Below are 70,993 nucleotides of genomic sequence, written 5' to 3'. Positions count from 1 at the left end.
GGGGGTTTTTTTATAAGGACTTTGGGGGTTTGGGGATCTGTCAGTCAGAATTTGGGATTGCTGGGGTCTGTATCAGGAATTTGGGATTTTTATCAGGCATGGGGGATTTTGGGGGTTTTAATCAAGAATTTGGGTTTTTTGGGGCTGTCAGACAGGATTTGGGGGTCTCAGTCAGGAATTCAGGTTTTTTTGGGGTCTTTCTCAGGAATTTGGGGTTTTGGGGTCTGTCTCAGGAATTTGGGGTCTGTCAGTCAGTATTTGGAGTTTTGGGCCTGTCAATTGGGATTGGGGGGTTTTATCAGGATTTTAGGTTTTTTGGGGCTATCAGTTAGGATTTGGGGTTTTTTTGGGGATCTGTGTCAGGAATTTGGGGTTTTTGGGATCTGTCAGTCAGGATTTGAGTTTTTTGGGATCAGGAGTTTGGGTTTCAGGGTCTGAAATAGGGCGAGGAGAGGAAGAAGTCATCGAGGCACTGCCAGAACAGGAAGCTCTGCACGAGGGCCCAAGGGGAACACAAGGCATTCTTCAAAACCAACTCCACAAACAGCTGTGGGAAAATCCCAAATGTGGGGAAATTTGGGTTATTTTGGGGAAAAATCCTGGTATTTGGGGGAAATTAATGGGATTTGGGGAAAAATATGGGGATTTGGGGGGAAAATCCTGCTATTATATAAGTGGCAAAACCCATCTTGCCACTTCACCCCCAAGAACAGTGTCACAGTGTGACGTGGGTTTTGCCAATTTCAATAAATTTAATTTTTTTTTAGAGATACGATTTGGGAGTAGAGACAAGGCAGGCTCAAAACTTAAAAAGGTACAAGAAGAAATTTATTAATAACACAAAAAGAATTCAGAATAAGATTCCTAGATTATTTCCTCCTCCCTTCATTCCACATTCCTTAACAACATCATACAGAAAACACTTCAGTCAGTTATCCACCCAAATAATCATTTCAGTTCACTTAAGAGAGAAAAGTTCCTTCTTTAATTATGGCTTAGGGAGTGTCTTCACCTTCACAATCTACATCCGCCAGGGAAAATATTGCAGATTATGACTCTCCTCCCATTTCTCACAGTCCTTCCAGAGCTGTGCTATGGGCTATGTTACACACTTGGGGTATTACTTTTAAAAGGCAGGCTGCTGAAAAACAAAATTCTCTTCATCTACTTCTCTATCAAATGTCTCTGTTCTTATTCCAGTCCCAGAACAGAGAGAACTCCATTTCCCCAAGGCAAAAAGTCTTCTACTCAAGCATCCAAACCTCCCCAAGTATATTTCACAGTTTAGTGAAGTCACAACCCCTTAGCCCACAAAAAATGATTTCAGCTACTTATCAGTTGCATCTTTTCAATCTCTTCCTACAAGGAACTTTATCTTCATTCTGCTGACCTCTGTAGTCTCCATGCTTTATTTCTTCTCATTCAGGGGAGCTCAGGAGATCGAGAATCTTATCCAGGCAATAAAAAGAGTTAAAATTGTATCCAGATCATGAAGAAGCCACATGGGCAGCTGGAGGCCTCTTCTGCAACCCGGAGAGCCGAGCCGAGCAGGGGGGGCCAGCCGGGCTGGAGCCGTGCCAGAGCCATGCAGCCGGTGCCAGAACCAGGTGGCCGGTGCCCGGAGCCACCAGGCCAGGGCCAGGGCTGCCCGGAGCCATGCGGTCGGGGGAGGGGGGTGGGCCGGGGGCCAGGACCATGTGGCCCAGCCAGGCCAAGCCCTCCCCACCAAACCGGGGCAATGTCAGTGGTGGCATACCACCTTGCTGCCTTGGACTCCAGCTAGCACTGGAGTTCCAGCGTGCCCGGCACAGCAGCGCTCAGCGGTGGTCACTTAATTCAAGGCACGATAGTCCACAGTCAATCTCCATTCTCAATCAGACATGTGCACAGGCCAGATGGGGCTGTTGAAGGGTGAGTGGATTTTGCTGACCACCCCTTGGCTCTCCAGCTCGCGGATCATCTAGTGGACAGGGATCACAGCATCTGGATTCATCCAATACTGCTGGATGGTGCACTGTTGAAGTGGCAATTGGCACCTGTTGCTCTGTCACTTTCAGGACTCCCACTGCAGATGTGTTTTCTTATAGTCATGTCAAGTTGTTGAATGCCCTTTGTGTCTCCAGCAGCTATTCCAAAAGCACACCTTAGTCCCTTTGGGTCTTTGTACTAGCCATTCCTGAGGAAGTCTATGCCTAGAATGCACAGAGCCTCTGGACCAGTCACAATTGGATTTTTCTGCCACTCCTTCCCAGTCAGGCTCGCCTCAGCTTCTAACAGTTAATTGCTGCGATCCCCCCGTTACCCCAGCAATGGAAACAGGTTCTGTCCCCACATGTCCAAATAGCATTAGGGTACACTGTGCACCAGTATCATATTTTTCTGGCTCTGATGTGCCAGGCCATCAGATCTACATCGTCCAAAAGACTCGGTTTTTCTGTGCCTCCCCCTGGCTAGAGGCAGGGCCCCTCTAGCCCTGGTTATCATTTCCTTCCTGGGAATACATATTAGAGGCTCCTTCCAGGGGATCCAACAGATTATCCTCCTTTCTGTAATACCTAGCAGCTCAGTCACGGAAGGTTGAGACTACTTTTACTTTAGTGGAGCTCTCTCAATCAGTGTTTCCCTCCTTGAGTTGATGCACACATGCTGCCAGGACAGAAGTGGGTTTCCCATCCCGCCTTCCCATGTCTTCCCCATGGTCATGCAAAAGGAACCACAGGTTAGGTTGTGGGGTTCACCCTCTCTCTAAGTGGGAGTCTTTGGCTTTGACTTTGGGGCCTGTGACTTGCACAGGTGCCATATGGGAACTGTTCCTCTTCACCTCCTCCGTCATCTCCCTCAATTCCTCTTTGCATTCCTTAATCACAGCAGAGACATGAACCTGCATCGGGCCATTGATCATACTCTCATAGTTCCTAAGCTTGTTGGTGACAGAATCCACCATCTCTCGGTTGTTATCAGCATTAATTCTAGCAATAAAGGTGGTGTATTGAGATGGCCCCACGTTTTCCAGATTCCACAACATCTGCCCTGTGCACCTGGCCTTGTCTGGGTCATTGTCATGCTGTCATCCCGTCTAAAGACTATCTCGAACACTGCCACTTCTCTCAGCTGCTGGATCCCTTCCTCAAGGGTCTTCCAGCACATTCTGTGATGGTACTCCTGCATTCTTAGTCTTGTACACTCATTAAAAGCCACTCCCAGAGGGAAAGAGGCTCTGGCTCCCTTATGAATACCTGATCCACACCCGAGTCCTGGGTCAAGGGTCCCAAATTCCTTGCCTCAGTACCATCCAGTTGCACACCAGTACACATAGGGTCCCAGACTCAAAGTAACCAGGTTGTATAAGTCTCACAGCCCAATAGCACAATGTGTTTTCATGGGTTGTAGAGAATTTCATATGACAGGGATTCGGTGATGATCTCAACCTCTGGCTCCCCTGTGGGTTGTGAGAGCCCTCTTTTCTTATTTTACCTTTCTAACTGGGTGCTTTGATTTCATCTTAGATTTCTTTGTTTCCACTGGGGTGACTGCTGCTGGCTATGATTGCCCTTGTGGTTCAGTTGGAACCTGGACGGTTGTAATATTTGTGGATTCCACTACAGCACCATCAGACTCTTCCTCTATAAGGTAGGGAGAGGGTTTCTCACCAGCTGGGGAAAGGAATTCCTTCAGCATCTGGCCTACCTCGCGCGTCTCCTTCACCAAAACCCCTGCCCAGTCTGGGTGGTTCATTTTTCAGATGGGCTGTGGGGCGAGGTCAGTGTCTGCAACAGCATTCCTATTTTCTGAAATAGGTATCAGAATGGTTATCCAAGGCAATATCCCCTTATCTCGGAATGCTAAATAGAACAGCCATATCAGCAACACCAGCCGCTGTAGAATACCATTAGCATTTAAAGAAGATTTGAACCCTTCAAATCTCGTTCAGTGGATCCAAAAAAGTGGGGGAAGTGTTGGGAGAAAATTTTCCCTGGTGTTATTTCCTCACCGTAGGTACCATTATTAAAGTAACCCTAGAAACATGCTGTGCGTGTGTGATAGCCCTGAATCTATGTACCCGCCTGTCACATCTCGAGGTGTTTCTTTAGACCTGAGATTACCTTTGGAGGACATGCAGGTGGTTTGGAACTCAGCTCTTTCCAATGCCCGCCGATGAGAGACTGCAGGAGGCTGTTCTTAGAGGTTTTCATGGTTGTTTATTGTTCCTTATCTCAGGAATGCTTTGTCCAGCGAACAGCAGTCTGCTCGCTAGACGTCCAGGGCAGAATCTGCCTGGCAGAGTCAGGACTTATCTTTTATAGTCTAAATTACGTACTAGGTATTTACAAATGACCCCCAATATAATACAATCTTGTTACATGGTGCAGATCTGTTCTCACCCAATCTAAAATTGCCAGCGTGTCACCCAGCATGGATGACACGGAGAAGAAGGAGGAAGAGGCATCCACACCCCAAATTCTCCATCTTTGCCACGTGTCCCTTATCACAAACATTCTAGAAATCTGATAATTCTACATTCTAACAGTCTAATTTACACTCTATTTATTTTTATGGCTTGCATTTCTTCTCTCAATGTTGGTAAATTGTTCCAAGGAGCTAAATCCAGCCCCTGAGACACCTGGGTCTCATTCGAGGGTCTTTGGGGACCCCGCCAGGGGGGTCTTAAACCTTCCAGGGAAGCCAGAGGAATACTCTAGACTCCCACACCCGCCTTCCAAAGGAAGTTAAAAAGCCAATAATTCCATATCTTATAAACCCATAAAGCACACTGGATAATGGTCACAGTAGCTTTATTTATAGGGCCATGTTTAGATAAGAGCCTACGAATGGGAGAAATATAGCCATAACCATGTGCCACCCAACCCAGGGTAAGCTAGACCACATGCTGCTACCTAATGAGGTTTCTATATCCAGCACACAAAATTTGGTTACTAAAGAACAGTTATTCGTTTTTCTCTCAATGTCTGCATGTCCCTTGTTGGGTACCAAAATCCATGTTGGTTTGAAACATAGGTGTTTGCTATGGAAGGCAAGAGCCTCTCTTGAAATGGAGAATGTAAACTCCCTCCCGCCAAATTAGTATAATTTTGAAATTAAGGGACTCTCAATCAAAGATATGGGAATAGGAATAATAGTTCTTTTCTAGGAAAAATTAAAATAGAAATACAGTATTGCAAAAAATAAATCCAGATAACAGAGTCAGAATACAACTGGACACGCCATCAGTCAGAGTGTTGGTAGCAGTTCAATTAAATGATGGCTGCAGTTGTTCTGGAGTGACAGATGTGGTTCTGTTGAAGCAGTGGTCCTGTGGAAGGCTCTGGTTTTCCTCTGAAGGTCCAGTGGTGATGTAGAAGGCTCTGCTTTTCCTCTGGAATCCAGCGGAAAAAAAGGCTGCCTTGATGCTCCAAATCTCAGTTTTTATCTAGGTAGGAAAGGCTTGGCTCTTTCCCCTGGCTCTTTCCCCTTGCTGGAGCATCTCACAATGGGATTATATAATTTTATCAGTCATGCAGTGGGACTCAATGGCCCATGAACAGAAGATATCTCCCTAGAGGAAGGATGGGTTGTGGAAAAGATAAAGATGACTGCCTCACCTGGTTTCAAGAGATGGCCCATTAAAAGAGGATATCTCCCCTGGAGATAAGGATCACTGCCCTACCTGGTTTCAACATATGGGGATAGAATACAAGTGTTTGGGAATATCTTTACATTGTAACCTAGGACACATGGCCACAATCATATGATGGTCATGTCAGGATCATAGCTGAGTCATCATCATGGCCATCTCATGGTCATGCATAACAATGAAGACCAAGGATACATGGACTTTGTTGCTTGCTTCAAAGAAGATATTGTTTTTTGTAATCAACCGAGCCTTTTTATACTTGAAACTTAACCTAAACTTAAACCAAACTTCATTGAAGTAAGCAAGCATTGGCTACCTTTCACTGTGGTGTCACTGTTGAGGTGTCCCTTTACCTGGTCAGCTCTCTGATCATGTGGTGTCCATGCATCTCCCCAGCCAATAACTGCCTGACACATGAGGTGACCACCAACCCACTCTCCAGCCATCTGACCCACAGCTGAACCCTCCCCAGAGTACACACAACTGCAGGGAGTGCAGGGCTGGATTTGGCTGCCAGAGAGTTGGTGACTCTCGTGAAATTCTTGGTGCATTTAGTTCGTACAGGAATGTGGGGACCACTTGGAAATTACATGCATGCCTTGTTAATTGGATGTTCTTCCACTGCTAAGTTGGAGCAGGATCTCCCCAGTCCTCCTCTCAATTCCCGGAGCCAAGCCTTTCCTACCTAGATAAAAACTGAGATTTTTGAACACCAAAACAGCCTTTTTCCACTGGATTCTAGAGGAAAACCAGACCTTTCATCACCATCATCGCTTTGGAACCTTTGGACGAAAACTGCATCCTTGCAAGAGACCACTGCTTCCACAGAACTACATCTGTCACTCCAGGACGACAGCAGCCACCATTTAATGGGACTGCTACCAACACCCTGACTGGCGGAGTGTCAGATTGTATTCTGACTCTGTGAGTGTTTTGGGTTTGTTCTTTGTAGTACTGTATTTCTATTTTTATTTTCCTAGTAAAGAACTGTTATTCCTATTCCCATATCTTTTCCTGAAAGCCCCTTAATTTCAAAATTATAATAATTTGGAGGGAGGGGGTTTACATTCTCCATTTCAAAGAGAGGCTCCTGCCTTTCTTAGCAGACACGTGCCTTTCAAACCAAGCCAGGAGGATTTTCAGTCTGAATATTGGTGTTTAGGAAGTTCTTACAGACATGAGATGCCCAGTGACTTCCTGAGATGAACTTGGGCAAGGAGGAACTCCCAATCCATGGAGCTCTCTTCTTTTTTTTTTCAGCAAACCAGGATTTTTCATTCTCAAGGCATATGGGGAGGAAGGAGGCAGAAAAGCCCCAGAGATCCCTCACAAGGAGAGGCAAACCCAGCTCAGGGAGCTGCGAAGAGGAAAGACTCTCCCTGTCCCCGGAAGGCGGCCAGACATTCCAGCAGAGCTCAGAGCTGGTGGAGAAGCCTCATGGAGGGGAGAAGCCCCACAAGTGCCTGGAATGTGGGAAGGGTTTCAGCTGGAATGCTGACCTAATCCGGCACCAGAGGATCCACACTGGGGAAAAGCCCTATGAGCATGGGAAATGTGGAAAGAGCTTTACAAACACATAAAACCTGATGACGCATCAGGTGATCCACACTGGGGGAAAGCCCTACACCTGATTGGAATGTGGTGAGAGCTTTGGGTGGAGCTCCACCCTGAGAAGACACCAGGACGTCCAGAGCGGGGAGAGACCCTATGAGTGTCCTGAGTGTGGGAAGAGATTTAAGACCAGCTCCAGTCTCATTGTACATGAGCAGATTCACAAAGAGGAGAGACCCTTCCGCTGCACTGACTGCAGGAAGGGATTCAAGGAGAACTCCCACCTCATCAGACCGGCACATCCATGCCAGGGAGAAGCCCTATGAGTGTCTTGAGTGTGGAAACAGCTTCTCCTGGAGCTCAGCCTTAACCCTTCACCTACGGAGGTATCACTAAGGGAAGCCCTGTGAGTGCCCCAAGTGTGGAAAGAGCTTCGTGCTCTGCTCCAGCTCCATCCCCCATGGGAGGATCAGTGTTGGATGATCCCCAGTGACCCCCATTGGGCAGAGCCCTGGTGATCTGTTTTGGGAAGACACTTGGCTGGGGAGGCTCTGCGTAATCCTGTGTCCCTGTGGGCACCTGGATGAACACAGGGGCAGGAACGTCCATCAGGACACAAACCAACATTGAGAATTCTTTGGGGAGAATGGATTTGTTGACTATGAACCCTAGAAAATCTGTGTTCAATCCTATCTTCTGGTGGCATCCAGGAATACTGAATGGTCTTGGAGGTCTTTTCCAACAGTAGTAATAGCTCAGTTTTGATTTTCTATTACTAAAGGGTGTCTTCTGCAGCAAAATAGTGATGGACTGGGGCAAAGGCCAAGATTTTGGAGACAGTGGGGTGGAAACTCTTCCATAAAAGGTTCTTCCCTCCCACCCAAGCACATGGATCCTCAGCTGGCATGGACAAGGAAATGCTTTTCTTCTCAACTTGATTTGCTTTTGATTTCTCTTCATCCCTTTAAAACATGCGACACTAAAAATAAAGTCACTGAACTGAGACATGGGTGGGGACATGAGGGGACATAGACATGGCAGGACACGGACATGGTGAGTGGCATGGTATCACATGGACATGGATGGAGATGTGGGAGAAAATGAGAGGGATGGGAACATGGTGGGTGAGGTCCCAAGAACCCTTTTGCCTGGAGCCCCAGCCAGGCATTGGGCTTTTGGAAGGGAATTAACATCCTTCTTCCCAGGAGGGAAATCCCAGTACCCCTAAGGTGTTGGGGGAAGCTCAGAGGCCACAAGAGTGAGGGGAAAGCCAGACAGAGCTGTCCCCTTCCAAAACTACACCCCAAAAATCCCAGACCTCAGGCATTCCTCCCAGAAAAAAGCAGCCATGAGGTGCCTGAATTGTGAGATAGGGAGTATTGGGCCTTCAGAGTAAGGGGGAGGGGCCTGGAACCCCCAAAAGCAAGCATGTGGGATGGGGGTGGTGGAGTGGGGGGCAGTTGGGAAGGGTGGAAGGGCAGGGGAAAAGAGGAGCTGGGACGCCCAAATTACATTGGAAGGGGTCCCACTCCTCCTCCTTTCTAGTCCTGCCTCATCTTCCTATGCTTTCTGGCCTTTTCCCGCTTCTTCCTTGCCCATCCTCCTCCATTCCTTCTGCTCCCCCTGGGCCCAGTGCCCACCCTTCGCCCCCCCCCCCCCCCACCACCATTTTCCCAACACCTTTGCATCCCACGGGAGGAGCCAGGATGGAGCCGGACCAGCTTGGGCTGTAGCCGAGCTGGTCTCTGTCCTGTCTGGGTGCCCCTCATGCCCCCACTCCCCGAATTCCTCTGGTGGCTGAGGGGGTTTCTGGCATCTCTGGGATTGGCACAGTGCTGTGTTGGGGTTCAGATTCCTTCCAAGGCTCCACAGAGCGCAGTGAGGATGGGGGAACATGACCTTTCCTGGGGGTCCCCATTCCCGATCCATGCCAGGGATCTGTCCCCCTCCCCCAATCATGGCTTCCCCCTCGGAGTCCCTCCAACTCCTTCCCCACTGGCCCCCAATAAACAGGACTAGTCGAACTGAGAAGCTTTATTGGGAATACTGGGAGTAGCCATTCGGGGGCAGAGCAACACCAGGCTGGGGATCCCCAGGGGGAGCACACTTGTTCACCTGAGTCCCTCTTGTCCCCAGACAGATGAGCTCCCAGCACCACCAGTACCACCAGTATGGCCCCAGCTCCCCCGACACACCCCATCCCCAGCGCTGGGCAGTGCTGCCAGCCCCAAAGCAGCCGTGCTGTGCTTTGGAGGGGTCCCCGATGCCCCACCCTATGCAGCACTGGGACCACCAGTCTGGACCAGTTCGAAGCGTAGGCGGGTGGCATCAGAACCCATGGAAGTCAGTCCATCACAAAGCCGTTCAGAAGCCCCGAAATTGTCAGAAAGAATCAGGATCTTCCCTAGTATGGGATCCCCATGTCCTTCCCTGTGGGGCCCCACTCCAGTGTCAGTGCCTGTTGAGTGTGTAAAATAGAAGCCTCTGTGAGTCCTGCAGAAAGAGAGGAGAACGCAAGGATTGAATTAAATCCTTTAGAGAAATTAAAATACATTAAGCCACTCAGATATGAAGTAGAAATATAAGTTTTAGTTTTAAATAAATAGGAATATTATTAAGGTTACAATGTAAATATATGTCCAAAAGTATGTAGTCTGTCACCATCCGCTGAAACCAGGTGGGGCAGTGATTCTTATCTCCGTGGGAGATATCCTCTGCTAATGGGCCATCTGTTAAAAACCAAATGGGCAATGTTCTTTATCTTTCCCATGACCCATACTTCATCCAGGAAGATAGCTTCTGTTATTTGGCCATTGAGTCCCACTGCATGACTAATAAAATTACATCATCCCATTGTGAGATGCTCCATCCAGGGGGAGGAGCCAAAGAATTCCTACCCAGATAAAAAATGAGATTTGGAACACCAAAGCAGACCTTACCCACCAGTTTCCAGAGGACAACAGTTACCAGACCTTTCTACAGGATCACTATGTCAACAAGACAACTTTATCTGGACTGCTACCACCACCCTAACTAGCAGGGCATCAGGTTATATTCTGAGTCTGTCAGTGGTTTTCTTTTGTACTATTGCATGTATTTTATTTTTCTCTTTTTTCCTATTAAATTGTGTTTCTGACTTGGAGTCTCTCACTGGTTTTGCTTCCAAAACTATTACACATACATATGAAGTAGGAGTTTTAGTTTTAAGTAAGAATATACTATAAGTGCCTTGAGAGTGTAAAAAGCCCTAAAATGTAGCTAAAATTCCAGCAGCCTAATGTAATGTCAACTGGTGCCAATTCCAAGGTGGAGACATGGCAACCAAAAGTGCTTTATTGTTCTCAACTTTACCTTAAATACCCATCTTAATGTTCCTGGGCAAGCACTTATGATTGGTTGAAAGTTTAGGTTACTCAGTTTTCTGACTAATAGCTTCTGCAGCTTAGGCTGGAACTCATTGGGTAAAACCCCTGTCTGGTTCTGAATCTGTCCTGTCATTTTTCCCTAGAGGCCTATCTATCAGACCAGGCTGCTTCTCCCATGTATGGCCAAATGAATTGCCCAGCAACAAGCCAGCTTGTACTGTGACAATTCCCCATTTCTTTTTTATTAATTTGAAAAAAATTTCAAAATGCAAATATGCAGCTTGTTCTCATTTATGTTACCTGTAAGTGCCCTTTTGCATGCAAGATGCCATAGACAGCATAAGGTCAATTGGAATGAGGCTTTTACCTAGCTTAATAAATTTGGCTTTCTTAGATGGTGATGAGTTCCCTGTATCTGAAGCTACAGTGCTTATGGTCATGAGCAGTTGAGTAAATTTACTACTATCTGGTTTTACATGTCACAATTTAACTGCTTGAAAATAGAATCATAACTTAACTCTATAACCGTAAAACTTTACACCTCTTCTTTCAGAATTATAACTTAATAACATCTTCCACTCTAGAACTGTGCAAAATTCCAACTTAGTAAAACAGACATTTTGTAAACAGGAAAGAATTTTATAAACAAACAACTCTGTTATTTCACTGTCCTGTAATTCTGTGCGGTAGGTGATTGAATTGTTCCAATTATTGTTCTGCATCTTGTTCCACCACATCTGTCAAGGAGCCTTCAGGAGGATGCTGTTGTTCTGCATCTTGCTCCCCCACATCTGTTGAGGAGCTCTCAGGAGGATATTGTCTATGGTTTCATGCAGGATGAACACATCTGGCAGGCACCCAAGGCGTACCTGTGTCCGTGGTTAAACATTTGTACCCCCGTCCACAGGTGTGAGATTCCAAGGACCCCCCCCCCTCCCCATTTATTGGTGTCAAGGTCTTGCACCTTGACCTTGGGTTTAGGTAACTGTTCATCACCAGATGATTATAATGACAGGAATTGATTTAGAATAACTGAGTTATTGGAGTTTTCTATTAGTCTCAAATGATTGTGTACACAGCTTTTGCTATCCTGCTCTGTGGAGTCTCACCACATATTCCTCCCTTTTGTTTTTCAAGTGCAATTTTTAAGATGCCATGTGCTCTTTCCACGATGGCTTGTCCTGTTGCTATTTTTGCAATGCCAGTGCGGTGTGACACACCCCACAGTTGTAAGAAATGTCTTGTTTTTTGAGAAATGTGTGCAGTACCGTTATTTGTTTTGATGATATGGGAAACACCTAAAGAAGCAAAGGCAGATCGCCAGTGTGCAATGGCATCCCGACCCTTTTCTCTTGTGTGAACTGTTTTCCATATTGCTGATGAGAATGTGTCCATTGAGACATGTACATATTTTAAACCTCTGGATTCAGGTATGCGTGTTGTATCAGTTTGCCAGATTTGCAAAGCACGCAGTCCACAAGGGTTTACCTCCATCTGCAGTGGTGCAGTGTAGCCTTGGCAGTCAGTGCAGGTGTTAACAATGTTATGAGCTTCTGTATTTGACAGCTGAAACTGCCACTGCAATGCTCGGACACCTTGGTGGAAGAAATCACGTGACATTCTTATGTTAACATATCTGGCTGTGGTGCTCTCCAGGCAGGAGCCAAGTGCTTATCTGCTTGAGCATTGCCTTCTGTGATGAAACCTGGTAAATTCATGTGACTTCCAATGTGCAAGACATTAATAAGAGCAATTTCTGGCTTGTATAGCAAGGCACAGAGTTTTAAGCAACTTAAGTAGCTGTGCATTTTCAACTTCCTTCAACAGTGCTCAGTCTAATCTTTGAGCAATATCGGCTACATATGCAGAATCAGTTACCACATTTAGAGGAGTGTGAGGAAAATGTTGAAAAGCCATAGCTGCAGCTCGTAGCTCTACCATTTGAGGTGATTTACTCTCATATCCCTCTAGTGTTTGCCAGTCACTTCCCTCTTTCCATGTTGCAATGGCTTTTCCTGTTCTTCCAGAGCCATCTGTGAACACTGTAACACCCTTTAAGGGTGTGCAGCTACTCAGAGGTTTCTAAGAGAGAGTGCAGTTTCCCCACTTAGCTTAAGCAGTCTATGGCTTGGTAAATGATAAGAAATCTGTCCTGAGAAACCTTGCAAGACACTTTGCAAGGCTGTGCAATCTGCAAAACATCATTCAAACTGTTCTCATGTCACAGGAATGACAATTTTTGAGGGGTCCATGGCATTTAATTGTAAACACCTGTGATGACATTTGATAATTAACTGTGCAATTAACTCAAAGATGGTGGGAGCTGTCTTTTTGGGCTGGTGAGGCAAAAACATCCATTCTAATACATGCAAAGGATCACGCCAGTGTGAATTCCACAACCCAATAGTTCCAGTCAGATGAAACTTAATGATCATGATAAACACAGTGATACACACTTCTGGGCATATTTGGTGGACTTGTTTGTTATGGCTTGCTTTAGTATCTCAAGAGCAGCTTTTGCTTCCAAATTCAGCTTTCTAGGTGAAGTTAACACTGGATCACCCTTTAAAAGATGGAATAATGGTGCCAGTTGTGAATCAGTTAATCCTAAATACTGTTGACAGAGGCCAAAAGTTTCTGTGCCTCATATAAGGTTTCAATTTTAGTTGAAAATTGAATGGTTTGTTGCTGTAGGGTCTGATCTAGAATTTTTAGCCCCAAATATTTCCATGGTGCTTGCTGCTGCACCTTTTCAAGAGCTACTTGCAACCCAAATGTTTTCAGTGCCTTTAATAAGATTGGCTGAATTTCTGTAAGTTCTTCTTTGGTTTGGGTTGCTACCAAAATACCATAGATGTAATGGTAGCAAAATGCCCCTGGAAATTGCTCTCTCACTGATGACAGTGCTTGAGCCACATACCACTGACATATCATTGGACTATTTCACATGCCCTGTGGAAGCACATGACATTGATAAGGTTGCCCTGGTGCAGCACTATTAATGGAAAGCAATATAAAATCAAACTTTGGGGCATCATCTGGGTGTAACAGAATGGTGAAAAAACAATCTTTCAAGTATACAATTAGGATGTCCCAAGAGGGAGGTATCATTGTGGAGGATGGCATACTTGGTTGCAAAGCAGCCATGCTTTCCATTACAACATTAACTTTTCTTAGATGATGGAGTAACCTCGACCTTCCAGATTTCTTTTTTATGACAAATACTGGAGTGTTCCAAGGACTCATAGATGGTTCTATGTGCCCTTGAACCAGTTGTTCTTGAACAAGGGTTTTGAAGGCCTCTAATTTTTCTTCTGTTAGGGGCCACTGTGGAACCTACACTGGCTGTATAGTGAGCCATTTCAAAGTAAATGTGGGACACAGCTTGCCCTCTATTACAATGACTCTGCCAAAAATCCGTCCCCACCCGGACTCCCCATGCTGATATTTCCAGAGTGTACAAAAACACCTTGCAATGTAGCACTGGAACTTCCCAAAAGAAGGGCACTTAGACTTTTCCCTATGGGCCTCTGGGCCTAGAGGTGGACTCTATGCACCCCTAATGAGTCTATGGTTACTGTGGCTGAGGTGTAAACATCTAGGGCAGCTGATCTCCTTATCCTTGCTGTGAGCTGGTCACAAGGCTTGCACTGATGTTGGGGTTGGGGTTTGTTCCCTTAAGTTTTTTACTCTCTTGAGAATTATTCCCATTAGTATGCTAAGGAAGCTAGCCGGGCTGCACCCTAGCTTGATGGCTCAAGACAAAGGGATGGGCGGGGGCTGTTTCCCTCTTTCACTCACTGGTGGGGTCAGAGGAACAGTCTGGGGAGCCAGGTCTTTCTGCTGTGGTACACTTCACTGCCATCTCATCCGCTCCAGTGTGGTACCTCCAGCACACAGCTGAGCACCAGGACTCACACGATGAGCAGGGAGCCCTTCCTCCACCCTTCTCTGTAGAGAGATAGGGATATTGCGAACGGAAGATTCTCGGGATGTACGGGCAGCCAGGGACCCCCCCCCCTTTCACCTCCACCTTGTGGTCTGACCTCAGCTCTGTACCTGGCCGCCCCTTGCCGGATGTGAGCTAGAGGAAATGACCCAAGGACCCCTGTCCTTAAAACCCCCTGTAAACCCTCAATAAACGCCATTTGCTGTCCACCACATTGGTGTCCTGGAGCTGATGGACCGAGTGACCCAGGGTTAGGGCCACCGTGCTGGACTTGAACCAGGCTGCCAGGCAACAAACTGGTGTCGAAACCTCGGGAATACATCGGGAATCGATCGCCCGGATTTCGGGGTTCGCCTGACCAGGATCCAGCGACTGCACCGCTGGCAAGTGCAGTGAGGGGAGACGTCCCCTGGACCAGCGAGGAATATGGAACAAGTCGCGAAGGTCGTAAGTGAGATCCACGCTCAGTGGGGTCTGAATTGTAAGCTTAAGGATTTCTGTCTTGCAGTGCCGAGACTTATTAAGCTTGGAGCTATAGACGGCCCGGTAGACATTCTCCATCCGGAGATTTGGGATAAATGCACAAAAGCTTTGGCGGAAAACACCATGACCTCAGGGTCAGGAAAAGTGCTTAAAGCGTGGGGAAAGGTGATGCAGGCGCTCCAAACCGCCCGGCAGGAACAGCAAGCCTGGCAAGCTGCCCGAGCATGTCTGTTTGCCGCGCCACAAACGGGGATTGGGGCGGCGACACAAACCGCGGAGGGTTTGAATCGGGCGAGCGAGTGGACGCGGGAACCCCGGACCCCCCCTTGCAGCCCCCGGATCGGGACCCACCTTCACCGGGAGAGGGGGGACGGAGCGCGCGGGAGTTGTGGCAAGGATTAGCGGACGAGGCGCGAAATGCAGCCATTATATCGGAGATACAGGAGGCGGAAAAGACCGAGCCGCCTCCATACGGTTTTGAAAATGGCGCCGAGCCGCGTGGTCGAGCATTGCGAAATGATGCGGGAGGCGGGGAAGCCACGGGCGTTCTGAACGGCGTAAGCGCGGGGGAGCGGGACAGAGGGGCGGCCCCCGGGAACGAGTGTCAGACCAATCACAGAGCTCTGTGTAAATTAGATCCTTATAAGGCAAGGACCTCCCCCAGCAGGAGGCGGGGGAAGCACCGGGGGAGGGAACAGTACGGCCCCCGGGGAACGGGGCGGGGGCGGAGCCCGAGAAAAATGCTCAGCAGCCCGGAAACGTCCAGTCAGTCAACTTCCAGCTCTGACTCTGACTGGAGCTGGGAAAGCCGGTCGGAGGGGTGGTCAGACACTGAATCAGATACCGGCTGGGAGGTTTACAAGAAGGGTGCTGCGGCTTACAGGGCAACTAACCACAACCCTCCGGCATGGGTTAGGGGGACATCAGACACAAATCGAACCCCCCTTACAGACTGGCGTAAAATAAAAATAGCATGCACAGAGTGGGCTCCGTCTGCCAAGTTAGTATTCCCGGTCAGAGTGGGCGGTGCCGGTGGAAACCAGAGAACGTATTCCCCGGTAAACCCGAAGGATGTGCTGGCTATTGTGAAAGCGGAATCAATTCTGCCATGGTTTCTACACTTATTGACAGCATTTTTGGAGGCGATGATATGCTCCCCTTTGATATTAAACAGACTTGCAGATTAATCTTTGATGGGGCGGGGATGATCGTTTTTAAGCAAGAATGGGAGGACAATTGTGCCAAGCAGCTAGCCTTGGTAACAGGGGAAAACCATCCTCTGCATGGCTCCAGCATACAGAGGCTGATGGGCAGAGATCCAGCTATGATCACCCCACAAGCACAGGCAGAGGGCCTGCGGGCCCATGAGGTTATGACTACCACCCGTGCAGCCCGAGAAGCCATCCGTACTGCCTCTAAAGCAATAGCCAGACCATCTCCGTGGTCCACTATAAAGCAGAGCGAGAGTGAAAGCTTCACTCAGTTTGTGGATCGTCTCCAGGCAGCATTAGACTGCTCAGCATTGCCCTCAGAAGCAAAAGGACCTGTGCTAGCAGACTGCCTGCGCCAGCAGTGCAATTCAGCCACGAGAGACATTTTAAGGTCACTGCCACCTGGGTCTAATATTGCAACCATGATCAGACATGTAGCAAAGGAAGAACACCTTGCTCCCATTCAAGCAGCTGTTCGCACTGCAATAACCAGTGTAATGGCATGCTCTTTCACTGTGTAAACTCAAAAAAGAGATCACAGCTAACCATAGCTCCAAACACAAAACACAAATGCTAAAGTCTACCTCCTCCCCATCCAATCTCCTAACCAAATCCACCCTTTCCAACCCATTCCTAAGTATGTTAACCTTTTGTGTCCAAGTTCTCATTGTTCCCAGAGTCCAGTACCGCCAGGACGACGAGGTGTACCACCTGCTCGAGGAACCCGGCCGGCTCCACAAGCGGGAAGTGTTAACAGGCATCACCATCGCGATGCTCCTCAGCTTAGGAGCTACCGGCGGTGCCACAGGTGTCTCAGCCCTGGCAACTCAGCATCAAGGACTGACCCAACTGCAAATGACAGTCGACGAGGACTTGCAGAAGATCGAGAAATCCATTTCATCCCTGGAAAAATCCCTTTCCTCACTCTCAGAAGTCGTCCTCCAAAACAGGCGAGGACTGGACCTTTTGTTCATGCAGCAGGGGGGCCTATGTGCCGCCCTGAGGGAAGAATGCTGCTTCTATGCAGACCACATGGGAGTCGTCAGAAACTCCATGGCCGAGCTGAGGGAACGACTGAACCAGAGAAAAATGGACAGAGAAGCTAAACAGGGCTGGTTCGAATCGTGGTTCAACCAGTCCCCATGGCTCACCACCCTGATTTCTACCTTAATCGGCCCGGTCACTATAATTCTGCTAACACTAATCTCCGGGCCTTGCATATTTAACAAATTAGTGCTATTTGTCAAAAAGCGTTTAGAAACAGTTAACATTATGTTCGTCGAACGCCGACAGCTGCTTTAAAGTGTGCCTGTTACTAACAAATTTACAATTTTATACTAACCTTACTAACCCATGAAATTTTAGAATGTCCATATTCGGTAATCTTTATATGATTTTTTACTAATCATGAGGGAGGGGGGAAATGTAGAGAGATAGGGATATTGCGAACGGAAGATTCTCGGGATGTACGGGCAGCCAGGGACCCCCCCCCTTTCACCTCCACCTTGTGGTCTGACCTCAGCTCTGTACCTGGCCGCCCCTTGCCGGATGTGAGCTAGAGGAAATGACCCAAGGACCCCTGTCCTTAAAACCCCCTGTAACCCCTCAATAAACGCCATTTGCTGTCCACCACATTGGTGTCCTGGAGCTGATGGACCGAGTGACCCAGGGTTAGGGCCACCGTGCTGGACTTGAACCAGGCTGCCAGGCAACACTTCTCCCACCTGGGACACTTCACTGCCGCCTTCCCCCCGTCCACTCCAGCCTGCCACCTCCGTAGCTGCGCGGGCCCTGCCCTGCCCTCCACCACCAGTACCGAGCGCAGGCAGAGAGTGTCTGTGGCTGAAAAGGGACTGGAACAGAGTTATTTGTTCTGTTTGTTGTTAATTTTCATAGCTGCTGTTGTTTCTGTTTGTCTGGTTAGATATATTAGTAAAGAGCTGTTATTCCTACTCCCATATCTCTGCCTGAGAGTTCCTGATTCAAAAATTATAATACTCGGGAGGGAGAGGGTTTACATTCTCCATCTTGGGAGGAGTTCCTGCCTTTCTTGGCAAATACCTGTCCTTTAAACCAGGACAGTCTCCCAGGTGCCCAAGTCCCCTGGCCAGCTCTGAGCAGCCTTTCCCAGCTTTCCAGCCCGGCTTTCCCCGGCTCTGCCCCGGGCAGGCACTCGGTGTTTCCATGGTGCCCCTGCCCCGCTCAGCTCCCTGTGCCCTGCAAAGGCGCCCAGGCTGCTCCCTGGTGCCCCTGGGTGTCACTGAGCAAGGCAGTGACGAGCCCCGGAGCCCAGGCAGAGCCCTGAGGGACACCCCTTGTCCCCGGCCTCCCGTGGCACACAGAGCCACTGCCCACAAGGCCCTGGCACATCTGTTCGGCCAATTCCTCCTGCCCCGGCCAGCCCGGGCTGCAGCCCCAGGGCTCTGCAGGGCGGGGCTGGAGCTGTCGCCTGGCACTGTGGCCAAAGCCTCCCGGGGCTCTGGGCACGGCAGGGGCTCCAAGGCCACGAGTCCGGGGCTACTCGTTGCCACTTCCAGGCTGTCCCTCTGCTGTTGGGTGCCAGGTGTGGCCCTTTGTGACACGGGTGTGTGTCAGGGCCCTCGGTGATGCGGGACATTGTGGTGCTGTCATGAATGAGAGTGTTTGAGATCGCTTAAAAATCAGTGGCAAGGGCATGAGCAAAAGTCAGTTTTAATATTAAGCAACAAAGCACAACCAATTCATTGGCAAGATTCACTCTACTGCCTACAGGAGAGCTAAGGCACAAGGGAAAACAAGCATCAACAAAATCCAGGCAACCAAAACAGAAATGAACTGAGAACTCTCGGGGGAAGTGTGGGTGGGTGTGTGCTGTGTTCAGATGTATGGGACACAAGGCAGTGTGGGCAAGGATTTAAAGGAACACGGCCTAAAACCTTAACAAGACTGAGCAGTACTTTAACTTCTACCTTAATCAGTAACTTATACCTTAAGCCTGGCAATTCAACAGAGGAATAACACTTAACAGCATTTAACCTAACTTACAGCTATAACTTTCAAGTTGTATTTAGCAACTTAACTGAAAAGCAACAGTCAGCTTATGACTTACATTCAACAGCTTAGCAAAAGAACAACACTTAGAAGCATTTAAGTAAGTCCATAACTAGAAATGAACCTTGCTTACAGGTCTAACTTAGATATCCAAGGTACTTCCACATCTAGGAAAGTAGTGTTTGTTATAGCATATGTGCAGGGGCATACACACAGACAGGAACAGTCAGAGCAAGCAAGGTACCTGTGAAAAATTCCCCTCAGAGCTCAGTGAAATCTTCCCTTCAGATATTTTTGCATCTCCTGCTGGGCGAAGGATCAGGCCTTGAGGAGTGAGGGGATCTGCCCAGGATACGTTGTGTTTCCATGATCCTCCAGGCACAGCAAAGCCGAGGGTTTGCTGCCTCTGAGAGGCCCCCTCAGAGGGACACTGCTGGTCACAGCCCACGGTGGCCCAGGAGAGCTCAAAGGTCTCCTTTTGGATTTCTGTTTATAGGGTCACAAGAGAGTGGGCTCCAGTCATAACAATATTTCATCCCAGCTACAGTGTGGGTTGGCACTTGCTCTAGAAGTGGGGGAATGCATCACCACACTGGGATCTCAGGGGTGCCCATGGCCTGGGTGATGCTGGCCTGATGCCAGGCACCCACCAAAGCCACTCTGACCCTGCCCCTCTGCAGCTGGAATAGTGGAGAGAAAATTTAACCAAGAGATCCTGGATCAAGTTAAGATGGAGAAAGATCCTCACTAAACAGCAAAACAGGAACAACACACCCAGCCTGGGCACAGCGAATGAATTTATTAGCAACCAAATCACAGCAGGACAAGGAGAAGGGAAAGAAATCTCTTGAAACCCCATCCCCCTACCCAACAAGGATCATCAGGACCGTGGATCACCAGGGCTCTGCCCAACGGGAGTCACTGGGGATCATCCAACAACAATTCTCCCACGGGGGATGGAGCTGGATCAGAGCAAGAAGCTCTTCCAACACTCTAGGCACTCACAGGGCTTCCCTTAGTAGAGCCTCCACTGGTGTCTTGACTCCGCTGGTGTTGAGTCAAGTTAGAGCTTGTGGAGAAGCTCTTCCCACACTCAGGACACTCGTAGGGCCTCTCCCCAGGGTGGATGCACCAGTGTCTGATGAGGTGGTAGTTCTGCTTGAATCCCTTCCCGCAGTCAGGGCAGCAGAAGGGTCTCTTGTCTGTGTGAATCTGCTTGTGTTTGAGGAGATTTGAGCTGGTCTGAAACCTCTTCCCACACTCAGGACACTCGGAGGGCCTCTCCCCGGTGTGGATGCGCTAGTGGACTCTCAGGTTGTTGCTCCATGCAAAGCTCTTCCCAAATTCCAAGCAGGTGTATGAACCTTCCCCTGTGTGGATCACCTGGTGCTGCATCAGGATGGAGATGTCACTGAAGCTCTTTCCACATTCCCCACGCTTGTAGGGGCGTTCCCCAGTGTGGATCCTCTGGTGTTGCATCCGCTGGGAGTTACGGCAAAAATCCTTCCAAAATTCCAGGCACTCATGGGGCTTCTCCCCTCCATGAGGCTTCTCCACCAGCTCTGAGCTCAGCCTGGATCTCCGGCCGCCTTCCTGGCTCGGAGAGTGTCTCTCCTCCTCGCATCTCTCTGGGCTGGGTTTGCTGCTCCTCCTCATGAGGGATCTCCGGGGCTTTTCCGTCTGCTCCATCTGCCCACGCCTTGGGAATGAAAAAGCCTGGTTTGGGAAAAAAACAAGAAGAAAATGCCTTGGACTGGGGTTTCCTCCTTGCCCAAGTTCATCTTAGGGAATCACTGGGCATCATGTGTCTATAAGAACCTCACAAACACCAAGACTCAGCCCAAAAATCCTCCAAACATCATAACACAGATAAAAAACTCCCCAAAAAAACAGATTCATCCAAAACCTCCTGCAAAATATTAAAGATTCAGGCCCCATAAAAAACCAAAGCACCAACGTTTAGCCCAATAAAGCTCAGAAACACCAAAATTCACCACTGTGAGTCATGGATCTCCCTCCCCTGTAACCTGCTGCATGTCGGGGGGAGAAGGCTCTTGGAGCAGGGAGACAGGCTGCAGATACAGGGAAGGGTGGAACCTTGTGCTGCTTCCAGTTTCTGCTCCTCCTGTGTCCCTAAAGTTTCTTAGACTCCTCTTCCCCCTACAATTCCTCCTCCTCCTGGACAATCCCACCTTCTCCTCCTCCCATGTGCATCGTTTGATCATTTTGTCCTTCAACCCTGCATCTCCTTCCCTTCTCCTGCTGCCCCCAGGCCCAGAACCCACTGCCAGTTTCCTCTTCCCCCCAAACTCACAGCATCCCAGCGCAGGGGCAGGGATGGAGCTGGGGCAGCTCGGGCTGGGGCAGCGCTGGGCTCTCGGCCGCTCCCGCCCGCACTCGGTCCCCACTGCAGCTGCTCCCGCCACGAAAGCACGGGGGACTCCGGCCTTGGTGCTGCCCCCCTCCCACCTCCTCAAATTCCTCTTACGGGGGGCGCTGGGGCCCGGGGGAGTGCGCAGGTGGAGTCCAGGTGGGGAACGCTGGGAGCTGCAGCTCTGCCTGGACCCCCATAGAAGGAAGAACAGGAAAGTGTCTTTACAAACAGATGCTGGAAATCTCCATGGAGTTAGGGCCAGGGATGTGTACATCAGGAAATGACAGCAGAAGCCATCAGGTTCAGAAAATGTTATTAAGTGACCACACAGACTGCTGCTCAAGGCCCTGCTAAATTCACGAACTTTCAGAACAACAAAGACTTAACAGAGCCATGGATACTGTAAGCTATACCAAGGTGGGGTGCATATTAAAGGGGCCCCAGCACCCAGAGGGTCTCAGATCCTTACACCATCTTGAACCAGGCTCCCTCCTCACACTGACACCATTCAGTACTTGATGTCTAAGATGCTTTCTGGGGATGCCCACTCATAGATGATCGTAAACTGTATTTTGCCTTTGAGTGGGAACAAGAGGTAGAAGGGAAAATGGTAAAGACATGGACGGTCCTTCTGCAGGGATGCATGAAAGCACCAGCCTTATTGGAGCAAGCCTTGCAGAAAATATCACAAGAATTTACTCCACCCCATTAAACCACTGCATTAATGCAGGATGTGGATTACTTGCTCCAATCAGGAGGACAAGAAGAAGTGGTAGAAGAAGCTTCTGTGAAATGGCTGAATGTTCAGGCTAAAAAGCATCTTCGAGAATTTGAAAAAAAAAAAGCACAAATAGTGGATAAAAAGTTTAAAAATTTGGAAAGTATTTTGACTGAATTTTGTGATGTATTGACCCAGAGAGGGACCAGGGAATCTCAGAAGCAATCCAAAACTAAAAAAGAGTTGCAAGAAGTCTAAGAATTAATAAGAAATTGCAGGACTTGGATTGAAGATGCACTGTTCTAGCCAGAACACGTAATGACTTTTTAAGCCTAGATAGCCTCCATGTTGTGGTAAAGGTGGGAGAAAAAAAAACACAACTTCAGAAAATTAAAAAAACAAATTATTGACACTGAAGCAGTGGCTCTACCAGACTCAGAAAAGAAATGAGAATTGTAAGTGGATCATAAAAAGGGCCACGCCAATGGAAGTATTGTGCTCAAATATTTAACCCAGTGGCCAGATTGGCCTCTTTTTCTGTAAAATTCTGCAGCCACACCTTTAATAGGACCTGAGGCCCACAAAATTATGGCAGGAGGATCTCCTGTTGTTCAAATCTGGCACCGAGTTAGAGCTTTGATAACCCAAAGAGTCTCTACATGGATGAGCAGTGCTCAGTGATTACATAATGAAACTTGTTCAGTGGCACAGGAGGATTTAGAATTGAGGACAGGGGAAGGGTTTAACACAGCCTCCTGTTTGAACAGCTTGCACAGGGGCTGGGAACAAACCCATCGCTGCATTCAAGTGACAGAGCTCTGGAGCTAGGACAGGAGAGATTGATGAGACATTCCCTGGCCTGAGAGACAAAGTCTGTTTATGGATGGGTCTGCAAGGGCAGGAGAAGGGAAAAGGGTTCCAAGACACACTCTGATTAAGGAAAGGGAATTAGAGCAAGACTTACACTCTGCCTAAGGAGTGCACAGAAGCACCACTGGTGGCCAAGTGCCGTGGCCCATCCCAAGTGTCCCTGAGCACAGAAACAGCCCCAGTACAGCTCAGCACGGGGGGACCCCTCACCCTGGGCTCAGGGGCTCTCAAGCCCCTCAGATTTGCACTTCCCGGCTGCAGCACCAGCATGGGAGGCCCCACTGAGCCTGCACTGAAGGCAACACAGGGCTCCACAGCGGGGGAAGCCTCTGCACCTGCCCACACAATCCTCTGCTCAAATCCTCTGCCTGTGCACCCTCCTTTGGCATCTCCAGCCACTGAGGCCAATCCTTGCTGCCACTGCTGCAGCTTCGCTGCTTTCTGTGCCTGCACTGCCACAGCTGCTGGGGAGCACAACGGCACAATTCCACTCTGCCTCTGAATCACACTCACACACTGGGCTGGGGGAGATTGGAAAATCACAAAAAAAAAATGGGCAGATGTTGGAAAATATACCTAGTTTAAGTTTTTTAAAATTTTCTTTCCCTACTCAGGCTTTGTTTGCCTTAGCCTCGGGGAAAGGAATTTTAAAGAGGTTTTTTAAGGGATGTTACACCATTCAACAGAGATGAGTTTAGCATCTCAACAGATCGGGAATAGCCCAAAAGATACCCACCAAGATAACAACCATTAACAAAACTTCAAGGACCATCTGGAAACACCAAGGAACATCCACCCCAGACACAGTCCCAAGGCATAGCTGGAGATACCTGGTCTGGAAAACGCTGAGAAGGACACCCAGCAGTGCAGACCTATTTAACATCCAAAGAGGAGAAATCCGGGTGCAATAGGAAACCACATAGTGAGGACTATGCAAATTGAAAGCAATGAATATTAAACCAATGGGCTTTAGTGGGTTCAGACTATATAATGTTTAGGAAAATTCTAGTAAAGCTCACGTGTCATGAAATGATTTTCTATGCACAGGTGGGCTATGCGTGGATAAAATTATTTCCGTCACACATCCTGGCCAGAATCAAATAATGCCTTGACTGTCTAACACTAAAGCTATCAAGTTAAAAGCAGATTACAGAGGGCCACATGTGAGTCAGGCAATGGCTGCTCTGCAAGACAAACATTGGTTCTAGGCAACAGGAAGAGGAGCTTTAGAAATTCAAATTAACACAGCTGGGGCAAAGTACCCATTTATCATTCGATTTACAAAATTAGGTAACGAGATGTCCGCGAAATGATAACCAACCAGACAGATGCACCTCCTGACCTTCTTCCCAACAAAACCATGCAAAGGAACAAGGCAAAATTTCCGGAAAATTAAATAACACTAGGTGCTGTACCCAAACAGATGATAACTAAAAAGTGGTGAAACAGATAAAAAACGAAGTAAGAGAGTAGACGATATTCCAGTCCAAATGTAGAAAGGATGGGAATAGATCTCGTTTTGGCCGTTCTTGGCAGCCCATGGCTTAAACAAATGCTGTGGCCTCCTCTGATGTGCTGCAGTAACTCTCATCTTTTTCCCATGCAAGACACCTTGCTGAGTGCAGCTCATTCAGCAGGTGAGCAAGGGGATGCAGGTGGCAGCCAGGCCTCCTGATCCAGAAACGGCTACAAAAGGACAGGGAGTGAAGCCACTGAGAATAATCCCAAAACCAAAGAGGAACCAGGAAGAAAAAACAGAATCAATGAGTGAATATGTTTGGAGATAGGGCCAGAAACTTGTAGAAGAGAAAGCAATGGGAAAAATCTTCACTTTCAGAAAATGTTACTAATTGACACATACTGCTGCTCAGCCAAGACCCTACTCAATTCCTGAACTACGAGAAGGAGAAACACTTAACAGAGCCGCGAATATCAGACGTTATACTAAAGGAGGAGTGCATATTAAGGAGGACATGCAGCAGGCGGATCGGGAAAGCTGAAGCCTCCAAGTGCCTCAGCCAGTGGGGAACGGGAGGGGGAGATGCGGCCAGGAAAATGAGGATAAAAAGGAGGCTGCGTTTTAGAGACCGAATGGCAAATGCCGCATGGCCTCTCCCTTTGTTCATCAATCAATCAATCAAGTCATTTTTACAGGACTCCTCTGTCTCCTTTAGGCACACAAACCTCTGGCCACGTGAATTTTCCGCCGCACAGCCCCAGGGCCTATCTCAAACATCCCTTGCTACGGCCCCTGCCGGGGCTCCATGTGGGTCCCGGCTCCATCTCGGACTCACTCCCAGCTCCCACCGCCCTCACCTCCTGCTCACCCTAAGATCCCAGCGGTTCAGGGCAGCAGCGGTTCCTTGGCCCGATGCCCGGGCCGGGCCCAGCGCGGGAGCCGCTACTCAGGCGAGGTTTCCGAGAAATGGCGGAGCTCGGGGAAAGGGAGGGGAGAGCGTGCCGTGTGCAGGGCCCAACCCTCGCTGCGATTGGCTCATTTTGCCGTCACTCCTCGTTCTCGCGCGCTGATTGGACAAAACCAGAACAAGCCCGGCCCCGGGGCCGCCGCCGAGCACCACTGGGGCAGCAAAGGCGCCATTGGCAAAGAGTCTGTGCGAGGCGGCAGGCGGCGGCAGCGGCCAGAGCCCGGTGAGGCGGTGGCGGACTTCAAAGAGAACACAGAGCAGCATTCCGGGGATGGGACAGCCACATCTCTCCTACTCAGAGGAACTGGGACGAGCAAGAGCTGCTCCGGCAGCGACTCCTGCCGAGGCCCCAGCGGGAAGGAGACCGCGGGCAGCAGCTCCCGCAGCGCCCTCAGCCCAGGGGGAACACGGACCGGCCACGGCACAATGAACCCGCCAGCGCCCCTTGACGCCCCCTCCGCCCGCAGCGAGCCCCGAGCGCGGCTCCCACCTGCACTGGGGCCGCCTCCGAGTTCAGCCGCCGCTCCCGGCCCACACAGACGCTATCACAATGGCGCCTTTGGCCCCGGGGTCGTGCTTGTCCCCGCTCTGCCCAATCAGCGCGCGAGAACAGAGTGACGGCAGAATCAGCCAATTGCAGTGAGGGGCGGGCTCTCTCAGGCCGTTGGCGCTCTCAGACTCGGGCAGGGCCCGGCACGGGCAGAGGCCGAGGAGCCGCTGCTCCCCTGAACCGCCAGGAGCTCGGCCTGAGCTGGAGCTGAAGGCGCTGGGAGCGGCGGCTGAGGAGCGGATGGAGCAGGGACCCACCTGCAGTCCCGGCAAGAGCTCGGGCCGGAGCAGGGGATGCCTGAGCGAGGCCCCGAGCCCATGGAAGCCCCTGCAGGTCCATGGAAGTGGCTCCTGGCGGGACTTGTGAGCCCGTGGGGGATCCCGGCTGGAGCAGCCTGTTCCTGAGGGACTGTGCTCCGTGGGAGGGACCCCGGGCTGAAACAGGACAAGGATTCCTGTCCCTCAGGGGGCGGCTGTGACATGACCTGACTGTGGCCATATCCTGTGCCTCTGGGTGGGGAGGGGGAGGGAATATGGGATAAAGTTAAGCCTTTAGAAGAAGGGAGAGGTGGGGGGAAGATCTTTTCTTAAGATTTGGCTAACTTGTGTGATAATTCATAAAAGATTTGTGTTAATCATAAAACTATTGGGGTTTGTATAAACCAGAATACTAAGGTCAGAAGTGAAGCACAAATACTAGATAGAGAAAAATGTATTATGAAATCATTCTGTTTTAAATCCTCCTGTTACGAAAATTATATTTTCTAAATAAGTTTTATCTTCTACCGGTTTGCAAAATCAGACTTTCTGATGGTCCGATAGATTTTGCAAGCTCAGACTTCCTCCCTTTGTTCAACCAATGCTGTCTACAAAGACCAGACCTCCTGATTTTTGCCGGTTTTTATCTAACAAGACCAGATGGTTATCTATGAGACTGACTATCGCCCAGAGACTTTATGGATGTTTAGTTCAACCACTGTTACTTGGCAAAATTATTAAATACAAAAAAATTATTGATTACAATGAGAGACCATACTATAAGAACAGGCTGCAAACCAAGGTTTCATGGAGCGTGGAGTAGAAGGTGACCCCTCACATTCCCCAGCGCTGCTATTTGCTGAATATCGAGACTTTTTGTTTCTCATTTATAACAATTTGGTGCTGAAACACAGGATGTCCCTGGAGCCCTGAGACGCACTACGATTTCGGGGAGGTGCCCCATTACTGTGGCCCTGGTTTATCAGGGGTTCTTGGGACCCAACGACACACCTCATAATATAGACTGGAAGATCACAGGAAAATCACCTGTAATTCTTGTGCATGAAGACCCAGACAGGGGCATCAAAGCTCTGAATAATTGTCTGGTTTGGTGGGGATGACTGTATGCTTGCCTGAATGAGACGTGGATTTTGCCATGAAGTGAGACCAGAGTCCTTGTATCCACGGTTCCGGTATCCCGTGAGGGACCCGGTCAGTGAAGGGACAAAGCAAGTGAGGGGAGGCTGCTTTTCCCATCCTAGCCCAGGTAGAAACTAGGTTCTTTTCCCATCCCAGCCCAGGCAGAGGTTGGACCCGGGGATAGGGGGGCGGGGGGGGAAGTGGAGAGCAACACACGAGTCACAGAGGGAAGAGGGAAAGATTCTTTTTCCATCCCAGCCCAGGTAGAGGCAAAACTTCCCATCCTGACCCAAGCAGATGCAGGATCTGGGCAGAACATGAGGGAGAGCACAAACACCTCAAGACAGTCCCTTGATGTAAAAATGGGACAAAGAAAGAATAAGGTTTTAAGTCTGAATGACCCACGAAGGGTTTCAAGTTCCTGAGATCCACAAGGAAATAAAGATAAGATGAGTAGGTTGTCAGAAATACCACCAGGCAGCCCTTTGGGAATAATACTAAGATGCTGGGACACAGGGGAGTTATACAAAGGCCATCTAAAGAAAAATCATAAAGAGAGGATACGGAATGAGAATATGTTCCAGGGGGACGAATAGGGGTATCAGGGGCTGTATGTATTGGGGACCTTACCATCCAAAGAGTCCTTGATAAAATTTAGAATCAGTCCTCAGGGAGAGGAGGTAGAATTTTTAGTAGATACAGGAGCTGAAAAATCCACAATTAAACGTCTATCAAAAAGGTGTAAACCTAGCACTCATGGTTGGTAGAAAGGTGAACCATCTCGGGTGCCTGTTACTAAAAATACGCAAATTGAGACCCAGAGCAAAATTGAATTAAATGATCTGCTGCTACTGTCAGAGGCAGAAAATAATTTATTGGGGAGAGATTTAATAATAGCATTGGATTTGAAAACTGAAGTGTCCAAAGGGCAACTTAAAATTTATTCCTTAAACCAAAAGGATAAGGAACAAATATGTCCTGAGGTGTGGTATACCCCTTGGGAAATAGGAAAGTTAAAAATAAAACCTACCAAAGTGAAAATCACTGACCCAAACTTGCCTGTTCGAGTTTGTCAATGCCCAATATCACTGGAAGGGAGATGGGGCCTTAAGCCTGTCATAGAAAACTTTTTGCAACAAGGCACTTTAGAACCACATACGTCCCCACATAATACTCCTATCTTGCTTGTCAAAAAGACAGTCAGGAATTACAGATTGGTACAAGATTTGAGGGCTATAAACCAAGAAACTATTACCAAATTTCCTGTAGTAGCAAACCCTTACACTCTCTTAAATCAGCTGTCCCCTGACTACACTTAGTATAGTGTAATAGATCTAAAAGATGCCTTCTGAGCATACCCATTAGCAAAAGTAGTAGATTATTTTGCCTTTGAACAGGAAGACTCTGATAAAGGCAGAAAACAATTGCGGGAGAAAGTATAGCCTCAGGTCTTTACAGAATCCCCCAATCTCTTTGGGCAAGCCCTAGAAGAATCGATACAATCTTTTGAGCCACCAGAAGGGGTCAAATTGTTATAATATGTAGATGATCTCTTAATAGCAGGAATAGATGAGAAACCTACTAGAAATGGGACTATAAAACTTTTCACCTTTTTGGGACAACAGGGTTTGAAGGTATCCAAAGCTAAATTACAATTCATAAAACCAGAAGTAAAATACTTAGGACATTGGCTAAGTAAAGGGAAAAAGAAATTGGATCCTAATAGAGTCTCTGGAATACTAAGCCTGGGATCTCCAAAGACCACAAAAGAAGTGAGGAAAATTTTTTGATTGTCGTGCTCTGATTTGTCTGATGATAAAATAATTTCCCAAAGTCAAGTGTTGTGCCCGCAACCAAATGTCCCTACCCTTATCCAGACCCTCGAACCTTTCTTTATGTGTCCTGTTCCCTGCCCAGGGTGAGGAGGTGTTATAGATAAAAATGATATCGAGCCAAATTAAATATGATTAAAATAAGTGATATTTATTTTGCAACCGAAACACAGTCCTTGATAGCCACAATCAAAAAGGACAATGCCGAGCCCGGGGTCGGCATCGGGTGAACACACAATGATTCGAACTTTATCGCTCCGAATCCCCAAGTGTTCACGAAACATCTTTGGTTAGTCCAGTTTTTATACAGTCTTTTCTTGCCCGGAGCAGAGGTCTTTGTCTTCTCTTGTAGTTTAGCATATTCATGTAGTTTTCTTTCACTGCGTTGAACCGGACAAAACTATATCCTGGGAGATGATGAATTCTGATGAAGGCAAGTTTAGGTTTACAGGAAGATGGAATTGAGATGTAACTTGCAGATTTTGGTTTACTGGAAACGGGCAATCAGATGTATTTTTCTTGATGGCTCTGATGACCTTAATTGTGGGTGCTTATCGGGCTCTTATCTTTTGGGTGCTTTCTGGAGAGAGCCATCTTTACCACGGCTAGGTATATTGTCTTGCTAACCCAGCTCTTCAGCTTTTGTTGGAAGTTACAATGTTGTGATTAAGCAACTCCTGTTCCTCCCTTTGCAGCTTTTGGTTTTTAAGTTTATTATTACTTTACTCATACACACATTGATTATTTTACTTTAATTTACAACTTTACACAAATTAAATTACATTATATATTACAATCGGAAATGACTGAGAGATTTTGACCTCTCACAGGCATCCTGTGCTCCGGCCCGGGCTCCTGCAAAGGCTGCAGGTGGGTCCCGGCTCCATCCCAAACTCACCACCAGCTCCCACCGCCCTCAGCTCCTGCTCACACCGAGATCTCGGCGGTTCAGGGCAGCAGCGGCTCCTTAGCCCAATGCCCGGGCCGTGCCCAGCGCAGGAGCCGCTACTCAGGCGAGGTTTCCGAGAAATGGCGGAGCTCGGGGAAAGGGAGGGGAGAGCGTGCCGTGTGCAGAGCCCGCCCCTCGCGGCAATTGGCTGATTCTGCCGTTACTCTTCGGTTTCGCACACTGATTGGGCAGAACGGACACAAGCCCGGTCAAGGTGCCGCCCCCACGGTAATCGTGCCACAGCAAAGGCGCCATTTCCGGAGCGCCTGTGCGGGCTCGGGAGCGGCAGCGGCTGGAGTGCGGTGAGTCGCTGCTCCGGAACCGGCTCCTGCCGAGGCCTCAGCGGGAAGGAGACCGCGGGCAGCCTCTCCCGCAGCGCCCTCAGCACAGGGGAACACGGGTCGGACACGGCACAACGAACCTGCCAGAGCCCCCTGCCACGCCCTCTGCCCACAACGAGTCCTGAACCCTGCAGAACCGCGCGCGGCTCCCACCTCCGCTGGGGCCGCCTCCGAGCTCCACCGCCGCCTCACTGGTCTTCGGCCGCTGCAGCCGCTCCCGGGCCCGCACAGACGCTGTCACAATGGCGCCTTTGGCCCCGGGGCCGGGTTTGTCTCCACTCTGCCAAATCAGCGCACGAGAACGAGGAGTGATGGCAAAATGAGCCAATCGCTGCGAGGAGCGGGCTCTGCACACGGCACGTGCTCCCCTCCCTTTCCTAAAGCTCCACCATTTCTCGGAAACCTCGCCTGAGGAGCGGCTTCCGCGCTGGGCCCGGCCCGGGCATCGGGCCAAGGAGCCGCTGCTGCCCTGAACCGCCGGGAGCTCGGGGTTAACAGGAGCTGAGGGCGGTGGGAGCTGGTGGTGAGTTTTGGATGGAGCCGGGACCCATGTGGAGTCCCGACAGGAGCCTGGGCCGGGCAAGGGATGTTTGAGAGAAGCCCCGGGAGTGCGCCGGAAAATTCACGTGGCCAGAGTTTTGTGTGCCCAAAGGAGACAGAGGAGTCCTGTAAAAGTGACTTGATTGATGAACAAAGGGAGAGGCCATGCGGCATTTGCCATGCGGTCTCTAAAACGCAGCCTCCTTTTTATCCTCATTTTCTCGGCTGCATCTCCCTCTCCCTTTCCCCACTGGCTGAGGCACTTAGAAGGTTCAGATTTCCCGATCCGCCTGCTGCATGTCCTCCTTAATATGCACACCTCCTTTAGTATAACATCCGATTTTCATGGCTCTGTTAAGTGTTTCTCTTTCCCGAAGTTCAAGAATTGAACAGGATCCTGGCTAAGTAGCAGTCCGTGTTAATTAGTAACATTTTCTGAAACTGAAGATTTCTTCCATTGCTTCCTCATGGACAAGTTCCAGCCTCTATCTCCAAACATATTTACTCATTGGTTCTGTTTTTTCTTCCTGGTTCCTCTTTGATTTTGGGATTATTCTCAGTGCCCTCATTCCCTGTCCTTTTGTAGCCATTTCTGGATCATGAGGCCTGGCTGCCACCTGCATCCCCTTGCTCACCTGCTTAATGAACTGCACTCAGCAAGGTGTGGTGCATAGGAAAAAGATGAGAGCTGCTGCAGCACATCAGAGGAGGAACGGCATTTGTTTAAGCCATGGTCTGCCAATAACCACCAAAACGTGTTCCATTGCCATCCTTTCCTCGTTTGGACTAGTACACCATCTGCTTTCTTGTTTCCTTTGTTATCTGTTTCACCACTTTTCAGTTATCGTGTATTTGCAAACAGCAGTTTGAGTAATTCAGTTTTCCACAAACTCCTCCTCCTTCTGTTAATAGTGAAATGTCTCCTTCTTCGTTTCCCTGGATTGCTCGGCAGGAGCTGGAGGTGGCCAATTGATTGTTATTTTAAGGACTGATAATATATTCTTTAGTACATAGTAATAATAATAATAGCAATAGTAAGGATAATAATAATAATATTAATAATAGTATTCATATTAATCATAATAGTAATAATGCTGATAATATTTTGTTTTTAACCTAATTATGCTACTCAAATTATGGGTGAATTTTCTATCTCCTGATATGAATTCATTAAGGTTTTCAGGGGCTGGTCCGTGGATTTGTAGGATTTGTTCTGGTGTCTGTTCATGTTTTCTCCATTTTTGGGCACTCCCTCCAGCCAGGGCTGCATCAATTGACCACTTTTCCCTAATGAAATCATCAAATATTTGGATTCCCAACTGATTTCTCTGAGCTAGCAAAAACACCCCAGTGCTCTAATACACCCTATATAACACAGGCAGTGACAGCACATGTTGGAGTGGGGAGAGGGATGATTCCCCCCCAGTTTTTTTAGTAAAGTTTTCACAACATTCTCCATTTGCTGTTTCCCTTTGGTGTTTAACCAATTTCTGTTGCAGTCAGATATCCTCTCTATGGGCTCTGCCTTTAGCTGTGCAAATTGCATCTGTGCAAGCAGGCAGAGCTTGGGGTGAGGGCCAGAGGGAATCAGCCCAATTCCTCCCCCAGGCAAGGAGAACCTTGTGCAGTTGTCCACACTTTGCCCCAGTGTTAATTTGCATTTCTAAAGCTCCTCTCCTGGGTGTCTGTAACCCCTGCTTCTCTTCCAGAGCAGCCATTGGATGACTCATATGTGGCACCCCCCACAATCTGCTTTTTTTTTTCCTAATGACAATATTCTCTTAACATTTTATCTGTTAAAGTGCCACCTTAAAAGCTCTTCCTGTTTTGCAAAGTCCATTCTAATGGGGAACACTGAAAACCCCATACTGAAATTTTGCCATCACTTAGAGTCACCCACGTATATACAAAAAAAATTCCGATTCAAATGGTCATACACTTCATGTGGGAGGAAAAGGTGAGGTTGTGCAGGAGAAGGGGCAAGAGTGGGAGGAAGAGGAATGTGATAAAGTGTACGGATGCAAGAGGAGGAGCAGAAACTTGAAGGAGCATGAGGTTCCAACCCTCCCTATATCTGCAGCCTCTCCCAGGCCCTAGGAGTATTGTCCCCCAATCACATGCAGCAGGTGACCAGAGAGAGGGATCCATGATTTTCACAGGGATCAATCTTGCTGTTTTTGAGCTTTATTAGGCTAAATGTTGGTGGCTTTTGCCAAATCTTTTTTTTCTGGTGGGTTTCTCATCTGTGTTGTGATGTTTGGAGGATTTTTGGGCTGAGTCTTGGTGTTTCTTATACAAACAATATGTCCAATGTCTTTCTGAGTTGCACTTGGGCAAGGAGGAACTCCCAGCCCAAGACCCTCTCCTCTTGTTTTTTTTTCCAAACCAGGATTTTTCATTCACAAGGGATTTAGAGATGGACCAGGAGGAAAAGCCCCAGAGATCCCTCGGGATGAGGGGCTGCAAACACAGCCCAGGGAGCTGCACGGAGGAAAGACCCTCGTGAGCCGATAAGGCACATAGAGATCCAGGCAGAGCTCAGAGCTGGTGTAGAAGCCTCATGGAGAGGAGAAGCCCCGCAAGTGCTTGGAATGTAGGAAGGGTTTCAGCTGCAGCTCCAGGCTGATGCAGCACCAGAGGATCCACACTGGGGTGAAGCCCTACAAGTATGGGAAATGTGGGAAGACCTTCAGACACAAGGGCCACCTAAGGTAACACAAGGTGATCCACACTGGGGAAAAGCCATATGAGTGTGGGAAAGGATTCAGAGACAGCCACGATCTGATCCAGCCCGTGGTGATCCACATTGGAGAATGGTCCTAGACCTGCTTGGAATGTGGGAAGAGCTTTGGTGTCAGCTCCAACCTGAAAAACCACCAGCGCATCCATACTGGGAGAGGCCCTACAAGTGCCCTGTGTGTGATAAGAGGTTTCAGACCAGCTCCCATCTCCTCTTACATGAGCGGATTCACACAGAGGAGAGGCCCTTCCGCTGCCCCGACTCCAGGAAGGGATTCAAGCACAACTCCACCCTCACTGTCCACTGGCGCATCCACACTGGGGCCCTATGAATGCCCTGAGTGTGGGAAAAGCTTCCTGCTCTGCTCCAGCTCCATCCCCCATGGGAGGATCAGTGTTGGATGATCCCCAGTGACCCCCGTTGGGCAGAGCCCTCTTTTCAGCACAACCCTCATTCCAGCCCCTACGTTAAAATCCCTGATCTTTTTCCAGTGCACTCAGGCTCACTCAAATCCCTCCCAGTCACACCCAGCATCCTCAAACTCCCTCCCAGTGACCACTAGGACTCCCTGAACCCTCCCCAGCACCCTGCAATCTTCTCAGCCGTTCTAGACACCCCGACCTCGCTCCCAGTTTATTCCAGGCTATCTCAAATTCAATCCCAGTTCCTCCTAGCACACCTCAATCCCTCTCCATGGTTTCCCAGACCTCCACCCTCTCTCCCATTGCCCCAGTTTACTTCTCTCTCCCACAGTGTGTTGGAGGCCTTGCAGCTGCTCTGACTCTTGCTCCAATTTACCGTAAACTGCCTTGACTCAAACTGGCAAGGCCAGAGTGCCCTTGGACTGCTAAGGCAGGAAAAAACAAAGATCATAAAACCTTATGGTCTTGCTCAAAGAACAAAGAAGAAGACATCTGGAGGAGACAGGATCTTGATTGATTGCAATAGCATGGAACTTCAAAGAGAATCTTGCTCAATCGTGAAAGTAAAAATAGCTTATCTTAGAATAGCCAATTATATGTTAGTATACAGAAAGACTTTTTGTATGTAACCAATAGAATTCATTGTAACAAGAATGCTACTATTCGAATAAGAGTATAAAAAGACAAACTTTGTGATTGAATAAAGCGCTTTTTTGACTGACTACGGAGTCCTGTTTTGGGGTTCGTGACAACAGTGTTCCCCTACTCTCACCAAATTCATTTCCAGTTCCTTTCAGTGCCACACCAGCCCTCTCCCATCTCTCCCAGTTCCCCGCAGCTGATCCCAGTGTATTCTCTCTCTCCCAGTGCCCCCGGTGGCCTTTCTCCCAATCCTTCCCCATCCTTCCTCCTCCATCCCTTCTCCCGCCTCTTCCTCATCCGTTCTCCTCCTCTTCCATCCCTTCTCACACCCCTTCCTCCTCCTCCCCCATCCCTTCTGCTGTCCCTTCCTCCTCCTCCGCCATCCCTTCTCCTGCTCCCCGCTGTAAGAGTCCATCTAAGAGCCTCTCGTTTGTTCTGCCCAACGACCCTCGCCTGAGGCCTAAAGAACTGCAGTTTAAAGGCACTGGCCAGGGAAGAGAAGAATGCCAAGTGACTGTTCTCAGTTGGTGCCCATCCCAACCAGGGCTGATCTGCTCCCTCAGGTGTGAGAACAATGGACTGGTCATTGTGTGTTGCTCTTGCACAGACTGCTTGATGCAGAACTGCTCACAAGGACTGTTGGTGTGCCTGGAGCTTGCCATGGTGCGCTGCTCCTACACAGGCTGTGGGCCTGGATCTTCCCATGATGCACTGCTCCCACGCAGGCTGTGGGCCTGGAGCATGCCATGATGCACTGCTCCCACGCAGGCCATTTGCGCACCGTCCTGTTTCCACCTGCTTCTTTGAGCAACAATCTCCACATACAATAGTCCATAAATCTTCCCCCCTTTTGGCCAGTCACCCGATGCCTTGGAAAAGACTATAAAAGATACCCTCAAACTGAAGACCCCTGAGATCTCCCCGGATGGCAACGGACATCTATCGGCTGCTTCCACGAAGATCGTCTGCCCGTCTTGGTAGCTATAATCCCAACCCCTTTTTTCTCTCTGTCTCTCTCTCTCTCTGTCCCTCTATCGCATTTTGTTGGCACTAAATAAAAGTGCATCTTTTGCAAAAGTAAACTGCTTTTGTCCCCTGCTGTGTCTTTTGCGCTTTGAGATCCCTAAAAGAACCTATCAGGACTCTGCATGTGGTGTGGACCCTGACATTTAATTGGTGTAGTCGGCAATTCAGATTCCCTGATACTGGAGGAGTTGGGGGTTCTCTGTGCACTTTGTACCAAGGGAAGACCTGTGCCATTTCAGCCGCACCCAGCCTGTCAGTACCGTAAGGACTGAACAGTGTTGGAAAGCAAGGGAGGTGGTATTGGGTTCTTCCCACAATCTGCACACAGACCCAGGTGGAGAATCAACTCCATTTCAGTTATCAGAGAATTTTTTGTAAAGGATCTCAACTGTCCAAAAGATGGGACTTGTGTTTTTGATGTGTATGTGTTGTTGAGCTGCTTGTTGTAGTTGAGGAGAGAACCTCCCAGGCAGTTTTTGATCCCCTAACCCAGGCAGGGAAGAAAGGGGATTGTCCTCAGCGAAAGGCTGGGTGTTTGTTGTTTTGGACCCCTAACCCAAGCAGGGAAGAAAGGGGTTGTCCTCAGCAAAAGGCTGGGTGTTTTCTTGTTTTGGACCCCTAACCCAGGCAGGGAAGAAAGGTGATTTTCCTCAGCGAAAGGCTGGGTGTTTGTTGTTTTGTTGTTGACTACTTGGGATTGCGAAGAGACAAGCTGTTTTGTAACTAAGGTAGTACCTCCCAAGTAGTGTGGTCTCTTCACCCGCTCCAGGGACGAGAAGGGAAACACAGTTTTAGCTGTGCTTTTTGTGTAATTTTAAGTGTGCCTCCCTGAGAGTGGTTTTAGTCCCTTTGTAAAAATGTCTGAAGAAGATAAAAATGCTTTTTATGCTTTGCTAGCTAAGTACAAAGCCAGACCCTCCCAAGGGGGAGAAGATTGGGCATACAATAACTGGTGTAATTTAGAAAATGTGATTGATAGAATACATTCTTTGCAACATGAAACCAAATTCAAACTGAGAAAGAATAATAAAACCACACTTTGCACAGTTCTAGGTGCTTGTCTCTCAGCAGCTGTGCAAGCTCGTTTCAGACGAGTGAGTGAAGAAAAGGCAGTTATAGACTCTTTGCAAGACTTGGTAGAAGCCGTGCAAAAACTATTAGAGCAGGAAGCAGATCATGTAGAAACTTTACAAAACCAATTAGTGCAAGAAAGAAATCACGTAGAAATTTTGCAAAACCAATTAGAGCAAGAAAGAAACCGCAACTATTTGTTGCAGCTCTCCCATGCCTCACAGCATGCAGATAAACCTAAGGAGACAGAAGAAAAGGAAACGCATCATATAAAGCAGATATACCCCCAGAAAGAATTGGCACACATACAAAATTGTGGGGAAAATTGCTGCTCTGTTAAAACAGAATACAGGTACCTGAACGAAGAAGATTTTGACCCCCACATAACCTCCAAAGAAATACCATACACTGCTACTGAATTGGCCAAATTAAAAAAAGAATACTCACGTCTCCCCCAAGAATCTGAGACCGAGTATGTTTTTAGAGTTTCACTCACCGGAGGTGATCAAATTAAATTAAGTGAACAAGAAGCCAGTGGTTACTGGGGGCCTGGAGTATTTTTAACAACTGGAAACAATCGTGTTTCATGGTCTCTGACACAGCGTGCAGCCTATTGGGCTGGGGGACTTAGCCCCCTAGAAAGAGGTGATCCTCTAGCCATAACTGGCACCCCAGACCAACTCTTAGAAAATATCCATAAAGCTGCCTGCTTGCAAATGATACATGAACGAAAATTGAACCCTGGCTATGAGTCACCAATGCAATTGCCGGTAAAGCCTGAAATTATGACACCTTTAATTAGAGGTCTCCCTGAATCTCTTAAACCAACAGCAATTCTTATTCAAAAGACAATAGCATCTATGGCTCCTGTAGACAGACTTGATAGATTTCTTGGGCGACGACGTTCAAGCAGTGAAACCAGTTCTACTGAAAGCCCTGGCTTTACGCCAACTGTGACTCCTGCCCAACCCTCAAGCACGGATACTGATCATAAAGTTTGGACATGGGGGGAAGTCGCAGAGGAATTGATTAATTATAACAGAAAATATGGGCCAATCAAACTTCCAGAAGACAGACTCGAGAAAACTAGAGGGGTCAGACATATTGTCTCCCCTAATGAAAAGCAAGAAAGGGGAAAGCCAGTCCACAAAAATCTTACTAGCCGACAGAAACTGTGGTCCTTAGGACTTACAAGGGGAGTGCCACGAGAAGTAATGGACGGCTTGTCGTCCGAAAAATTAGCTAAAATAATTTCCAACTGGCACTGCCCCAAACCTGTAGTACTAAATACATCCAACTTGCAACCCAGTGCACCCCCTTCACAAGCTTTCAGCAGCAAACCAAAAAACAAGCCTTGGGCAATAAGCCAAAAATTTCCCCTACACAAATACTAGACAATGAGGCATTGCAACCACAACTGGTGCCAGGTAACGAATCACACGAAACACAGTCACTTCTCCCTCAGCTTCAGAAAAATAAAACAAACCAGCCCCAGTTAAACTAGAAACTCCGTCTCTAACTTGTGGGCGCAGGGACGGAGATTACCTGTTTTTAAGAAAGCTCACAAAAGACCCAAGAACGGGTGACCTGTTGATCACTGCAATAGTTGGCCCCAAACATGCACTAATAACTTTCATTGTTGACACCGGGGCTCAGATAAGTGCTTTAAAAAATCAAGATGCTCAAAAGTGTGGGGTTGTCCCTAGCAAAAGATGATGCTGTGTCATAAATGCTCTAGGAACTGCAGAACCTATGAGCATTACTTTGGTAAAACTCACATTGCCTGGGGATCACAGCCCAGTAGTTGTTCAAATGGTTATTGGAGATATCCCAGACAGTTTGCTAGGACTGGATGTACTCGCAGGAAAACAGTGGGAAGACCCAGACGGTTTTTTGTGGTCCTTTGGAGCTCCTCGCCTTAACATCAGACTGCTCCAAACCGCACCTTCCCTACCATTCAGTAAAATCACTTCTGTAAAACAACACCCTTTGCCCTCTGGTGCTAAGGAAGGCATTAAGCCAGTGATTCAAGAATTGAAAGATCAAGGAGTAATTATCAATACTCACAGTCCTTTTAATTCTCCAATTTGGCCAGTGAAAAAACCTAATGGAAAGTGGAGACTGACAATTGATTATCGCCGCCTGAATTCTAACACAGATCCCTTCACAGCAGAAGTTCCAAACTTAGCTGAATTAATAATATCAATTCAAGAAAAGGCTCATACCTTTATGGCTGTGATTCATGTAAAAGATATGTTTTTTATGATACCTATACAGCCAGAAAACAGGGATCGCTTTGCTTTCACATGGGAAGGACAACAATACACATTTACTAGGTTACCTCAAGGGTACCGACACTCTCCCACCTTAGCCCACCATGCCTTAGCCCAAGAGCTAGAAACCATACCCAAACCTGACACTGTAGCTGTGTACCAACACATAGATGATGTATTGTTGGAGGAGAAGAAAAAGAAGAAGTGGGGGATGTGCAACAGAAAATAATTTCCCACCTAGAAAGCCTTGGTTTGCAGATTCCTTTAGAAAAAATACAGAAACCCTCACAGGAAGTCAAATTTTTGGGGATTTTCTGGAAGGGTGGAATGACATGTATTCCCCCTGACACTTTAACCTCCTTAGATCAGATTAAAATGACTGAATCCAGAAAGGAACTCCAACAAGCTTTAGGATTATTAGTATTTTGGAGAAAACACATTCCAGACTTTTCAATTATTGCTAGGCCTCTTTATAACCTGTTAAGAAAGGGGGTGAAATGGGACTGGAGCCCAGCCCAGGAGGAAGCATTACAATTACTGATTTTTGAAGCAACAGCCCATCAGGCTCTAGGCTCTATTCACCCAACAGATCCTTTCCAGGTAGAATGAGGTTTCGCTTCTTCAGGGTTGTCTGTACACATACGGCAGAGAGGGCCTGAAGGCCCAATAAGACCTGTTAGCTTTTACTCCCGTAGCTTTAAAGATGCTGAAAAAAGATACACAATCTGGGAGAAAGGATTGTTTGTTGTTAGCCTGGCTCTTATAGAAGTAGAAAAAAATCACAAGACAACAGCCAATTGTATTGAGAGGTCCTTTTAAAGTAATTAAAACAGTTACCTCTGGGACCCCTCCTCCAGAAGGGGTTGCTCAGCGGGCCTCTGTGAGAAAATGGTATGCTCAAATAGAACACTACTGTCACATTTTCTCAATCACTGAAGGTGCTGTAAAAAATTTGTCAATACAAGAAACAGAGAACTTGAATAGCAGCCAAGAAAAACCAGCTTCAGTAATCAAGGTAGCCCCTCCCTTCTCCCCTGAGCAGACAGCGAATGCTTGGTTTACTGATGCTTCAGCCAAAAGAGAAGGAAAGGTGTGGAAATATAAAGCTGTAGCCTTACACACTTCCTCCGGTGAGCAGATCATTACAGAAGAGGAAGGCAGTGCCCAAATTGGAGAGCTTATAGCTATTTGGAGTGTTTTCCAAAAGGAAAAACAAAATACTTCCTTTGTTTGTATTTACACTAATTCATATGCTGTTTTTAAAGGATGTACAGAGTGGTTGACCTTTTGGCAACAGAATGAATGGGAAGTTAATTGGATTCCAGTGTGGCAGAAAGAAAAATGGCAAGACATTTCACAAATTGCAAGTCAGGGAAATTTTGCTGTGGGGTGGGTAGCCTCTCACCAGACAGACGGGAATCCAGCAGGAGAATGGAATAACAGAGCTGATGAATTAGCAAGATTAAGCCCCCTGAAAAGGGAAGAAATTATTGAAGATTGGGAATGGTTGCTGGAGTGGTTACATAGAAAAAGACAGCACACAGGTGCAAAAGATTTGTATAAAGAATCTCATGCTCAAGGTTGGCTTGTTACCAGAGAAATGTGTAAAACTTGTGTTATCAGCCTGCGAGCAGTGTCGCAAACGGCTGGAGAGACACCCTTTAGAGGATGACCCATTACACTTGAGAGGAGGGAAAGGCTTATGGGATGCATGGCAAATAGATTATATTGGTCCCTTTAAGAGATCAGGAGGAAAACATTTTGTGTTAGTGGGAGATGAGATAATGTCAGGGTTAGTACAGGCCGAGGCCTTCAAAAGGGCTACAGGAGAAAATACTGTTAAAGCATTGCAGATATGGTTTGGGACCTTCCCAAAACCACAAGAAATTCAATCTGATAATGGATCCCACTTTACTGCTAAAGTAGTGCAAGACTGGGCACAAAGTGAAGGAATAAAATGGGTTTTCCACACCCCTTACTACCCTCAAGCCAACGGAATCGCAGAAAGGATCAATGGTCTCCTGAAACGGCTTCTAAAACCACAGGAAGGAAACTGGGATGGACGGTTGCCTAAAGCCGTTCAAGGTGTAAATGAAAGATGGGGGGTGAATGGGTGCCCGAAAATCAATGCTTTTTGCCCCAAAGCCCCAACCACAACTCCTTCATTAAAAGGACCTGATAATCCTAAGAATATAGCTCATTATCCTGGACAACCTGTCTTAGTAGACCTCCCTATGGTAGGAGAGGTACCACTTGTGCTGAAAACTCCTTTGAATAAATTCCTTGGGTAGCATCCGATGCTGTGGGAAAACAACATCGGATAAATACCCGTTGGATTATTCCATCATTTTAACGGGTGAACTCCGAGGGACACTTCAAATGACATGAAAGCCAGATAACCATGTTAACATTAATCATACTCCTCTACATCCTACCATACCTGCATGGCCAAAGCCCAGCTGAATGGCCATGGACCCAAGCTACCATCAGCTACACCAGTGCTCAAGGATCCTACCCTGGAGGTCGTCGCCCAAACCTAGCGACCTTAGTGTTGCATGACTCAGAGGTATACCATCAAAATGACTGGGACTGGGATCGAAAGGACTGGGTCCGGATGTTAACCGGGACAATTGGTGAAAAAATTGAGGTAGGATGCAGAAAGGTAGAAGGAGCTTCCCATGAGAAAGCCACATCCATTGCAGTTACTGGAAACCTTTTGGAACCAAACATAACAAGTAGTTTGCACCCCAACATTACAAAGTCTCTTTGTCCCACTACAGCATGGGGATGCAAACAGCAAACCCCTTTTTTGTTGTGCTGTTGGCAGGATAATGTTGATAATTACACCCTAGACCCCAGCACCAACAATGTCGAAACTTTGTAAGCATGAACCTACCGACTTCTGGTACAATTTTACCTTAACCAAACCAACCTATGTGACATGTAATTGGCAAAATGACCCAACAGATCCGTCAGGCTTACAAGGTTTGACTTACAAGTTCAAAATAAATGCTGTAGCAAAACCTGTGTTAACTGCAGTAATCATACACCCTGATATGCAGTTTCCCCTAGTGCTGAAAGCAAAAATAAAGTTTTTCCCCCATTTACACTAATACAAGGCTCTGATATTGCCATCCGATGTGAGTTAATTGTTGGATCTCTTGTTGAAACCATACACAGCTCTGGTATAGGACCTCATGGCCGTGTTTTACACTGTGAGACTCAAAATCAGAATTCTTGGTTGAACCTAACTGATGTGCAATTCTCTCACAAGGTGATATGTGGTGAAAACAATACTAAATACTGGGGAGAATTGGATATCAACGTTGTAATGCCTACAACACCCATTACCCAACCACCGGTTGTGCTGAAGTCAAAGATTTTTGAAATTGGGCCTTACATAATTAAAAAAACTGGACAACAACAAATATTGTTTAATCCGGCATGGTCCCTTAAACAAGTTAAATTATTGATGCAGAACAATGTTTCGGAAATTCAGCCAAAATGTTCACCATTTTTACAAACTTCATTTCAGGGGTGGACCACCTGGCTGTGGAAATGGACTCCTTCCAGAAAACGCATGGCAAGAGACATAATCGGTGTTGTGGGAACAGGATTGGGAATTCTAAATAGCATTGATTCAGAGGTATTAATGAACAAATTGGTTGCCACCACCAGAGACCTGACCAAATTGAAACAACCTCTGCAGTCCTCTTTGACAGCCCTGGGGACGCAACAGTGGTTGTTATCAAATATTTTACCAGATTGGGAAAAGGCAAATGTAAATGATCACAAATTGATAATTGACACTCTTGGTGCTGCTCAAAACAACTTTTCCCCAGCCCTCAGCTGTGTCCAGGCACAGCTTTGGATGCAAACAGTTGTTGCCTCAATTATAAGGGAAGGGGAAGAAGGTATTTTCCCCACTGAAATCCGGACAATAATTTGAGACAATGCTAATGATTTTGAAAGGAAGTTTCAGTCCTGGTGGAATTTGGTAAATTTTACCTATAACCCCAGTACAAATACAGCCACAGCCTTTGTGCTGACAATACGCAATGCTTCAGTGCATTTGATATACCCCATCATTGCATTAGGATTGAATCATGATGGAGCTATTCTCTATCCTTTCGAGCATAGGGAATGGGCCCGCCAAATTGGTGAGAAATAGCAAACTGTTAATTTGTAATCTTGTGTTGTTCGGGAGCAACAGGTTTTCATTTGTGAAAGCAATGCCATTGTGGCCCAAGACATCTGTTTAGACACAGAGCAAAATATCTGTCATTTTGAAATACATCCTGATGAGACTCCTGCAGCAATGCTGGTGTACATAGGTAATGGATGTGTGTGTGTAAGAACTGTTTGTAACTTAGTGTTTGTAGAAAATGTAGCAGTGAATGTAAAGAATCATTCAAATCTTTGTGTTTGTAATTTTACCACAATTATGGGCTGTGACTTTTCCTATACTGTCCCAGTTATGTCTTATCACCTTTTGCAATCCAATTTTACACTGATTCACCAATTAGCACCTGCTCCCATTGGGATGAACATCACTCTGATTAAACAATTGTTGCTTCACCAGGACTTAATTGGAATCTTAGAAAAGATCAAGAAAAATGGACAGAAGACGCTGATGACTGTTCATCATGATGTGAAAGAGATACATCGGGTTTTAGAAAGGGTAACAAGGGATGCTGAACCCAGGTGGTGGGATACTCTTTTTGGGTGGTCACCTACTGCTACCGGCATCCTAAACAAAGTGTGTCACCCCATTGTTGTGCTTTTGATTTTGGTTTTGATGGGTTTTGTTTTGTCAGCCATTCTATACATCCTGAATTGGAGAATAATAAAACAGTTGACACAATTAGCATCAATAATGGAAGCACATAGTCTGATCATTACTCCATCTGCTAAAGATACCCCTAAAGTTATTGACACCAGACAAATTAAGCGAGCAGTAAAAGTTAAGCCTGTAATAGCAGATTGATTAGAATTGTTTGTTGCTTGTTATGATTGGTATTATTATTAGCTTTAATTATGTTTAGAAACATATTATAATCAATATTAATTTGCTTTATTGTTATCTGAAAGTTATTTTATTGATTAATTTTGATTGTTCGAAAAATTGTTTTTCAATTTGTTATGAAAAATTGTTTTTCAATCAATTTCTTGTGATTATTTTGATTTATTATCTTTGTGTCTATTTCTTTCCTTTTCCTTTCCTCTTTCCCTCTCTCTCTCTGATCCCTGATTTTTCTGTCCCTGTTTTCCGGGATATGCTACCAATGACGGGTCCTGAAGATGCTACATCGTCACAACATCACACTGCTGGAGTTCCTCAGCGACGCTCGTTGGTCACGGGGTGGTGTAAGAGTCCATCTAAGAGCCTCTCGTTTGTTCTGCCCAACGACCCTCGCCTGAGGCCTAAAGAACTGCAGTTTAAAGGCACTGGCCAGGGAAGAGAAGAATGCCAAGTGACTGTTCTCAGTTGGTGCCCATCCCAACCAGGGCCGATCTGCTCCCTCAGGTGTGAGAACAATGGACTGGTCATGGTATGTTGCTCTTACGCAGACTACTTGCTGCAGAACTGGTCACAAGGACTGTTGGTGTGCCTGGCGCTTGCCATGGTGCGCTGCTCCTACACAGGCTGTGGGCCTGGAGCTTGCCATGGTGCACTGCTCCCACGCAGGCCACTTGTGCACCATCCTGTTTCCACCTGCTTCTTTGAGCAACGATCTCCACATACAATAGTCCATAAATCTTCCCCCCTTTTGGCCAGTCACCCAACGCCTTGGAAAAGACTATAAAAGATACCCTCAAACTGAAGACCCCTGAGATCTCCCTGGACGGCAACGGACATCTATCAGCTGCTTCCACGAAGATTGTCTGCCCGTCTTGGTAGCTATAATCCCAACCCCTTTTCTCTCTCTCTGTCTCTCTCTCTCTCTGTCCCTCTATCGCATTTTGTTGGCACTAAATAAAAGTGCATCTTTTGCAAAAGTAAACTGGTTTTGTCCCCTGCTGTGTCTTTTGCACTTTGAGATCCCTAAAAGAACCTATCAGGACTCTGCATGTGGTGTGGACCCTGACACCCACGGACGCTGGGGCGAGGGGGGGCGCGGTTGGCTCTGGGCACTGCCTGGCAACTGGGGAGTCATCTGCACCGCTCGCTCTGATTGGGTTAAATTTAATCAGCGTCTGCTCTGATTGGCTGCTTTACGCGGGGTATTTTGGTGGGAAATTTTTCTGTGAGTTTTGGGACTCCCTGAGTGGGGGGAGGGTTCCCTGTGCCTTTTGGGGTTCGCTGGGTTCCGTGCTGGGGTTCAGGTGCCTACTAATGCCATCCCAGAGTGGAGTGACATGGGGGGACACGCGGTGTCCCAGTTCCCATTACATCCTGGGCCCTGTTCTGCACCTCCCAGTCACGGCTCCACCCCGAGAGGTTCTCCCCAAGTCCCTTCCCAAAGGCCCCTAAAAATCAGGACCGGGGAGAATTGGGAAGATTTATTAGGAACACTGGGAGCAGCCGGATGGGGCAGAGTGACCACAGGGCTGGTGGGGGGGAGACATGATCCCCAAAATCAACATGGGAACGGAGTGAGGGGTCCCGGCCAGGCCCGAGGTCAAGGGGAGGAGCTGTGGCTGCCAGCAGGAAGGGACCTGGGATGGACTGCGGCAGACTGGGACGCCAGGATGCAGTGAGACCTGGGCCAGGACCAGGCAGGACCTAGTGACCCGGTGTCACTGAAGAGCCACCTCGCAGGATGGGCAAGGTCGGTTGTGGTCAGAAAGGCATTTCCGGGGCGGGTAATACATATGAATAGAATTAAATATAGATAATAGCATAAAATACAAGAAAAGAGCAGCACGGACGGTTCCCACTGTCCATGTCCAGTGGAAGAGCTGCACTGAGAGCAGCAAGCAGTAGAAAATAGAATAAAAAATAATGAAAGAACCTGCACCAGTAGTGACCGCTCCCTGACACTAAAAGAGCCACCCTGAGGCAGCACCGGGGGGTCTCAACCGCTCCGTGTCACTGAAAGAGCCGCAGCGAGGGATGGGCAGTGCGTGGCCCGGATCGAGTCCCTTGAGCTGCGAGACGAGCGGTGACTCTGTGGGACCGCAGCGGGGCCCAGTGGTGGCAGCAACTGGAGCCAGGGAAGCGGCCTTTAGTGGCTGAGATGAGCTGGTTGTTCCCAACCAGCTCCGCTCAGCACTTGGGCACAGTGCTGGGGCCACCACAAAATTTTCAGCCCCAGCCATCCCCCCGCGGGTCCTGCTGCCACCACTCCCCTCTCAGAGCCCAGAAATGACAGAGGACACACAACTGAATAATTTCAAATAGCAGCACTTTATTACCCCCCAGTGCAACTTCTTATACTCTCTCTCCATATACATAACACCCATGTGTCCTTTTACTCTTTTGTGATTGGTCAGTACAAATCAGCATTCCACGCTCCTTTTCCTTTAATGATGTTCACCTGTCTTACACACCTGCACCCTACTGGGGAAGAGCCTCACCCGCAGCCCCATTCCTGATTTCCCACAATCTATTCTCCTACATAGAAGCCCCTGAAAATCGATCCCAGGCACTAAAAAACCTTCCCTTCCCGTGCACAGTGAGGGCCGCGGGGGTTCCTTATGAACTCCCCTCCCATCAGTCCCTCCTGGGCAGCGCCAGGCATTAACACATCTCCTGGGGCTGTCCCGGCTTCTGCCGCAGGGCACAGGCTTGCTGCACTTGGGTATTAAACATAAATCTGGGGGGAGGCACAACCCTAGAAACCAGGACTTTGCCCTCAGGAACTTGGAGCTGCACGAGGGGAATAAAGGATCCCCTGCACACACCGATTCCCCTGGCAGCAGCTTTGCCCTGCCAAGAACGGGGCTGTGTTTGGGAGTGGTAGGATGGCTGGGATGGCTTCTGTCATGAGACAGCCACACGTTGGGATCAAGAGCTTGGGGAGATCCTGAGGAGGTTTTGGAGCACATTGCAATCCTGAAGGATGAATTACTGGGAGGGGGAATTCACGTGGCTCTTGTCGAATTATTCATGGCTCTGGGTCTTCAAAGAGACAAGAGCATTTGTTGGTTGTGGTAAGGTTGTTTATTGCAGAAGTACATCAGTCTCAAAGAGAAAGAATATTAAAGTCCAGGCTAAAGGCTTTTGGCATAGAGTCCTGGATAGAAGAAGAAGCAGCCTGGTATTTCTTCTTCTTTTTCCGGGTGGTGATGAATATGGTGGTCTTTCACCCCATTACAGAGATTTTTATTGTAAATCATCCATGAGCTAAAACCATGAACCTAAAACATTCCTTCTAAACCTACCAGAATCTTCGTTCTAGGGTACAAAAGTAGGGTCATAATTTACGCAGTTCTGTTTATTCCTGTGAATTGTTTTATCTGTTCTATCTAGAAAATGTTAGCAATGTTCTTACTATGTTTTCTTTATGTCTGTGTACTGGTTTGAAAGCAAAATCATTGACGGACTCCAAGTCAGAAATACAATTTTAAAAAGAAAAAGACAAAAAATAAAATATATGCAATAGTACAAAAGAAAACCACTGACAGAGTCAGAATACAACCTGACACCCTGCTAGTTAGGGTGGTGGTAGCAGTCTAGATGAAGTGGTCTTGTTGAAGCAGTGATCACTTAGAAAGGTCTGGAAGCTCTTGTCCACTGGAAACCAGTATGTAAAGGCTGCCTTGGTGTTCCAAATCTTAGTTTCTATATAGGTAGGAAATGCTTGGCTTCTTCCCCTGGCTGGAGCATCTCCCAATGGGATGATATAACTTTATCAGTCATGGAGTAGGACTCAATGGCCCATTAACAGATGATATCTCCTCCAGAGATAAGGATCACTGCCCCGCCAGGTTTCAACAGATGGTGATATAATACATACTTTTGGGCACATCTTTACATTATAACCTAGGACAGTCTGGGGCTAAGTTTCTGAACTTTTAACTAGATTTTAGGGTTTTTAATGCACTTAAGGCACTTACGGCATATTCTTATTCAGCTTCTCTTTTCCCATGCTCTTCCACCCTTCCCCATTGACCCCCATTCCACCACCCCCATCCCACATGCTTGGTTTTGGGGGTTCCACATGCCTCCACCTTACTCTGGAGGTCCCATACACCCTATCTCACAATTCAGTCACCTCCTTGCCGTTTTTTCCTGGGAGGAATGCCTGAGGTTTGGGATTTTTGGGGTGCAGTTCTGGAAGTGGACAATTCTGTCTTGCTTTCCCCTCCCTCTCGTGGACTCTCAGCTGCCCCTGACACCCTGGGGGTGCTGGGATTTCCCTCCTCAGGACAAGGATATTCATTCCCTTCCAGGAGCCCAACGCCCGGCTGGGGCTCCAGGGCAGGGGGTCCTTGAGCAGCTGCCCTAGAACCTCTGCCAGGGTCTCCCAGTGCAGCTGGAGCCGCTCGACCTGGGGTCCCCAAAGCCCCCAACAAGCCCCAAGTGCCTCCCAGGAACCCTCAACTCCCTCAAACACAGCATCTCCCACAGCCCCTGCAAGTTCCCCCCATGGCACCAACCGTGGCCATGTCCCCACATGTCACTGACCATGTCCCACCGTGTCCTCACCCATGGCTGTGTCCCCACCATGTTTCCATCCCTGTCACTGTCCCCCCCCATCTCCATCCATGCCCACGTCCCCCTGTCCCCACAAATGGCCACATCCCCGTCCATGTCCATGTGTCCCCATGTCACTCTCCCTGTCTGTGTCCCACCATGTCTATGTTACCCCATGTCCCCACCCATGTCTCAGTTCAGTGTCCTTATTTTTACCCCAGTTTTGGAGGTTTTAAAGGGATGAAAACAAATCAAAAGCAAATCACATCCAGAAGAAAAGCATGTTCATGTGTGTGTAAGCTGAGGATCCACGTGCTCGGGTGGGAGGGAAGAACCTTTTTTGGAGGGGTTTCCACCTCACTGCCTCTAAAATCTTGGTCTTTGCCCCAGTTCATCAGCATTTGGCTGCAGAAGACACCCTTGGGCAACAGGAAATCAAAATCCTGGAATTACTGAGGATGGATGTAGTGGTTTTGGTTTATTAATTTGAAATTTTTATTGTTGTGAGACAGCATTAGGAAAAAGACAAAAAACAGGTTTAACTTTAAATGCTCTAAAGAGAAACTTTATTCCTAAAAGCTATAAGGAAAAAAAAAAACCTTAAAACTTTAGACTACATTTTTTTCCTTCCACACACTTTTTACAAAATACTGAAAACGTACAAAAACAACTCAGCTAGTTTAGCATCTTTAAAATAGTTCTTTAGTAATTTACTTGAAACAGTAGACTTTTTTCCATTATGGAAAATTCTTCATAATAAAGTTTTCTTTTGGTTTTTATATTAGAGTGATTAGTCGTCCGGGAAAATGGAAATGTGATTACAATCTAAAAACCCTTTTTTCAAAGTAACAGTTTTCCTCATAACTTTTACTGAGGACTATATTAACTTATGAGTACACTTTAAGAATTATATCAGTTTAAACAAAGACTTATTTTATTTTTGAGAACAGAGGGTTTTTTCCTTTCTTTTTGGGGGAGAAACAACTGTGGCTTTTTTATTATTTAAACTTAGGGGATTACAGCAATTTTATACATTTATTTATTTTAATTTTAATGCTTTTGATTATAATTACAGTTAGAACAATCATATTTACTTCATAATATTTTTATGTGTTACAGGGAAACAAGAGTTTTTTCTCCATAATTTAAAAAAACAGAAATTTTATTTCATGACTTTTCTCCTTTATTTAAAAATTGAATTTTCTTTAGTTTCATTTCAGTGTTTTTATATTGTTTCTGTGTGTATTTTTTTTTTTTTTTTAAATTCATTTAGGAGAGAGAATAAAGTACCTGTAAAGTTTTATTCTGGGCATTGAAAGAGTTAATACCTTGCCCGGGCAGCAGAGGGTTTGTGATTTTTTCCAGGTGGGGTGATCAGAGTTATTTACAATAAAGAGTCTTTCAAGGCCACGCTGGGGGCTGGGTGAGGACTAGAGGGTTTAGTCAGAGAAGCGGTGATGAGTTTCTGGTTTCATGGCTCTTCTCCAGCACCCGCTGCACTCAATTCCAGCCGCGGGCCGGGGGTTCTTCCTCCACCCTGCCCAGCAGACAAGGGTGTGGGGGCCTTGCCAGAACGGGGCTCAGTTGTTTTTCCCCCAGGCCGCGGGGGCAGCGGGGCAGGCCTGGCCGTTCGGAGCCGCTCCGGGCCGGAGCAGGGCAGGGTTCTGCCGAGCCGCGGCCATGCCGGGGGACAGGGATGTCAGCAACGGGGCTTTCCTTTCCTTTCCCTGGATATCGGGGTCCCTGCTTGAAAACGAGGCCCGGCAGCTTCCTGAGCTCTGAGTCAGAGCCCGCCTGCCCCTGCCCGGCCCGGGCCGCGTGGAGGGGGCCTGAGCTGGTGAGAGGCTGGAAGGGAAAGAGAACTCTCCCGGGGCTTTTTGTCTTTACACGTGTGTTTCACAAAGAGGCATAGACTTGCTTATAGCTGTAACAACGTGTCAATATGTAAATATTAAAAATCCAACACTGATTGGTTCTTGTCAGATACAAAGGAGACTGCCCAGGTCTCGGCAGGTAAAAAATTTCAGAAAATCTTTACAAACCACCACATGGGAAAAGACCTCCAAGACCATTCAGTATTCCTGGATGCCACCAAAAGAGAGGACTGAACACAGAAGATTTTCTGGGGTTGAAAGTCAACAAATCTCCTCTCCCCAAGGAATACCCAATGTCGGTTTGCATCCCAATGGACGTTCATGCCCCTGAGTTCATCCTGGTGCCCACAGGGAAACAGGATGATGCAGAGCCCCCCCAGCCAGGTGCCTTCCCAACACAGATCACCAGGGCTCTCCCTAACGGGGTCACTGGGGATCATCCAACACCGATCCTCCCGTGGGGGATGGAGCTGGAGCAGAGCACAAAGCTCTTCCCACACTCAGGACACTCACAGGGCTTCCCTTAGTGGAGCCTCTGCTGGTGTTGAGTCAAGTGAAAGCTCTGTGAGAAGCTCTTCCCACACTCAGGACACTTGTAGGGCCTCTCTCCAGTGTGAATGCGACAGTGGACAGTGAGGGCAGAGTTGCGGTTGAAGTCCTTTCCACAGTGGTGGCAGCGGAAGGGCCTCTCATCTGTGTGAATCCTCTCATGTCTGATGAGAGTGGAGCTTCTCTGAAACTTCTTCCCACACACAGGACAGTCGTAGGGCCTCTCCCCAGTGTGGCTGTGCTGGTGTTTTCTCAGGTCCGACCTCAGCCTGAAGCTCTTCCCACATTCCAAGCAGGTGTAGGGCCGCTCCCCAGTGTGGATCATCTGGTGCTTTCTCAGATTGGAGCTGCAGCTGAAGCTCTTCCCACATTTCCCACACTCATAGGGCTTTTCCCCACTGTGGACCATCTGGTGCCGGGCCAGGCTGAAGCTGTGTATGAATCCCTTCCCACACTCAGGACACTCGTAGGGCTTCTCCCCAGTGTGGATTCTCCGGTGTTGGATCAGGCTGGAGATGTAGCTGAAACCCTTCCCACATTCCAAGCACTTGTGGGGCTTCTCCCCTCCATGAGGCTTTTCCACCATCTCTGAGCTCTGCCTGGATCTCTGGCCACCTTCCTCGCTCAGGGAGGGTCTTTCCTCCTCACAGCTTCCTGGGCTGGGTTTGCAGCCCCTCTTCCTGAGGGATCTCCAGGATTTTTCCATCTCCTCCATCTGCCCAGGCCTTGGGAATGAAAAATCCTGGTTTGGGGAAAAACCAAGAGGAGAGGGCCTTGGGCTGGGGGTTCCTCCTTGTCCAAGTGAAACTCAGGAAGACATTGGGCATCTTCCGTCTGTAAGAACCTCCAAAACACCAAGACTCAGCCCAAAAATCCTCCAAACATCACAACGCAGACAAAAAATACCCCAAACAGCAAGATATAGCTAAAACTCCCTCCAAAATATAAAGATTCAGCACCCCCTCTCCCCCCCAAAAAAAAACAAAGCACCAACATTTAGCCCAAAAAAGCTCAGAAACACCAAGATTCACCCCTGTGAAAATCATGTATCCCCCCTCCCCTGTAACCTGCTGCATGTGATGAGGACAACACTCCTTGGGCTGGGGAGAGGCTGCAGATACATGGAGGGGTGGAACATCGTGCTCCTTCCTGTTTCTGCTACTCCTCCTCCTGTGTCCCAACTCTTCCTCACACTCCTCTTCCTCCTGCTATTCCTCCTTCTCCTGCACAATCCCACCTTTTCTTCCCACATGCATGGTTTGACCATTCACATTGGAATTTTTTCTGTATATACGTGGGTGACTCTTAGTGATGACAAAATTTGAGTATGGGTTTTTCAATGTTCACCTTTAGGATGGATTTTGCAAAACTGTTAGAGATTTAAAAGTGACACTTAACAGATAAAATGTTAAGAGAATATTGTTAATTAAAAAAAAAAAAAAAGAAAAAAGCAGATTGTGGGGGGGGCCCACATATGAGTTATCCAATGGCTGGTCTGGAAGAGCAGCAGGGGTTACAGACACCCAGGAGAGGAGCTTTAGAAATGCAAATTAACACTGGGGCAAAGTGTGGACAACTGCACAAGGTTCTCCTTGCCTGGGGGAGGAATTGGGCTGATTCCCTCTGGCCCTCACCCCAAGCTCTGCCTGCTTGCACAGATGCAATTTGCACAGCTAAAGGCAGAGCCCATAGTGAGGATATCTGACTGCAACAGAAATTGGTTAAACACCAAAGGGAAACAGCAAATGGAGAATGTTGTGAAAACTTTACTAAAAAAACTGGGGGGGAATCATCCCTCTCCCCACTCCAACATGTACTGTCACTTGCCTGTGTTATATAGGGTGTATTAGAGCACTGGGGTGTTTTTGCTAGTCCAGAGAAATCAGTTTGGAATCCAAGTATTTGATGATTTAATTAGAGAAAAGTGGTCAATTGATGCAGCCCAGGCTGGAGGGAGTGCCCAAAAATGGAGAAAACATGAACAGACACCAGAACAAATCCTACAAATCCACGGACCAGCCCCTGTGAACTTCAATGAATTCATATCAGGAGACAGAAAATCCACCAATATTTTGAATAGCATAATTAGATTAAAAACTAAATATTATAATCGTTATTACTATTATGATTAATATTCATATTATTATTGTCATTATTATTATTATTACTATGTACTAATGAATATATTATCAGTCCTCGAAATAACAATCAATTGGCCACCTCCAGCTCCTGACCTTCCTGCCAAGCAATCCATGGAAATGAAGAAGGTGACATTTCACCATGGGATGGGATCAGAATACTTATTAACAGAAGGAGGAGAAGTTTGTGGGAAATTAAATGACTCAAACTGCTGTTTCCAAATAGATGATAACTGAAAAGTGGTAAAACAAGGTAACAAAGGGAACAAGAAAGTAGATCATGCACCAGTACAAATAGGGAAAGAATGGGAATGGGAGATAGTTTTCGTGGTTCCCTGGCAGACCATGGGTTAAACGAATGCTGTTCCTCCTCTGATGTGCTACAGCAACTCTCATCTTTTTCCCATGCACGACACCTTGCTGAGTGCAGCTCATTCAGCAGGTGAGCAAGGGGATGCAGGTGGCAGCCAGGCCTCCTGATCCAGAAACGGCTACAAAAGGACAGGGAATGAGGGCACTGAGAATAATCCCAAACCAAAGAGGAACCAGGAAGAAAAAATCCAGAATAAATGAGTAAAGGAGATGGGGCCAGGAATTTCAACATGAGAAAGCAATGGAAGAAATCTTCATTTTCAGAAAACGTTAATAATTGACAGGGTCTGCTGCTAAGGCAATATCCTGATCAATTCCTGAACTTCAAGAAACATTTAACGGAGCCGGGAATGTCGGATGTTATACTAAAGGAGGGGAGCATATTAAGGAGAAATGCAGCAGGCGGAGCGGGAAGTCTGAACCTTCCAAGTACCTCAGCCAGCGGGGAGAGGGAGATGCAGCCGGGAAAATGAGGATAAAAAGGAGGCTGCGTTTTAGAGATCGCATGGCAAATGTAGCATGGTCTCTCCGTCTGTTTATCAATAAAGTCACTTTTACAGGACTCCTCTGTCACCTTTGGGCTCACAAACCTCTGGCCACGGGAATTTTCCGGCACAGCCCCGGGGCCTCTCAAACATCCCTTGCCCGGCCCAGGCTCCCGCCGGGGCTCCACGTGGGTCCCGGCTCCATCCCGGACTCACCCCCAGCTCCCACCGCCCTCAGTTCCTGCTCACCTCGAGCTCCCGCCGGGTCAGGGCAGCAGCGGCTCCTTGGCCCGATGCCCGGGCCAAGGAGCCGCTCCTCAGGCGAGGTTTCTAAGAAATGGTGGAACTCGGGGAAAGGGAGGGGAGCCAGGCTGCGTGCAGAACCCGCCCCTCACTGCGATTGGCTGATTCTGCCGTCACTCCTCGTCCTCGCGCGCTGATTGGGCAATACCGTCAAAAGACCGGCCACGCTGCCGGAGCAAGGCTGGCTCGTCTCGGTTCCTGTGGGTAGCACAGACGTGGCTGCCACGTTTCCGAGACGCTGCGCCAGGGGGGCCTGCGATTACGCCTCCGCCTCACTGGGCTCCGGCCGCTGCCGCCGCTCCCGGGCTCACAGAGACTCTCAGGCAATGGCGGCTTTGCTGCGGCCGGATTACTATGGGGGCGGCACCGGGGCCGGGCCAGTCTCAATTCTGCCCAATCCGCCCGCCGGAACGAGGGGTGACGACAGAATTAGCCAATCGCATCGAGGGGCGGGCTCTGCGCACGGGGCGGGCTCCCCTCCCTTTCCCCGAGCTCCGCCATTTCTCAGAAACCTCGCCTGAGGAGCGGCTTTTGCGGTTTGCGGTGGGCGCGGTCCGGGCATCGGGCCGAGGAACCCCTGCTGTCCTGAACCGGCGGGAGCTCGGGGTGAGCGGGAGCTGAGGGCGGTGGGAGCTGGGAATGCATTCGGGATGGAGCCGGTATCTGCCTACAGCCTCGTGAGGAGCTCGGGCCGGAGCAAAGGCTGCCTGTGAGAGGGCAAATCTTGTCCGTTACTTCCCTCCTCACCCTGGTCTAGGAACAGAACACGTAAGGAAAGGTTCGAGTGTCTGGATAAGGGTAAGGACAATTCAATCACTTGTCACAGGCACAACACACTTTACTTTGGGAAATTAATTGACTTTATCATCAGACAAATCAAAGCACGACAATTGCAAGTATTATAAATGAGAAACAAAAAGTCTCGATATGCGGCAAAATTTAGATTGCGTTTTTTTATATAGATGGAGCAAGCATCGCTGGGGATCGTGAGGGGTCACCGCCCAGTACACGCTCCACTGAACCTTGATTTGCAGCCTCTTATAGTATGGTCTCTCGTTTTAATAAATAATTTTTGATTTTTTGCTGTCATACTTTTGCCAGGTAAACACTGGTGGTCGAATAAATATCTGGGCAATACTGGCAAGACCAGTCAGTCTCTGGTCTTGGCAGAGAAAAACAGGCAAAAATCGGGAAGGGATGATCAGTAGTCCTAATAATGTGCATTAAAACTTAGTAAAACTTGTTTTTTTTCACTACACTCCCTGTAATAGGTTATTCCACTAATTATTATTAAGCATAGAGTTCCAGGTTTGTACAGGTACAGGGGTTATTAGTTTTATTTCTTCTGCAATTTTAGTAATTACTTCACCAATATTATCAATTTCTAAGCAGCATTCAGAGTTATTGAACTTCCCACACACTTCTTCTTCAACTAATAGATAGTCTAGGGCTAGTCAATTCTCATATACTGCTCTAATTGAGTAAGTTGTTTAGCTATCAATTCCATTGCTCAGGCTGTTCAATTGGAGAGGTCATTTCTATTACAGCTTGTAGTCTGATAATTCTATTTAGCAGATAAGTTGGAGTGTGATAGCCCCAGATTCCATCTTGAACCCAGGTCTGGTCCATAGTGCTCGATAATTCGTTCTGGGGGCCATTCATTATCCTTTGAGATTTGTGTTCCCCCTGTGGCAGGGCTGATTTTGTTTTGGTACAAAGTTTCATACAAGGGAGCTCCTAATACTCTATTACCTTTTTCTTTTGGTAATGTAAAAAACGCAGGCTGGATAATCCCTGGAGTACATGTCCCTCTCCATCTTTCTGGTAGGGTATTATAAGCCCTTTTCCTGCAGATCCAAAATATTCCGTTTGGGGCTTTCCAGCTTAGTCTAACTGATTTAGGTTGTTGCCAATAGATTCTTACACTTTTTACTTGTTCGTATTGGTTGGCTCTATTCTTATTATACTAACATAGTCTTGTAAAATTGTTCTTTATACAGTTACCCTTACTTGACTTTCCCCAATATCCTTTTGGAGCTTTGGGCCACAAAGACTGACTGCTTGTATTTGTAATCAGGATAGTCTTACAGGGAATGTGCCCCACAAATTGGGTAAAGATAGGTCCCCAATGTGTTATACATTCTCCTATTACCTCATGATTTAGAACTCACCCTTCAGGTCTATTGACTCCCCTCGATATTTCCATTTGATTCCAATAACTGCTCTGGGTCTATCCCTCCCCTCTCCTTGGCTATTGTTCAATCATCTGCATTTCTCCACAGATCCAACAGTGAGTTCAGTTCAGAAGTAATTTCTTTCATTAATTCTACAAATAAAAACTTTCCTGAGGTGGGTAAGTCCCTTTTGCTGAGTTATTGTTTCAATTTCTTGCACAAGTTAAAAATTCCCTCATGCTTTGTCGTTGTTCCCTTTAATGTTTTATCAATTCGTCCTTGTAGTGATCTTGCACTCTTCCCTGATTTGAATATCCCCACATACCTTCTTTTGTGAAGCAGAGTTATGCTTCTCCTACAACTTAGCTATGCTGATGCAGCCCAGCCTCCTTTTCCCAAATTGGTGGCTACCCAGTAACTTTTTCCCATGATAGTGCAGGTTTCTAGGTTGTGCTTATTATAGCAGGCCGAATTGATATGTGTGTGGAAGGCAAGGATGGATACCGTGTGTCTCCCGTACCCAATTGTCTGGTAACACTTGAAACAAGCATTAGCACTGTTTCCTTTTGTCATAATTAGCAATAGGATGAGTCCCATGACTATTTTCATCCCTCAAGGCCTCCCTCAAGGCCTACGGAGTTGCTACCAGTAGCTGAGGTTTGTTTAATCTTCTCAGCAGCAGGGAGTATGTCCTGGGGTCTCCCACTTTGTCTTCCTCTTTTGGAATAATTTCTTAATTTTGTCTCAGCCTTTAGCTTTAACATTCCAGTATGAGGTACAGCAGTATATGCAACCCTTTCCAGCGCTCTTTTGCCAGTACTTCTGCTTTGGCTTCCTCTTTTTTTTTCTTGTTCTATTCTCAAATAACTCCCACCAGTTATGATCATCAGTTTCAATTTTATTTTTTCTTCTTGTTTTCTTCTTTGGGCTGATAGGGCATTAAGTACCTTAACAGTTTCCTTATATTGATTTCTTTTACATTGGACACATATGCAAATGGGAGATACCCACCATTGGAATGACACCACCAGAACTCAGTACAATATGGATACACTTCTTGCTAATTTTCAGGTAAATTATCTTTGAAACTTCTCAGCTGTAGATTTTTACAGTTTCTTAGGTATTTTCCATTCAACAGGCACTAGAAATTCCCATTTGCAAAGCAAAATTATTATATAAGTCACAGGTTAATGCCAGAATAGGAGAACTTTCTGACTGAAACAATCCCATTCTTCTTGTTTGAAGAGGAAGTATCTTTCCTCAGATGTAAAGGCTTAAAGTCAGCTGCTTGTGTTTTTGTTTGTACACATAACAGGCAGGCTGCCCAAGCACTGAGGCTAAAGAAATTTGAAATAGTAAATAAATACACATAAAACAACAGTAAAAATGAGAATTTAGTAGCACTAATTGTTTAAAATTTTAATTACCATACAAAAGCTGCTCAAGTGATTTTCTTTTAAATTAGCCATCACAGCTTGTATGTAGCAGGTGTAATATGCTAATACAGCATCTCTTGTTTCTTATTTTCTTGCACACTTCCAGGAGCAAGACACTTCTGAGACATTTCTTAGTTTTAACTGCTGGGTTTTTTTGGTTTTTTTTTTTAATTCTTCTTATAATGGTTTATTCTATGCAGCCTCACTTGGGACAGCTGCTGCCGACTTTTACTTCAGCATTGTCTTGTTTATTGCATTAATTTGGTTTTCAGGATAAGCCATCAGTTTGATGTGCTTACGGAGCACTAGATGCTACTGTGCTCTACACACACTCCTTTGTAAACATTAAAACATTTCAAGGAATCAGAGAATTACAGAATGTGTCAGGTTGGAAGGAACCACAGTGGGTTATTTGGTCTTATCTCCCTGCTCGGGGAGTGTGTCCTTAGAACACACGGCACAGCACATTTATTTACTTTTATCTGTGGCGTTGCACTCACAGAAGACTTAGCAAATTATTGCAAACCTTACACAAAAGCCAGGACTGTTTTAGTCATGAAGCTGAAAGAGATTAAAACCTCAGGAGAGGTTAGGTTGGATATCAGGAAAACATTTTCTACCCAGAGGGTAGTTGGACACTGAGCAGGCTCCTTAGGGAAATGGTCACAGCACCAAGCCTGACAGAGTTTATGAAGTTTGCACAATTCCTTCAGCATGTGGTGGGAATGTTGGTGTGTCCTGTACAGAGACACAAGTTGGACTTAACTTTGATGTGTCCCTTCCAACTCAGCACATTCTGTTATCTTGTGATTTTTATGATTTACTACGTGCAGGACACTCCAGGTACTGGCTGGGCAGTTAGGATTCCAGCATTTGAGAAGCACAACTATACACACATTTGATCATCACTCAAAATTATGCTGTATTTCTTAGAACTGACAGACTGTAAAGAATTATTTATTTTCTAGAAGCTTGATCCCAGCTCTTTAACTATTTGCACACATAATTTCACATCCAGCATTTATACTTTTTACTACCTTGTGTACAAAGGTAGTAGGTACTACACTATTATTCTTTTTCCTGGCTTGTACACATTCCACACTTTTCACTTTGTGGGTCAGATGGTATACTACTATTAATAAAACCTAATATGTTATTACTTATTTTAGAAAATAGTTACCTTGCTCTTGGCATCCCGACTATGTTAAGCCCTCACTCCCTCTCCTCATCTCTAAAACACGAATGTTTAGAGAGGGATCAAGATTTGGTTTTCCAAAGCAGAGGGGTCAGAGGCGGAGCCCGGCACTGGAACCGCCAAAGAGCTTTTTGTTAGAACTTGCATCAGTGCACAGTCTGGGCACATGCAGCTCATGGTGCCCGGGGCCCTGGTGCCTGGCAGGGACTGGGGACTGGGAGGGGAACAGCATGAGTTGTGTTAGCACGGGCAGGGAAGCCAGGGCAGCTGGGCCACGGCCAGAGCAACCTGGTGCAAAAGCTGCAGCAGCTGGGATTGAGGAGCCGCCGGAGGTTCCGTGCCCTGACTGAGGGAAGCCCCTGGGCTGGGGAAACCCGATGCTAATGGGGTAGGCAATATTTTTAGAGAGTCTCATCCCCCCCCCCGCTTTTTTTTTTTCTTGTTCTGTCTCTAGGGGTTCTGGTATTTTAAAACCTTTTACCCTTAGGGGTTCTGTGTTTCCTGCCCCACACGTGGCATACTCCCCGTTCTCTGGATTACTTGTTTTTTCTGAATTTACAAATTAATTTAAGGGCTGGCAAATTTAAGCCTCCCGGGGAATATCTGCCCGTTCGTTTATCCCTGGCCTTTGCTTCCTTTTCACTAGTTTCTTTGGTAATTTAAACATCACATACCCTCCCCACAGCACAGAAAACATTTCTAACAATACAATTTACCTTCTCAGAAAATCAAGTCAAACTTTAAATTAACAATACGTATACATTCATTCATTCACATTCACTCGATTTTATTTATTTGTGGACCACAGGAACTTGTGATGCATCTGGTTGTTGCTTGGGATGAAGGCAAATAAAGGAGCAGGAAAGGCCTTTGTAAGGGTTTTACAGAGATGTTTATTTCAGCCACAGATCTGCTTTGTCCAGAGTCCAGGAAACAAAGCCAAGGGGCTTGTGGGGGAGTTCACATTTATTACGTGGGATCAGCAGGCAGGGAAAACTTTAGGGAGCAATTACCAGGGTACAGGGGGTATTCAAGGGTGGGTGAGGTTAGAGCAAAAAGGCCAACAGGGTAACAGAGTGGGAGTGACCGAAAGGTTGATGGACAGGGAGAGGGGCACAGGGTTGACCCAGGGAATAGAACAGGGGTTGCTTTCCCTAATTGGGAATGCCATTGGTCTCCACAAACTTGGACCCTTTTTTGGGTCATTTGGACTTAGAACCTATTTTTACCTCAAGGGACCATGTTGACCTATTTGTGCTCCTCTTGTGTTCCATCTGAATCCTGCCTCTCCCTGGGTCAGGATGGGAATGAACTTTAGCCTCTTCCTGGGCTTGGGATGGGAAAAAGCAGCTTTTTCCCTCTTCCCCCTGTGACTCCTGTGTTGCTCTCTGCTTTTTCCCCCCCTCGGGTCCACCCCTGCCTGGGCTGGGATTGGGAAAAGAACCTAGCTTCTACCTGGGCTAGGATGGGAAAAGCAGCCTCCCCTCACTCGCTTTGTCCCTTCACTGGCTGGGTCCCTCATGGGATACCGTGGATGGAAGGACTCTGCTCTTGCTTCATGGCAAAATCCACGTCTCATTCAGGCAAGCACACAATCATCCCCACCAAACCAGACAATTACTCAGAGCTTTGATGCTCCTGTCTGGGTCTTCGTGCACAAGAACTACAGGTGATTTTCCTGCGGTCTTCCGGGGAGGTCTTTCCTTGCTCAGTCTATATTATGAGGTATGTCGTTAGGTCCCGAGAACCACTGATGAACCAGGGCCACAGTAATGGGGCACCTCCCAAAAATTGCAGTGTCTCTCAGGGCTCCAGGGACGTCCCGGGTTTCAGCAACAAATTGTTATAAATGAGAAACAAGAAGTCCTGATATTCAGCAAAATTTAGATTGCTTTATTTTATATAGATGGAGCAAGCAGCACTGAGGAACGTGAGGGGTCACTGCCCGCTCCACACTCCATCAAACCTTGGTTTGCAACCTCTTCTTATAGTATGGTCTCTCCTTGTAATCAATAATTTTTGGATTTTTTTCTATCATAATTTTGCCAGGTAAGCAGTGGTGGTCAAATAAACATCTGTAAAATTTCTGGGTGATATGAATTCAGTCAAAACACCAACCCAGGACAGTCAGTCTCATAGATAACCATCTGGTCTTGGTAGATAAAAACCGGCAAAAATCGGGAAGTCTGGCCTTTGTACATAGGCAGGATTGATTAAACAAAGGCATGGAGTCGCATTTTGCAAAATCTGTCGGACCATCAGAAAGTCTGATTTTGCAAACTAGTAGTGGATACAACTTACTTAGAAAACATAATACTCATAATAGGGGGATTTAAAACAGAATGATTTAATAATATGTTTTCCTCTATCTAGTGTTTGTGCTTTGTGTTTATACAAACCCAAATACTTTTGTGATTAAATCTTCTATCAAGTATCACACAAGTTAGCCAAATCTTAAGATCTTCCCCCCACCTCTCCCTTCTTCCCATGCGGGAGTCTTCCGGATTCTTTGTATCAGGGTGGATGCGTGGAACGAGACTCAAACGCTCTGTAAATGCTAAAAGCTACAGTTGCAGTTTATTTTAAGAGAGTCTGCAAGGAGCTGCTTGGCGCAGCCATGTGCAGATTAAAGAGATAAAAAGGGGGAATGAAAGAGAGAAGGGGGAGGGTAGAGAGAGAAAGTAAAGAAGGTAAAGAGAGGAAGAGAAGAGAAGAGAAGAGAAGAGAAGAGAAGAGAAGAGAAGAGAAGAGAAGAGAAGAGAAGAGAAGAGAAGAGAAGAGAAGAGAAGAGAAGAGAAGAGAAGAGAAGAGAAGAGAGCGACTTCCCGACTTCCCGTTTGTAACACAGTAAATCCACTTCCATCATGAATATTCTGATCCCTGTAAACCAATCTAATACAAAATACTAATTCTATAGCATTTACATGTAGCCTATAGAAATTCTTATATTAGCATAGTATGTGACATTCTAAACTCTAAGATCTAATCTTTGGGTGTTGGCTAGTCTTTTGTGTCTTTTGGCCTTTCCCTCTGGCCAAAAGCATTGTTTAATTAAGAGTGGATTAGCTTCATTGAGCCATCCTATTGTGTTCATGGTAATTCAGTAACTAGGGCTTTCCTGTTCTACCTTCCCCAACAATTCCCAGAATCTGAGCATTCATATTTGCAAGATTCCTCAGTTTCATCTTCTCCAAAATTCCCAGGCTTAACGTAATCCCATATTCCTCCCCCTCTCCCCACCCAGAGGCACAGGGGATGGTGTCACAGTCAGGTCGTGTCGCAGCCGCCCCCTGAGGGACAGGAATCCTTGTCCTGTTTCAGCCCGGGGTCCCTCCCACGGAGCACAGTCCCTCAGGAACAGGCTGCTCCGGCCGGGATCCCCCACGGGCTCATAAGTCCCGCCAGGAGCCACTTCCATGGCCCTGCAGGGGCTCCCACATGCTCGGGGCCTCTCTCAGACATCCCCTGCTCCGGCCCGGGCTCCTGCTGGGACTGCAGGTGGGTCCCTGCTCCATCCGCGCCTCAGCCGCCGCTCCCAGCGCCTTCAGCTCCAGCTCAGGCCGAGCTCCTGGCGGTTCAGGGGAGCAGCGGCTCCTCGGCCTCTGCCCGTGCCGGGCCCTGCCCGAGCCTGGGAGCGCCGACGGCCTGAGAGAGCCCGCCCCTCGCTGCGATTGGCTGATTCTGCCGTCACTCCTCATTCTCGCGCGCTGATTGGGCAGAGCGGGGAGAAGCCCGGCCCCGGGGCCAAAGGCTCCCTTGTGACAGCGTCTGTGTGGCCCGGGAGCGGCGGCAGCGGCCAGAGCGCAGTGAGGCGGCAGCGGAGGTCGAATGCGGCCCCAGTGCAGGTCGGAAGCCACGCTTGGTTCTGCGGGGTCTCGGGGCTCGCTGCGGGCGGAGGGGGCGGCAGGGGCCTCTGACGGGTTCGTTGTGCCGTGCCCAGTCCGTGTTCCTCCTGGGCTGAGGGTGCTGCGGGAGCGCCTGCCCGCGGTCCGCTTCCCGTTGGGGCCTCGGCAGGAGCCGCGGCCGGAGCAGCGCTGGCTCGTCCCGGTTCCTGTGGGTAGCACAGAGGTGGCTGCCCTGTGCCCGAGGCTGTGTGGGAAGATTCACGTGGCCAGAGGTTTGTGTGCACAAAGGAGACAGGGGAATCCTGTAAAAGTGACTTTATTGATGAACAAAGGCAGGGGCCATGTGGCATTTGCCCCGCGGTCATTTTCCCGGCCTCATCTCCCTCTCCCTTTCCCCACTGGCTGAGGCACTTGGAAGGTTCAGACTTTCCGATCCGCCTTCTGCATGTTCTCGTTAATATGCACCCCTCCTTTAGCATAGCATTCGATATTCATGGTTTTCGTAAGTGCTTCTTCTTCCTGAAGTTCAGGAATTGAGCAGGATCTTGGCTGAGCATCACTGTCTGTAAATTAGTAACATTTTCTGAAACTCAACATTCCTCCTGTTGCTTCCTGATATACCAGTTCCTGGGCCTATTTCCATCCAGATTCACTCGTTGAGTCTGTTTTTTCTTCCTGATTGCTCTTTGGTTTTGGGATTATTCTCAGTGCCCTCATTCCCTGTCCTTTTGTAGCCTTTTCTGGATCAGGAGGCCTGGCTACCACCTGCATCCTTCGCTCACCTGCTTAATGAGCTGCTCTCAGCAAGGTGTCGTGCATGGTGAAAAGATGAGAGTTGCTGCAGCACATCTGAGGAGGCACAGCATTCGTCTCCCATTGTCATTGTTTCCCCATTTGAACTGGTCCATGATCTCTTTTCTTATTGCCTTTGTCACTTGTTTTACCACTTTTTGGCTATCATCTATTTTCAAAGAGCGCTTTGAGTAAATTAATTTTCCACATACTCTACCTCCTTCTATTCCTAGGTTATCTGATCCCATCCCATGGTGAAACGTCTCCTTCTTCTTTTCTGTGGATTGCTTGGCAGGAGGGTCAGGAGCTTGGCAATTTATTATTATTTTTAGGACTTGATATTATATTTTTAGTACATAGTAATAATAATAATAATAATAATAATAATAATAATAATAATAATAATAATAATAATAATAATAATAATAATAATAACAATAATAGTATGAATATTAATCATAATAGTAATGATGATGAGTATTTAGTTTTTAATCTAATTATGCTATTCAAAATATTTTCATTATCATATGAATTCATTAAGATTCCCAGGGGCTGGTCCGTGCATTTGTAGGGGTTTTTCCGGTGTCTGTTCATCTTTTCCCCATTTTTGAGCACTCCCTCCAGCCAGGGCTGCATCAAGTGACCACTTTTCTCTAATTAAATCATCACATTTAATTGGATTCCCAGCTGATTTCTCTGGACTAGCAAAAACATCCCAGTGCTCTAATACACCCTATAAAACCTAGACAGCACATGTTGGAGTGAGGAGAGGGATGATTCCCCCACACTTTTTTTAGCAAACTTTTCACAACGTTCTCCATTAGCTGTTTCCCTTTGCTGCTTTACCAGTTTCTGTTGCAGTCATATATCCTCACTATGGGCTCTGCCTTAGCTGTGCAAATTCCTTCTGTGCAAGCAGGCAGAGCTTGGAGTGAGGGCCAGAGGGAATTAGCCCACTTCCTCCCCCAGGCAAGAAGTACATTGTCCACACTTTGCCCCAGCAGTGTTAATTTGCATTTCTAAATCTCCTCTCCTGGGTGCCTGGAATCCCTGTTTCTCTTCCAGAGCAGCCATTGGATAACTCATATGTGGCCCCCCTCCACAATCTGCTTTTTTTTTCTTATTAAGAATATTCTATTAACATTTTATCTCTTCAAGTATCACCTTTAAACCTCTAACAGTTTTGCAAAATCTATCCTAAAGGTGAACATTGAAAAACTGATACTGAAATTTTGCCATCACTTAGAGTCATCCATGTATATACAGAAAAAATTCCAATGCAAATAGTCAAATGCTGCACGTGGGAGGAAAAGATGGGATTGTGCAGGAGAAGGAGGAATAGTGGGAGGAAGAGGAATGTGAGGAAGAGTTGGGACACAGGAGGAGGAGGAGCTGAAACAGGAAGGAGCACGATGTTCCACCCCTCCATGTATCTGCAGCCTCTCCCTAGCCTCAGGGTCAGTGTCCCCATCACATGCAGCAGGGGACCAGAGAGAGGGATCTATGATTTTCACAGGGGTGAGTCTTGGTGTTTGTGAGCTTTTTTGGGCTAAATTTGTTCTTTTTGTTTTTTGCAGGGGTTAATCTTTCTATTTTAGAGGAGGTTTTGGCCAAATATTGCTGTTTGGTGGGTTTTTTTATTTGTGTAGTGATGTTTGGAGGATATTTGCACTGAATCTTTATGTTTTGGAGGTTCTTACACACACAGGATGCCCAGTGTCTTCCTGAGTTGCACTTGGGCAAGGTGGAACCCTCAGTCCAAGGCCCTTTCCTCTTTTTTATTTCCCCCAAAACAGGACTTTTCATTCCCAAGGGGTTGACAGATGGAGGAGGATGAAAAGCCCTGGAGATCCCTCACGAGGAGGGGCTGCAAACCCAGCCCAGGGAACTGCGAGGCGGAAAGACCCTCCCTTTGCCAGGAAGGCGGCCAGAGATCCAGGCAGAGCTCAGAGCTGGTGGAGAAGCCTCATGGAGGGAAGAAGTCCCACAGGTGCTTGGAATGTGGGAAGGGTTTCAGCCGCAGATGCAGCATGATCCGGCACCAGATGATCCACACTGGAGAGAAGCCCCACCAGTGCTTAGTATGTGGGAAGTGTTTCAGCCGGAGATACAACCTGATCCGGCACCAGATGATCCACCCTGGGGAACGACCCTATGAGTGTGGGGAATGTGGGAAGAACTTCAGCACAAACTCCTATCTGATGGAGCATCAGATGATCCACACTGGGGAAATGCCCTATGAGTGTGGGAAATGTGGGAAGAGCTTCAGAGACAGCTCCCACCTGATGCGGCACCAGGTGATCCACACTGGAGAACGGCCCTACACCTGCTTGGAATGTGGGAAGAGCTTTGGGTGGATGTCTTCCCTAAGAAAACACCAGCGCATCCACTCCGGGGAGAGGCCCTACGAGTGTCCTGTATGTGGGAAGAGGTTTCAGACCAGCTCCGATCTCCTCGTACATGAGCGGATTCACAGAGATGAGAGGCCCTACCGCTGCCCTGACTGTGGGAAGGGATTCAAGTACAGCTCCACCCTCACTACCCACCGGCGCATCCACACTGGGGAGAGGCCCTATGAGTGTCTTGAGTGTGGGAAGAGCTTCTCCAGGAGCTCTCACTTGACCCAACACCAACGGAAGCACCAGTAAGGGAAGACTTGTGAGTTCCCTGAGTGTGGGAAGAGCTTCGTGCTCTGCTCCAGCTCCATCCCCCATGGGAGGATCGGTGTTGGGTGACCCCCATTTTGCATAGCCCTGGTTAGCCATGGTCCTGGTGATCTGTGTTGGGAAGACACCTGGCTGGGGGAGGCTCTTCATCATCCTGTCTGTCTGTGGGGACTTGAATGAATTCAGGGGCAGGAACGTCCATTGGGATGCAAACCAACATTGAGAATTCCTTGGGGAGAGAGAATTTGTTGACTTTCAACCCCAGAAAATCTGTTTTCAGTCCTGTCTTCTGGTGGCATCCAGGAATACTGAATGGTCTTGGAGGTCTTTTCCAACCTCAGTGATCGCACAATTTTGATTTTCTGTTACTAAAGGGTGTCATTGATAGCCAAATGGTGATGGATTTGGGGAAAAGACCAAGATTTTGGAAACAGTGAGGTGGAAACCCTTCCAGAAAAGGTTCTTCTCTCCCACCCAAGCACATGGGTCATCAGCTTGCATGGACAAGGAAATGCTTTTCTTCTCCACTTGATTTCCTTTTGATTTCTCTTCATCCCTTTAAAACATCCAACACTAAAAATAAAGACACTGAACTAAGACATGGATGGGGACATGGGGGACATAAACGTGGCGGGACACAGACATGGACAGTGATATGGGACCACATGGACAAGGACGTGGCCATTTGTGGAGACATGAGCCTGATGGAGAGTTTAAAATAGAAGCCTCTCTGAGTCCCTCAGAGAGAGAGAATGCAGGGATTGAATAAAGCCTCAAGAGAAATTGAAATATATTAAGCCACACAGACATGAAGTAGAAGTGGCAGTTTTATTTTACTAAGTAGGAGTATTATTATGTCACATAGATATGAAGGGGTTTTAGTTTTCAGTAAGAATATACTATAAGTGCCTTAAGAGAGTTAAAAACCCCTAAAATCTAGTTAAAGTTTCAGGAACTTGGCCCCAGACTGTCCTAGGTTACAATGTAAAGATGTGCCCAGAAGTATGTATTATATCATCATCTTCATGTAATGGTGCAGTGTTCCTTATCTCTGTGGAAGATATCCTTAATTAATGGGCCATCTGTTAAACACCAGGTGGGGCAGTGTTCTTTATCTTTTCCACCAACCATCCTTCTTCTAGGAAGAAGGGGGCCATTGAGTCCCACTGCATGACTGATAATATTACATCATCACATTGTGAGATGGTCCACCCAGGGGAAGGAGCCAAGCATTTCCTACCTAGATAAAAACTAAAATTTGGAAGACCAAAGCAGCCCTGGAAACCCACTAGTTTCCAGAGAATAAGAGTTACCAGACCTTTCTAAGTCATCACTACTTCAACAACACCACTTCCTCTGGAATGTTACCACCACCCTAACTAGCAGAGTATCAGATTGTATTCTGACTCTGTCAGTGGTTTTAATTTGTACTATTGCATATATTTTATAGTTTTTTCTTTTTCCTAATTAATTGTATTTCGGACTTTGAGTCTTGCCCTCTGCTTTTGCTTTGAAACCAGTACACAGAAAAGAAAACATAGTAAGAACATTGCTTACATTTTCTCAATAGAAGAGATAGAACCATTTACAGGAATAGAAAGAACTATATATGTAGACTATACCATTACTTTCATAGTCTAGAACTAAGATTTGAGTAGGTTTAGAAAGAATATTTTAGGTTTGTGTTTTTAGATCATTGAATGATTTACGAATAAAAACCCCTTGGACTGGGGTGAGAGACCACCATCTTCATCACCACCTGGAAGCAGAAGAAATGCCAGGCTGCTGCTGCTGCTTCTTCTGTCCAGGACTCTGTGCCAAAAGCCTTTAGCCTGGACTCTAATATTCTGAACTCTTTGCCTCTGAGACTGATGTACTTCTGCAATAAACAACTTTACAGCAACCACCAACTGCTCTTGTGTCTTTGAAGACCCAGATCCATGAACAACAAGTTTGACAAGCCTGTGCCCTGTGGCAGCAGCCGGTGCCAGGATAGCCCTGGGAGCTGTGCTAATGCCTGGCGCTGCCCAGGAAGGACTGAAGGGAGGGGAGTTCATAAGGAACCCCCGTGGCCCTTGCTGTGCACAGGAAGGATTATTCTGTGCCTGGGATCGATTTTCAGGGTTTTCTGTGTAGGAGAGTAGATTGTGAGAAATTAGGAATGGGGCTGTAGCTGAGCCTCATCCCTAATAGGGTGCAGCTATCTAAGACAGGTGAACATCCTTAAAGGAAAAGGAGCATGGAATGCTGATTTGTATTGACCAATCACAAGAAAGGGTGCACAGGTGTTTTTGTATACAGGAAAAGTGTATAAAAGGTTGTACTGGTGGAGTCAGTGAGTCAGGGGTCTCTCTGAATTCTTCAGAGAGAAATCAAAGTGCAGGGATTGAATTAAAGCCTTTGGATGGATTGAAGTATATTAAGCCACTCACACATAAAGTAGACATTTAAGTAGAAGTACATCAGTAAGTGTTAGGGTGAGCTCTAATGCTTTTAGTAAGTAGAAGGTTTAGATTCCACAGTAGCAGTGCGAGGTCTAGTGAAGATTGCAAACATACTGATGTTTCCAGTGGAGGCTCCAGGACCATGGTTGTAGACAGGACTTAGACATAATAGAGCTTTAGTAAGAGTATTGCTTACATTTTTGAGATAGAACAAGAGGGGTTGTATGCCCGCCTATGCACAACCTAGCATGTTAAGAAACTAGAATTCTAATAGGTTAAGAAGTGGTGATCCGAGTTTGTGTCTTAGCTTGTTGAGAAAATCCCATATAAGAGTATGTATTGGGGAGAGTTGGTGCTTTTAGCCATTAGCTTTTGCCAGGGCTTTTAGCCATCTGCTCTTGCCATTTGCTTTTGCTTTGCTACTGCTTTTGCCATTGCTTTTCTGCGTGCCTTTTGAGACTGATATGCTTTGTAATAAATAACTTTTTTAACAACTATTAGCTGCTTTGCTTATTTAAGATAACCCAAGGAAGTTGGAGCCAAGAGCTTTGAGTAGGTGCCTAAGAGCACTGGAGGTCTATAACCTAGCCTCTGGTGTCCCGTGAGTGGTAGCTTGCTTTGCTTACTTTACTAAAGACTTTAAAATACTGTAGGGCCTCCTCAAAGGCCTCAAACAAGTGTGGTAAGGAGAAAGCCTGAAGAAAGCCCCTGCTGACTTCTGGGAGAAGCAAGCACAGCTGGGAAAGAGACTGGGATTTCTCATCTCCTATCTCATATTGAGGTGAGCAACTTTGGGGTAATCTAGGAGCATGGGAAATACTATGCTCAAAGAGCAAAAATGAGAAAAAATCCAGAACTTATAGTGATAAATTTAAGATAAGCTGAGTGTTGAGGTAAATTTATGGAGAAGGGGGAAATATATATTTAAAGAACAAAAATAAGAGTGTAGGAAAGGATCCAGAAGTTATAATGATGTATTTAAGATGAGCTGAGTGTTTAGGTAAATCCACAGAGATGGGGAAAAATATATTTAAAGAACAGAAATAAGAGTATGGGTAGGGATCCGGAATTTATAATGATATATTAAAAGTAAGCTAAGTTTTGAGGTAAGTCCACAGAGATAGGGGAAAGTGTATGTGAAAAGCAAAAATATATGTATGATTATTTAGAATCTTTATTAAGGAGAAATTATTTTAGTCTTCCAGATAAAAAGTTAAGAGAACTGTTAATATATGTTAGAAAGAATTTTCCAAATGTAGATTCCACTTGTGTTTTAAGGGAAACCTTCTGGGTTCAAGCTGGTCTTAAACTTTTTCATGATGTTTCTTTGGGAGATAGAAAAGGCCCTTTATTATTACCGCCTTGGAGACTGATCAGAGAATCTTTAAGTGAGCCACTTACTAATTCTGAAAAGACAGAGACTTCTTCGCTGTCTTCTTGATTGGTGTCCCAATATATACTAAATTGCCATGATTTTTTTCAAGCACAAATCCGGGGGACCCCGCCACTGCCGTCCCCCCTAGCCAGGGAGAACGGCTCCAGGGACCGGCCGGCAACACCATCTTTGATGCTGCTCGAGCCATGTTTTGTGAGCACAGGGGCCCCATTTTTCCCGTCACCAGCCCCCCGTTCTGTGGCTCCATGCTCCTCAGCGTCGGTCCCTGTGGCATCGATCCCTACGGGACCGACCTCCTCACAGACCGGCATGGATGGGGCGGCAGCATCTGCACCTCCACAGCCTGCCC

General features: G+C 47.1%; 2 protein-coding genes and 1 long non-coding RNA gene across 8 annotated transcripts; 1 reads left to right on the top strand and 2 right to left on the bottom strand.

Moving 5' to 3' along the window:
• Window positions 1-36,982: 36,982 nt before the first annotated feature.
• LOC130258696 (uncharacterized) lies at window positions 36,983-39,094 on the bottom strand. Its single transcript, XR_008841533.1, has 2 exons — window positions 38,898-39,094; window positions 36,983-37,356 (listed from the first exon to the last, which is right to left on the bottom strand). It is a non-coding gene; the product is annotated as an uncharacterized LOC130258696 (long non-coding RNA).
• A 10,340-nt stretch (window positions 39,095-49,434) lies between these two features.
• LOC130258690 (zinc finger protein 239-like) lies at window positions 49,435-55,024 on the bottom strand. 2 transcript variants are annotated; one of them, XM_056502310.1, is made up of 2 exons: window positions 54,643-55,024; window positions 49,435-52,140 (listed from the first exon to the last, which is right to left on the bottom strand). In XM_056502310.1, exon 2 carries the CDS (start codon window positions 52,111-52,113, stop codon window positions 51,373-51,375), a length of 741 nt encoding a protein of 246 aa, XP_056358285.1. In that variant the 5' UTR covers window positions 52,114-52,140; window positions 54,643-55,024; the 3' UTR covers window positions 49,435-51,372. The 2 variants fall into 2 exon arrangements, with proteins under 2 accessions (XP_056358285.1, XP_056358284.1); XM_056502309.1 differs by having other exon boundaries at window positions 49,435-52,232; window positions 54,643-55,017.
• A 134-nt stretch (window positions 55,025-55,158) lies between these two features.
• LOC130258688 (zinc finger protein 239-like) lies at window positions 55,159-68,714 on the top strand. 5 transcript variants are annotated; one of them, XM_056502308.1, is made up of 3 exons: window positions 55,205-55,494; window positions 65,385-65,656; window positions 65,935-68,714. In XM_056502308.1, exon 3 carries the CDS (start codon window positions 65,962-65,964, stop codon window positions 66,784-66,786), a length of 825 nt encoding a protein of 274 aa, XP_056358283.1. In that variant the 5' UTR covers window positions 55,205-55,494; window positions 65,385-65,656; window positions 65,935-65,961; the 3' UTR covers window positions 66,787-68,714. The 5 variants fall into 5 exon arrangements, with proteins under 5 accessions (XP_056358279.1, XP_056358283.1, XP_056358282.1 ...); XM_056502307.1 differs by lacking the exon at window positions 55,205-55,494 and adding an exon at window positions 57,660-57,941; XM_056502304.1 differs by lacking the exon at window positions 65,385-65,656 and having other exon boundaries at window positions 55,159-55,494.
• Window positions 68,715-70,993: the final 2,279 nt, after the last annotated feature.

The sequence above is a fragment of the Oenanthe melanoleuca genome, chromosome 13 (assembly GCF_029582105.1).
Source record: "Oenanthe melanoleuca isolate GR-GAL-2019-014 chromosome 13, OMel1.0, whole genome shotgun sequence".
NCBI lineage: Eukaryota > Metazoa > Chordata > Aves > Passeriformes > Muscicapidae > Oenanthe > Oenanthe melanoleuca.
Note: the sequence above shows the minus strand (reverse complement) of the source record. Positions and strands in the feature narration are given on the sequence as shown.

Excerpts from the sequence above, each read along its gene's own strand:
- LOC130258690 (XM_056502310.1), bottom strand. The coding sequence starts at position 52,113 with ATGGAGGAGATGGAAAAATCCTGGAGATCCCTCAGGAAGAGGGGCTGC.
- LOC130258688 (XM_056502304.1), top strand. The coding sequence starts at position 65,962 with ATGGAGGAGGATGAAAAGCCCTGGAGATCCCTCACGAGGAGGGGCTGC.